Here is a 60,971-nt window from a genome sequence, read left to right as displayed (position 1 = left end):
AGGAGCAGACAGAGGAAGAGGACAGAGCTGGCAAAGCTGCCTTCAGCTCCGTAATGAAACACTGAATGACACTCACCTCTGGTCGGTCTGTGCGATCCGGTAAGTACTTCTATCGCTCTGTCCGGTCCGGTAACAGCCCTTTAGGGTCCGGTCTTCGTTCCGGTGCCAGTCCGGTAACAGCCCTTTAGGGTCCGGTCTTCGTTCCGGTGTCAGTCCGGTAACAGCCCTTTAGGGTCCGGTCTTTGTTCCGGTGCCAGTCCGGTAACAGCTCGTTAGGGTCCGGTCTTCGTTCCGGTGCCAGTCCGGTAACAGCTCGTTAGGGTCCGGTCTTCGTTCCGGTGCCAGTCCGGTAACAGCCCTTTAGGGTCCGGTCTTCGTTCCGGTGCCAGTCCGGTAACAGCCCTTTAGGGTCCGGTCTTCGGTCCGGTGCCAGTCCGGTAACAGCTCGTTAGGGTCCGGTCTTCGTTCCAGTGTCAGTCTGGTAACAGCCCTTTAGGGTCCGGTCTTCGTTCCGGTGCCAGTCTGGTAACAGCTCGTTAGGGTCCGGTCTTCGTTCCAGTGTCAGTCTGGTAACAGCTCGTTAGGGTCCGGTCTTCGTTCCGGTGCCAGTCCGGTAACAGCCCTTTAGGGTCCGGTCTTCGTTCCGGTGCCAGTCCGGTAACAGCCCTTTAGGGTCCGGTCTTCGTTCCGGTGCCAGTCCGGTAACAGCTCGTTAGGGTCCGGTCTTCGTTCTGGTGTCAGTCCGATAACAGCCCTTTAGGGTCCGGTCTTCGTTCCAGTGTCAGTCCGGTAACAGCCCTTTAGGGTCCGGTCTTCGTTCCGGTGCCAGTCCGATAACAGCCCTTTAGGGTCCAGTCTTCGTTCCAGTGTCAGTCCGGTAACAGCCCTTTAGGGTCCGGTCTTCGTTCCAGTGTCAGTCTGGTAACAGCTCGTTAGGGTCCGGTCTTCGTTCCAGTGTCAGTCCGGTAACAGCCCTTTAGGGTCCGGTCTTTGTTCCGGTGCCAGTCCGGTAACAGCTCGTTAGGGTCCGGTCTTCGTTCCGGTGCCAGTCCGGTAACAGCTCGTTAGGGTCCGGTCTTCGTTCCAGTGTCAGTCTGGTAACAGCTCGTTAGGGTCCGGTCTTCGTTCCGGTGCCAGTCCGGTAACAGCCCTTTAGGGTCCGGTCTTCGTTCCGGTGCCAGTCCGGTAACAGCTCGTTAGGGTCCGGTCTTCGTTCCGGTGCCAGTCCGGTAACAGCCCTTTAGGGTCCGGTCTTCGTTCCGGTGCCAGTCCGGTAACAGCTCGTTAGGGTCCGGTCTTCGTTCTGGTGTCAGTCCGATAACAGCCCTTTAGGGTCCAGTCTTCGTTCCAGTGTCAGTCCGGTAACAGCCCTTTAGGGTCCGGTCTTCGTTCCGGTGCCAGTCCGATAACAGCCCTTTAGGGTCCAGTCTTCGTTCCAGTGTCAGTCCGGTAACAGCCCTTTAGGGTCCGGTCTTCGTTCCAGTGTCAGTCTGGTAACAGCTCGTTAGGGTCCGGTCTTCGTTCCAGTGTCAGTCCGGTAACAGCCCTTTAGGGTCTGGTCTTCGTTCCGGTGTCAGTCCGGTAACAGCCCTTTAGGGTCCGGTCTTCGTTCCGGTGTCAGTCCGGTAACAGCTCGTTAGGGTCCGGTCTTCGTTCTGGTGTCAGTCCGATAACAGCCCTTTAGGGTCCAGTCTTCGTTCCAGTGTCAGTCCGGTAACAGCCCTTTAGGGTCCGGTCTTCGTTCCGGTGCCAGTCCGATAACAGCCCTTTAGGGTCCAGTCTTCGTTCCAGTGTCAGTCTGGTAACAGCTCGTTAGGGTCCGGTCTTCGTTCCAGTGTCAGTCTGGTAACAGCTCGTTAGGGTCCGGTCTTCGTTCCAGTGTCAGTCTGGTAACAGCTCGTTAGGGTCCGGTCTTCGTTCCAGTGTCAGTCCGGTAACAGCCCTTTAGGGTCCGGTCTTTGTTCCGGTGCCAGTCCGGTAACAGCTCGTTAGGGTCCGGTCTTCGTTCCGGTGCCAGTCCGGTAACAGCTCGTTAGGGTCCGGTCTTCGTTCCGGTGTCAGTCCGGTAACAGCTCGTTAGGGTCCGGTCTTCGTTCTGGTGTCAGTCCGATAACAGCCCTTTAGGGTCCAGTCTTCGTTCCAGTGTCAGTCCGGTAACAGCCCTTTAGGGTCCGGTCTTCGTTCCGGTGCCAGTCCGATAACAGCCCTTTAGGGTCCAGTCTTCGTTCCAGTGTCAGTCTGGTAACAGCTCGTTAGGGTCCGGTCTTCGTTCCAGTGTCAGTCTGGTAACAGCTCGTTAGGGTCCGGTCTTCGTTCCAGTGTCAGTCTGGTAACAGCTCGTTAGGGTCCGGTCTTCGTTCCAGTGTCAGTCCGGTAACAGCCCTTTAGGGTCCGGTCTTTGTTCCGGTGCCAGTCCGGTAACAGCTCGTTAGGGTCCGGTCTTCGTTCCGGTGCCAGTCCGGTAACAGCTCGTTAGGGTCCGGTCTTCGTTCCAGTGTCAGTCTGGTAACAGCTCGTTAGGGTCCGGTCTTCGTTCCGGTGCCAGTCCGGTAACAGCCCTTTAGGGTCCGGTCTTCGTTCCGGTGCCAGTCCGGTAACAGCCCTTTAGGGTCCGGTCTTCGTTCCGGTGTCAGTCCGGTAACAGCTCGTTAGGGTCCGGTCTTCGTTCTGGTGTCAGTCCGATAACAGCCCTTTAGGGTCCAGTCTTCGTTCCAGTGTCAGTCCGGTAACAGCCCTTTAGGGTCCGGTCTTCGTTCCGGTGCCAGTCCGATAACAGCCCTTTAGGGTCCAGTCTTCGTTCCAGTGTCAGTCCGGTAACAGCCCTTTAGGGTCCGGTCTTCGTTCCAGTGTCAGTCTGGTAACAGCTCGTTAGGGTCCGGTCTTCGTTCCGGTGCCAGTCCGGTAACAGCCCTTTAGGGTCCGGTCTTCGTTCCGGTGCCAGTCCGGTAACAGCTCGTTAGGGTCCGGTCTTCGTTCCGGTGCCAGTCCGGTAACAGCCCTTTAGGGTCCGGTCTTCGTTCCGGTGCCAGTCCGGTAATAGCTCGTTAGGGTCCAGTCTTCGTTCCAGTGTCAGTCCGGTAACAGCCCTTTAGGGTCCGGTCTTCGTTCCGGTGCCAGTCCGATAACAGCCCTTTAGGGTCCAGTCTTCGTTCCAGTGTCAGTCCGGTAACAGCCCTTTAGGGTCCGGTCTTCGTTCCAGTGTCAGTCTGGTAACAGCTCGTTAGGGTCCGGTCTTCGTTCCAGTGTCAGTCCGGTAACAGCCCTTTAGGGTCTGGTCTTCGTTCCGGTGTCAGTCCGGTAACAGCTCGTTAGGGTCCGGTCCGGTAACAGCCCTTTAGGGTCCGGTCTTCGTTCCGGTGTCAGTCCGGTAACAGCCCTTTAGGGTCCGGTCTTCGTTCCAGTGTCAGTCCGGTAACAGCCCTTTAGGGTCCGGTCTTTGTTCCGGTGCCAGTCCGGTAACAGCTCGTTAGGGTCCGGTCTTCGTTCCGGTGCCAGTCCGGTAACAGCTCGTTAGGGTCCGGTCTTCGTTCCAGTGTCAGTCTGGTAACAGCTCGTTAGGGTCCGGTCTTCGTTCCGGTGCCAGTCCGGTAACAGCCCTTTAGGGTCCGGTCTTCGTTCCGGTGCCAGTCCGGTAACAGCCCTTTAGGGTCCGGTCTTCGTTCCGGTGTCAGTCCGGTAACAGCTCGTTAGGGTCCGGTCTTCGTTCTGGTGTCAGTCCGATAACAGCCCTTTAGGGTCCAGTCTTCGTTCCAGTGTCAGTCCGGTAACAGCCCTTTAGGGTCCGGTCTTCGTTCCGGTGCCAGTCCGATAACAGCCCTTTAGGGTCCAGTCTTCGTTCCAGTGTCAGTCCGGTAACAGCCCTTTAGGGTCCGGTCTTCGTTCCAGTGTCAGTCTGGTAACAGCTCGTTAGGGTCCGGTCTTCGTTCCGGTGCCAGTCCGGTAACAGCCCTTTAGGGTCCGGTCTTCGTTCCGGTGCCAGTCCGGTAACAGCTCGTTAGGGTCCGGTCTTCGTTCCGGTGCCAGTCCGGTAACAGCCCTTTAGGGTCCGGTCTTCGTTCCGGTGCCAGTCCGGTAATAGCTCGTTAGGGTCCAGTCTTCGTTCCAGTGTCAGTCCGGTAACAGCCCTTTAGGGTCCGGTCTTCGTTCCGGTGCCAGTCCGATAACAGCCCTTTAGGGTCCAGTCTTCGTTCCAGTGTCAGTCCGGTAACAGCCCTTTAGGGTCCGGTCTTCGTTCCAGTGTCAGTCTGGTAACAGCTCGTTAGGGTCCGGTCTTCGTTCCAGTGTCAGTCCGGTAACAGCCCTTTAGGGTCTGGTCTTCGTTCCGGTGTCAGTCCGGTAACAGCTCGTTAGGGTCCGGTCCGGTAACAGCCCTTTAGGGTCCGGTCTTCGTTCCGGTGTCAGTCCGGTAACAGCCCTTTAGGGTCCGGTCTTCGTTCCGGTGACGGTCCGGTAACAGCCCTTTAGGGTCCGGTCTTCGTTCCGGTGTCAGTCCGGTAACAGCTCGTTAGGGTCCGGTCTTCGTTCGGGTTTCAGTCCGGTAACAGCCCTTTAGGGTCTGGTCTTCGTTCCGGTGTCAGTCCGGTAACAGCCCTTTAGGGTCCGGTCTTCGTTCCGGTGTCAGTCCGGTAACAGCTCGTTAGGGTCCGGTCTTCGTTCAGGTGTCAGTCCATGTTTTACATTCAAAACCAGCAGCAGTAGCATTAGCTCCGTTAGCATCTAAGAGCTCCCAGCGCCTGTAGCTCACAAACCACTGGGGTTTAGGCACTTTGTGGATAAAAACATTTATTTTTAGCTCGTTAAGATCAGATTACCCGTTGAAGCAAATGACTCAAAGTTTTCTGGGGAGAAATGTTGAGAGCACAAAAGTTGTGTTCGGCTCTCATCTACTGCACTCTTCTTCTTTTTCACCAGGGAAATTATCAATTCACCTCATTGTCTTTCATTACTGACAATGTGGCGCTGTCTAAAATGACACCAGCCAAACACAATACGATAAACAACTCAGGTAAAGTTGGCCTTCCTGTTTACTCTGTAGACTCCAGAACGGACCAGAACCCGTCATCAACCAGCAGCGGAGAAAATGGCGACCTCTATGGGTGAAAAATTTAACAAACAGTTTTGAAGCAGTTATGAGTTTCTACGCATCACAAACAGCGATTATGTAGTTAATAGGTAATTTGCCCCATTTTAACAATGTGACAAGTGGAGCAAAAGACAAGTTTACCTTTAATGTGTTTTCATGTAAATAAATTAACTTTAATCACCTCAATTTACTGGAAGTTGTTACTATATTTTGTGTGAATGCCATTTAAACAGAACTTTAATGAATGAAATGGCTTCAACTGAAACGGACTCGGCCTGAAACCATCAATCGGATCAATAGATTATTTAAAATAACCGCCAACTAATTTAGTAATTGATTAATTGTTAACTGGAGCATATGGACTCTTAAAAGATGCTATTTGCTGAATGAACAACACAGTCAGAGCAGAAACAAGACAGAGGGACACTGAGAGGTCCCCGTTTCTCCATTTCTTCTTCCTCAGACATGTTTTTCTCAAATCTGGCAAAGTTTTCAGGTCTGAGAAAAGAACATGGCATTTTGAAATTAGGAACCCAGAATGGATTTGGACCTCCATGTCTGTTTAATATAAAGAAACCTGAAATAATGAACATTAAACCAGCCATGTTTCCATCGTTTTTATGTACACTTTGAAGCATCGCATAAAGGCTGATGAAACGGCAAAATTCAAAATAATGTCCTCAATTTCGCAAAAAAATGTTTACCCTCCGCTAATGCGCTAAAGAAGAAACAGAAACAAATTTTCCAAGTAAGAGATCTGACAAAAGTTCAGGTGGAGAGAAACGTCTCTGGTCCATGCTTCCAACCTCTTAATTACAGCTACGCGTAGCGTTAGCTATGTAGCGCTAGCTATGCGTAGTGTTAGCTATGCGTAGCGCTAGCTATGTAGCGCTAGCTATGCGTAGCGTTAGCTATGTAGCGCTAGCAATGCGTAGCGTTAGCTATGTAGCGCTAGCTATGCGTAGCGTTAGCTATGTAGAGCTAGCAATGCGTAGCGTTAGCTATGTAGCGCTAGCTATGCGTAGCGTTAGCTATGTAGCGCTAGCTATGCGTAGCGTTAGCTATGTAGCGCTAGCAATGCGTAGCGTTAGCTATGTAGCGCTAGCAATGCGTAGCGTTAGCTATGTAGCGCTAGCTATGCGTAGCGTTAGCATGATGCTTTGTGTGGCCTGGTTGATTCACTCTAAACCAGTAGACAGAAACACGCCTAATTGGGAACGTAGCTAATGATCACGTATTCACAAAGCCAAAGCAATATGCTGTAATCAGAATAAAACTATTTAGGCACTAAAAGTAATAACTGCTGTTAAAATGAAAATATTTAATGTGTTAAAAAGGATCCAATGCAGGTCAAGTCCTGACTGGCGAGTCGCTCACATATTCACATCCCAGCAGAATAAATCTGGTTTATTTACATAAAGCCAAGAAAACTGAAAAAGTCTCGAGTTTCAGATTCCAGGTTTGGTGGAACCAGGTGATTTAAATGATGCCCAGGTTCTCATAGATGACATCGTCCAGAGGTTCCTCTCTGGACGTCGAAGAACCCGTCGCGGTTGAGGAAGTCGTTGTCGTGGTGACAGGCGCCGCGTTCCTACTTGACGTTGGTGCTTTGCAGACCTGAGCGTAGAGGTGTGCGAACGGGTCGGGTTTGGGTTCAGGCTTCTGGCAGTCCGACTCTTTTCTGGAGACGGGTTCAGAGTAAATGGGTTCATCGGATGATTTTGTTGCGTTCTGTAGAACGGGTTGCTTGTTCTTGTCTGGGCTGATTTTGTCGTAAACCTCTGAGTAAACCGAGTCTGGAACGTCGGCCTTCGCGTTGGGATTTGAGTCTGAGGTGTTGGGAAGAGCAGCGTCAGGGTCCAGTGAGATCGGTGGCTTCAGAGGAAGGACCTTCGCCGGGTCGATGTACTGAGCGGTGGCTAGTTTGGGTACCACAATAAACGGGCCGCAGTCATTTGGATCAGCATATATGGCGTTGGATTGGCTCTTGAGTTTGTCTCCGGAGGGACCGTCCAGTGTAGGGATCGATGGAAGCGGCATCAAGGTGATCGGAGCAGGAGAACCTTCTGACGGACCAACCGAATCATCCAGACCCTTTGCCATGTTGTCAAACACCGGGGATCTCCGGTCCTGCATCCTCAGCTTGTTCTCCAGGATGTCAGCCATGTTGGTCAGGTCAGGGATTTTGGGTAGAGGGGAATGAGGTTGAATGTTGGTGACAAGCACTTTCTCCGTGTCTTGGCTCTGGGATCCAGAAGCAGCAGGTAGAGCGTTTCGCTTGATGTTACTCTGGATCAGGTTGAAGAGCTTGTCAGCCTGCTGAGTCTCAAAGCAGAAGGTTCCAGGACCGGATTCACAGCGCCGTCCTGCTTCTACGGTGAGGGACACCTGGCATGAAAACAGAGCGATGAGCGGCGGTAGACCCCCCTACCCAGGTCAAACCCCTAAGCTCAGGTCAACCTCCCACCGCCGGGTCAACTCCTTAACCCAGGGCTGGGCAGTCCTGGTCCTGGAGGGCCGGAGTCCTGCAGCTCTTAATGTCTCCCTGGTCCAACACGCTCGGATCCAACAGCTGAATCACCTCCAGGTTCCCCAGAGTCCTGCTAACGACCTCATTATTTGACTCAGGTGTGTTGAAGCAGAGACACATCTAAAGGCTGCAGGAGGCCCAGCAGGCCTGGAGCTGCCCTCCCCTGCCTTAACCTCTGGTCAACCGTCAGAACCGTCTCCCTACCTTATCATGGCCGTATCGCCGCAGTAGTTCGTAGGGCCACTCCATCACCTTCGTCTTCTTCTTTGTGTCTCTCAGCAGCAGCGACTGTTGTTCCAACTGCAGCCAGTACGACCCCTGCAGGCCGCATCGCGTCGCTGCGTCGTTCTTCTGAATCACCACCCAGAACTGAGGGGCTGGAAAAGAGAGGAAGTTCATATTCACCTAACGTAGGGAGTGGGCGGAGCCTATTTCCAGCAGTCGGTGGCCAAGAGGTGGACTCTCTTTGATGAACAAAAACTTTGTAATAAAATTAATTTCTTTTACACATTTATGGGTTCTGACAGTCAGTACTTTCACTAAGAGATAAAAGTGAAGCTAACTTTAGCATTTTTGCTAACTTTGAAAATGTTTAGCACACTTAAATTAATTTTTTCAGATACATTTTGAAGTGTAATTTATTCAGCTGGTTTGTAAACTTTCAGTTGAATAAACTTTGACGTTTGTTGAAGTTTCGGTTATCGAACGTAAAGAATTGTTCAATTAGTTGGAGGTTTAAATTCATGCTCTTATTTTGAAGTGGATGATGAATGTTTATTTTCCATTTCGCCCCAATAACTTTAACAAGAAACATAAAGGAACAAAATAAATACGATATACATATAATGTCCAACGGCTTTGTAGAAGATATGAATGATCAGATCATTGGTGCTCAGTAGCTGCCATCTTTCAGCTGTAGACACCCTGAATAGATTTAGCATTTAAACCTGATTTTGTGTATAATTGAATATAATGCTGGTGGTTTACCTTCGTCTGCTGAGGCATAAATCTGGTTCTCCTCCATGTGGACCCGACTGGATCCAGAACTTTTCTCCCTCTGTAAAACGGAAGCAGAAAGATTTTGGACTTTCTCAAACTTTCCCAAAAATCAAATGAAAGGGAGACACAACAAACCAGGAAGTGATAACAGACACAGGTCACCTGTGGGGTTCCCCAGGACTCATCCTAGGGCCCCCTGATTCAATATCTACATGCTCCCACTGGCTCGGGTTATAACGGGTTACCATGACGACACGGCTCTACATTACGATGTCACCAGGTGACCTTTGACCCCATCCAGCCACTGAACAGATGCTGAGAACAAATCGGTGTGTGGATGAGCCAGAACTTTCTCCAGCTCAACAGAAACAAAACTGGAGTTATTATCTTTGGGCCTAAAGAGGCGCGATCTAGAGCTATAGATCTAGAGGGATAGAACAAGAGTTGTAGATCTAGAGCAGGGGAGCCCAAAGTGGGTCCTCGAGGGCCGGCGTCCTGTACAGTCTTAGCTCTCTCCCTGGTTGTCAGCAGGTCAATGTTCCTCTTGGGCCTCTAATGAGCCTCACTGGATCCAGGTGAGTTAAACCTAAACTAAGACATGCAGGACGCCTCCAGGACCCACTTTGGGCTCCCCTGATCTAGAGTCAGCTTCAGTTCTTCCACCTGGAAAGTAGAGCCCAGTTTGACCTCTGACCTGAACCTTCAGAGCCACATAAAGCCGGTTCCAAAGTGGGCCTTCTACCAGCTGCAGAACATTTTCAGGACCAGAGAAACTCATCCAGGCAGCAGCGTCTTCACGGGTCTGACTGAGAAACCAGTCAGACAGCTGCAGCTCAACACTGGTTCTGTTGGTTCTGTTGGTTCTCTTGGTTCTGTTGGTTCTACTGGTTCTATTGGTTCTGTTGGTTCTACTGGTTCTATTGGTTCTGTTGGTTCTACTGGTTCTGTTGGTTCTCTGGGTTCTATTGGTTCTGTTGGTTCTATTGGTTCTCTGGGTTCTATTGGTTCTATTGGTTCTCTGGGTTCTATTGGTTCTGTTGGTTCTATTGGTTCTCTGGGTTCTATTGGTTCTCTGGGTTCTATTGGTTATCTGGGTTCTGTTGGTTCTATTGGTTCTCTGGGTTCTGTTAGTTCTGTCGGTTATCTGGGTTCTGTTGGTTCTATTGGTTCTGTTGGTTCTATTGGTTCTCTGGGTTCTATTGGTTCTCTGGGTTCTATTGGTTATCTGGGTTCTGTTGGTTCTATTGGTTCTTTGGGTTCTATTGGTTCTCTGGGTTCTATTGGTTATCTGGGTTCTATTGGTTATCTGGGTTCTGTTGGTTCTCTGGGTTCTGTTAGTTCTGTCGGTTATCTGGGTTCTGTTGGTTCTCTTGGTTCTGTTGGTTCTGGTACCTGGAAGCTGCTGTGACACAGCTTGTCCACCCACTCCACGCAGTCATCTTTGGGGGCGGCGAACACCAGGGTCCTGTCCTCGGTCTCCACACAAAACGTGGACATGTTGTCCTGCAGACAGAGAGCAGTGGTTAGGGTCCGGCCGGGCCAGCCAGAACCGGGGGAACCGACGGACTGGGCCGGGCACCGACCAGGTGGCAGGCCTCGGCGTTGGGAGGAAGCCTCAGGACGGAGATCAGCTCCGACAGGCGCACCACCTTCACCTTCTTCTCCCCGTGAAGCTGGTGGGGCCTCCGCAGGTCAGCGCCCCCTGCAGCACAGACGCAGAACTGGTCACTTTTACTAAACTTATAATTACTACATCTACACTACAGCTGGTAAATTAGCACTTTAGAATTCATTGACAAAATTAATTTAGGAAGCTAAGTTTGCTAAATGTTAGCAAAGTGAGCCAAAGCGCTACATGTAGCATTAGCTCCACTATTAGCGCCTCTTCTGCGCGGATGAACGGATGAATGTTGGGGTTAAAACGTCTCCTGGCAGGCAGCTCCACGTTATTACAGACAAATACTCCAAAACATCATGATCAGAGCCTACGGGCTTCATACGAGCTTCAGTGTTGGAAACACAGGATAAACATTTATAACCTAAACGGATCGACTGAAACATCTGGGATGAAATGACACTGAATGGTGTAATGACCTGCAGGAGCCACCAGAGGGCGACGCCGTCCTGCTGGGTTGGAGCTTCAGCTCTAATGAAAACTAATTATTACAAAGCTTTTTCATAAAATCTCATTCTGACATTTTAGTCCTTCGGGTTTTAAATAATTGTTGTTATTTTTCGGATTAAATGTTTCTTCCTGCAGTTTCTCCCGCTCAGACCTTCATCAGAAACCTGCTCCTCTTCCTCCCTGCTCCTCTTCCTCCCCGCTCCTCTTCCTCCGTGTCCTACTTTCCGCTTCATGATGCTAAACGCTCTACGCCGCCGTCAGCTCTCAGCGTTGCGTAACCCGGCCACCATCTCCCCCCGCAGCACCACGCTGCCTCCACCGCTCAGCTCTGACTCCGTGATCCTTTGTGACACGACATGATTCTTCAATCTCCCGGCGCTCGCGTCGTGTCAGACCTTCATCACGCTCCTCTTCCTCACACTTTAGGTTTCTTAGCAGACCGTCATCATGTCTGCTTTCCAGTTTCAAACGTTTCTCCTTAAATTAGTCATAGATCCTGATTTAACCTGGAATCCGAAACGTTCCGGTGTTCTGTCAGATAGCCATACATGTCAGAATAGCATACATGTAGTAAGTGCGCATGCGCACGCATGCGCATTCTGCAGGAGGTCTGCGATATCGAGAGGAGCCGTCAGCTCGTCATACGCGAGAAGAAAAAACAAGACCCAATAAAAAGTAAGTAAATAAATCAAATTTAATGCTGCTGCAGCTGCAGTAAACTACAAAACAAGCCCCGTTTAAATTCACGTTCCCCAGTTCATTGATATTTTTGGGTTGGATAACACGTCTGCTAGCTTGGATACAGTGATGGCTTTCCAGATAGGACTTCGACACATAGGTTTACTTATTAGGATTACTTAAAACTCTTAAATGTTGAATTTGAATTATTTGTTTATTTTTTTAACTTTCCTTATCGTTTTTTTCCTTCACGCTACCAGACTGTACAAGCAGAAACCGTATTGGTATGGGTATTACCCACACTGAAACTGGGGCAAAACCAGTGTTTCACCTTCGAAATAAATCTTTATCTTTATTAATGTATATGAAAAGCATTCATGTTAAGTTTGTTTTTATATGTGCTTCACATTTACATATATTAAGATTTTGCAAATTGAGGTTGCTTTTGGAACATGAAGGCTTTTCTGGTTAACAGATCACATACCCCAGTACAGCCCCTGGGTTATGTAGCCAACAGTCACTATCTGTGTGACTTTTGCCTCAATTAATGAAAGACAGGAGATGTTCTTGAGTCACTTGAAGTCCCTGTGTTCACCATGCGTTGCCAGGAAGGACATGGTGTCCACCAGTGTTGTCAATAAAAATTGGGATCTGTCAATTGCATTTAAACTCGCTGTTGCGTTTTCTGCAGTATTTCAAGAATTGCATTGTTGGATGTACATTCATAAACATGTAGATTAGAAGGTTTTTTTTTGTGAATGTTCGGAGATTTATAGCTTTGGACAGCTATGATTCTAAGAAGTTTTTGGTCAGAACACAAAAATTATATTAATGTTGGGTATAAAGAACCAGTTCCCCTGTTCAGGGAACTGTGGAAGTCTGTGTGAAACCTGTTGATCAGTTTTTGTTAATATTCTAACAATCAAAAACACAAGATGGCTTAGGAGCATATCACAGAATTTCTCATTCCAAAAAGAACAAATTTTCCCATAGGCCATGTAGGAACAGTCCAAAGCATTAAAAAAATCCAAAGATATATGAAATACTAAATTGCAGTATTTTCTGTTATGTACAAGTAGAACATTATGGCTTGTCAACAGAATATAAAGAGATAGTACTTGACTATTTTTGGTAAAGTACACTCAAAATGCCTTTATTTGTTCCCAGACAAGGTGGAAGAGTACTGTGTGGCATGCAACATGCTTCATTATAATGCAACAGAGAACATCATTGACATGGTAAACAATTAAACTGTACAATTTAACACTTCAAACACATTACACTTGCTAACTCATAACTGTTTTCTTTTTCTGTCCACTTCACAGATACAGTGTGACTACTGCTCAAGGTGGACGCACAAAGAATGTGCCACAGACATGGGTGACATGTTCAAATGTGAAAAGTGTAACATCAATTAAACAGTTTTACCCCACCAGTGATAGTGTGGATTATTAAAAATACAGAAGTAAAATGTTCTATATTAAATATATTGCATTATACAACTGATGTCATTGGTATTAATCAAGAAGTTACATAGTCGCTAACAACAAAGTGTATGACAATCAGACAGGTTAACTAATAAATCAGGATGTCATACAGTAGCTAATAATAAAGTGTATGACAATCAGACAGGTTAACTAATAAATCAGGAAGTCATACAGTAGCTAATAATAAAGTGTATGACAATCAGACAGGTTAACTAATAAATCAGGATGTCATACAGTAGCTAATAATAAAGTGTATGTCAATCAGACAGGTTAACTGAGAAATCAGGAAGTCATACAGTCGCTAATAACAAAGTGTTATTACATTAGCAGCTGTATGACGGTCTAACACTGACTTAATAAAGATGATTAAATATAAAATATGGTGATCATAGCGTACAATTGTCTGACAGAAATAGCTGTCAGTTTGTCCTACGTGTATCGCGATCTGACAACGTATGATGATCCGACAGATACAGCCATCAGATTGTCATACGCGTATGACAATCTGACAACGCATGGCTATCTGACAGAACACCGGAGTTCCTTCCTGGAAAACAGGAAGTAGAGCAGGAAATGAAACTTCAGCCGTTTAAGTCCTGAACAAATCTGTCCTCAGATCAGCGGCATGTTGCAGCACAATGTCGCCCTGCTGGTCCGAACCCGGCAGAACCTGTCAGAACCGTTTAGGTGTTTCTGCGGGGCCTGGTTTCCGCCATCTTGGTCCAACATCTCGTCGTCGGTCCCAGAAGTCCTGCTAGCTGCGTTAGCCTGCTAGCTGCGTTAGCCTGCTAGCTGCGGTAGCCTGCTAGCTGCGGTAGCCTGCTAGCTGCGTTAGCCTGTTAGCTGCGTTAGCCTGTTAGCTGCGTTAGCCTGCTAGCTGCGTTAGCCTGCGGCTACGCTGACAGCAGGTTAACGTGACCCAGGTCCGACCGCGGTCGGAACGGCCCAGTTGAACCGGTTCCACTTCCAGGTGTGGATCTAAATCCGGTTCAAAGCGTCTGAAGCTGCGCGTTGGAAACGTTTTTTGAGGTTTGCAACGTTGGAGCCGTAAAATCTGAACGCGGAGCGTCGACCAATCAGAGACTCCGCTGTGTGACGCAGCGGCCGGTAGGGGGAGCCCTGCCGTGAAACCGGGTCTAACCGGGCTGCTGACCCGGTTAGACCCGGTTTCACATGGCGCTGACCATCACTCCGTCAGTCCGCCATCCGCTCTACTGACCTCAGACCGAATCGTGAACAAGCATCGACTCGACTGGCTTATTTTTTCTCACGTTCAGTCGTCATGTGATAATTATTCCATCAGTTTTTCCTCCGTCGCTGCTGGACGTTTCCGTTTCCTGCTCATTAACTTGCTAAGCTAGCTGAAGGAGCAACGCAGCTCAATACATTTGAAGGAAAATAACATTTCACTGAGTTATTTGGACTAATATTTTAGAAAAAATTGAAACACATAAAGAAATGACTTTTTTTTGCTCTTGCATTTTTCCTCATCCCTCTGACTTTCTGAGGCCTTCCAAGCCGCCATGCTGGTTCAGTGTCCTGACCTTTGACCTTTAACCTGCCAGTCTGAGTCCGGCGTTGTGCTAGCACCCGCCTGTTTCCGGCGTTTCTAACTAACAGGAGGTTTTCTCTGGTGTTTGTCCCTCCAGGCCACCGTAGTTCCAAAGGCTCAGGTTAGTGTTATTGAGCAGACGGTTTCTGGATGGTGAACTCTGCCTGACTTTATGACAGAATCAGAACCAACCGGGTCAGAACCAGTGACTAACAGAACTTCAGCTCTGAAGGAATCTGATGAACAAAGTTTGAGCCGTTTGTCTTCTGCTGAGGAGAAAAAACACTTCAGAGTCACGTTGAAGCGTTTTGCTCTGATTTCTGGTTATTTCGCTTCATGGGGGTCTGAAGCAGCGTCTGCTGATTGGTCCGGGTAAGATAATGACTCCTTGATGGCTCTCGGTGGACCACAGGGAGTCAGAGGAGCGCGTCCCGACAGGAAGCTTACCTCCGCCGTCCCCGATCTCCAGGCGACCCACGCTGCTGCTGCTGGGCGCGAACAGGGACAGCCTGACTGGTTTCCATTTCTGAAACAAACAGGAAGTGAAGAAAGTGTCAAAGGTCACGGCAACGGAGGTGGGAAAAGTTTCAGCTTGATGTTCAGCTGGAAGAGAAACGCGACAGGAGGACAAAACGCTTTCTGACAGAACGATCTGTCTCAGAGACACGCAGGTAAACAAGTCAGGTCATATCTGTGTCAGGAGCACACACACACACACACACACACAGACACACACAGACACACACACAGACACACACACAGACGCACACACACACACAGACGCACACACAGACACACACACAGACACACACACAGACACACACACAGACACACACACAGACGCACACACACACACAGACACACACACACACACACACAGACACACACACACACACAGACACACACACACACACAGACGCACACACACACACAGACGCACACACACACACAGACGCACACACAGACGCACACACACACACAGACGCACACACACACACACACACACACACACACACACACACACAGACACACACAGACACACACACACACACAGAGCGGCTGGGATTTGGACCTTTATTCCTCCGGTTCCTCAGAGTCGGAGCGCAGCAGGAATGTTCTGCCAGGATCTGTTTCAACTTGTTGGCTTGGATTCCTCAACTTTCCTCTGAACTTCTCAGAAAAGCCGAACGAACCTGCTGAGCTCCAGAAACTGAGTAAAGCAGCAGGAATATCAGCGAATGTCACGGTTTAAGATTCGGCCTCAGATTCTGAGCTGCTCTGACCAAACCGAGCTGCCAACAGCTAAACAAGCTGCATTTCTGCAGAGAAGCAAAGATCGACTCACTTTGTGGGGTTTGTGCGGCTTCAGGTAAACTGTCCCTGTTTTGATGTGAGAGTCCATGGAGGAGGAACCAGGAACCGGACCGGACTGGACCGGACCAGACCGCTGCTGCTGGAGGTCGCAGAAACACGTCTGGAGCTTCCTGCTCCGATCAGCATTAAGGTTGGGCCATGAGGCATTCCAGAAATATGATCCTCACCTGTGAAACACACACACACACACACACACACACACACACACACACATTTAAAATGCCTGCCTGTTGCGCCGCTTCTAAAGTTGCACAGCAGTAATTTGGTTGTTTAGTCCAGAAAACATCGGGCTTCATTTTCCAAATCCATTTTCTCACCGTTATTAATTCACTTATAAATGTAACAGTTTCAAGCTAAATAAAGTAGCAAACTAGATATTTAGCTGAAATATAACATTTAGCTCCAAATTAAATATACTTAGTTATCAAACTAAATATTTAGTTAGCAAGCTAAATATTTAGTTAGCAAGCTAACAGTATTTTCCAATCAAAATATGGAGCTAAATATGAAGCTAGTAAGCTAAATATTTAGCTCCATATGAAGTAGTTAGCTCTTAGGTCACAAAATATAAATCCATCCATTTTCTAACACCTGGTCCCTCAGTGGGTCAGGAGCTGCTGCTGCCTCTCCAGCTAACGATTCGGGCGAGAGGCGAGGTCACCTGGACGGGTCACCTGGACGGGTCACCTGGACGGGTCGCCAGTCTGTCGCAGGGCAACACAGAGACACACACCATGCACACACTGGGACAAACCTAGGGACAATTTGGAGGCCAATTAACCTGACAGTCATGTTTTTGGAGGCCGGAGAACCGGAGAGAACCCACCATGCACATGGAGAACATGGAGACTCCATGCAGAAAGACCGGGAATCGAACCCAGAACCTTCTTGCTCTACCAACTGCACCACTGTGCAGCCACAGTGGCAGTTGCAATATATTTAGCTACATTTAGCTAAATATAAACTGAATATTTAGCTAGCTCAAAGCTAAGTATTTAGCTTGTAAAATTAAATATTTATTTTTAAACTGTGACATTTATTAATGAATGAACAACATGGTGGAAACGTGAATTTGACAAAGGAACCCCTAAATATTATGGTTCATTTTTTACAGTGTATCTGTTAAACAACGAGGTCAAAGTCCAACATTCCTGCAGGAGGAAACTGGAGCGATTAATGGGAATCCCGGTCCACACTGGGAGGAGTGGCCAGGTGGGCTAATGAGGAACAGGTGGAGCAACTGAGGACATCTGGTGGCAGAAACGGGTACAGCAAGGAATCAACCTGGAAGTGGAGATGCAGGCTTCAACTGCTGCTGTCAACATCTACAGATGAGGCGTAATTTGTCCTTTTGCATCGATATTTGTGTGAAACAATGAATATGAAGCTCCAGCATCAGATCTGAGGAGGAAGCCTTTAACTCGGAGTCTCTGGAGCGAGCGTCTCCTCCGTTTCCCCCTCCGACCGGAGGCCTGATTCCAGGAAGGACGTCGCCTTGACTCACGTCCAGCCGCGCTTCCTGCTTCTTTCCAGCTTCTGAATGGTGCAGCCGGGCGGCTCTGCGGCTCTGCCCGCAGGTCAGACTGTTTGTTGTTGCTGTAAATGATCTCCTCTCAGAGGAACTCGCTGCTGGCGGCTCTGGAAGATTCGATCTGACAGGTTTGGACTGAAAAGGCCACGGAGGATCTGCGGCGACGCGAGCTGCACCTACAAACACCGACCGCCTGCGATGCCCCGAGGCCACCGGCTGAACCAGATCCGACCCGACAACAGGACCGGCGGGTCGGGGGTCGCACCGACCGGAGGAACACCTGGAATCACCGCTGAAACGGATACACTGCAAAAACACTAAGTACTACCAAGACATTTAACCAGAGCAAACAGCTCAGCGCACCTCAACGGAGACACTGAACACCAGCTGCTTTCCTGAAACACGTTATTTTAATTATTCCTTAATGCTGATGGCAGATACTAAACTTATTTTATCTGCTAAAACTAACAGCATTTTGTACCAAAATGGTTTTTCTTGTTTTTTTTCTCTTTATTTGCATAATCATCTTGTGACAAAACGTAAATATCTATATATATTTAGGCCATTATTTTAGGAAGGTGACTATTTAAATTGTAGCCAAATATCTAATCTATGAACTAAATATTTAGAATTCAGCTTCTTAGCTAAATATTTAGTTTCAATATGACATTTTTAATAAGTGAAATAATTTGCAGGTGGAACTAAAACTTGTTCATCAACATTAAGGAATTATTCACTTAAACTCCAGCTGAGAAGTTTCTTAAAAATAATTTTTTTCTCAACATATTTGGACTGGAAATCAAACCAAATGACTTGGTTAGGCCTGACGCATTAATCAATAAACTAATAAATCAATTAATCACATAATAAATCAAAATGAGATCAATACTTTCTACCAAAAACTGGATGATAAAAGTTTTCAGTCTGTATTTTGGGCTCAACTAGAACTTTATTTTGAAAGATAATTTTGTTTATTTTGTTGTTTCTGTTATTTATTTTAAATCTCCCAGTGATAAATGTTGATTAGAGTGTGAAGTTTATTGAATGTGTTCTTGCTTCATTAGCACCATATGATCTCAAAACAACATTTTAATTTATCACATCTTCCGGGACGATTTATCGTCCATAAGGTTTGTTGTTGTGATTGATGGGCCTGAATGTCGGCCGTCCTGATTGGAGCTGGGTAACCATGGCGACGGGTACCTGCAGGCTCAGGGGGATCCGATCAGGAAAACATGTCGCTGTCAGCAGCACGACGCGGTCAGCGCTCCCTCTGAGGGAGGTCACATGATGCGCCGGGGCCCATCGGGGCTGCCGGGTCTGACCAGCAGCTCCAGACTGGACCCAGCTTCTGCAGAGAGGGAGACGAGGAATGAAAGGTCACCTCAGGTCACCGGCTGCAGCTGAGCCTGAAACCAGAACACGTTTCTCCTCGGATGATCCGGGTCAGAGACAGGAGAAGGTTCTGCTGGGTCAGCTTCGCTTTCGTTTCCGGGGCGACTTCGAGGAATAAAGATGTAAAAATAATAAAACGACCAGAAAAAACACAGAGAACGAGAAGAAAGTGACAGATTTCACCTGGAAGAGGAAACGAGGTGTGAATAATTCAGGTTATGTCATAGAAGAAGAAAAAATCTGTTCATTTTCCAAAGTCACCATTTTATCCATGCAGTGATCAATGACATCACAGCTGCAAGCAAAGTTATGAGTTGGCAAATGAAATGTTTAGCTGATAAATACTTAGCTTGAAGCTACATAGTTAATATTTAACTGACTTACTAAATATTTCTGCTTATTTAGTTCAAAGTAAATATTTAGATTTAGGAGCCAAGTGTTGAAATATGAGCTGAATCTTTAGATTACTAACTGAATCTTTAGTTAGTAAACTAATCTAAATGTTTGTCTGGAGGGAAATGGACCGAACCCTCCGGTTTATAGAAAAGTTGCTGATTAGATTCAACATGTCGCCTGCTGGAGCAGGCAGTCAGGCCGAGCTGTGATTGGCTGAGCTGCCCGTCGGTTCAGCCAACCAGAGCAGAGGGCGGGGCCAGCAGAGTGAACATCTGGGCGCTCCTCCTCCTCCTCCTCTTCCTCAGCTTCATCTCCGCTCCTCTCTGCTGACGGGAAGCAGCTCCGCCGCTTAACTTCCGGGAGTCTCGGCGGGATGTCCGCGAGCTGCGACCCGCGCGCCGCCTGAGCTCACCTGGAGCGCGAGGCAGCTGAGCGCGGCGAGCGCGCGCAGGACGAGCCATGAGGCGGCGGGAAGCGGCGGGGGGCGCGCTGATTGGCTGGAAGCTGCTGCTGCTGGTCAGGTGAGGAGAGCCGCCGCCGGGTTCAGCTGGGGGTCCGCGGCCTGGGGAAAGGTCCGGGTGGGGGTCAGGAGGGGTCCTGCTGCAGGTGTTCTCCACTGCTGGTCCAGACGGGCTCAGGTGGAGGAGAATCTGACCCGGAGGTTCTGGTTCCGGTTCTGGGTTCAGAGGGAGATCAGTGTTGTCATCAGAAAGTTCTGTGTTGGTACTGGATCACCATGGTAACGTTCAGAACCGGTTTCCTTCACATGTGGAGGTTCATCATGGAGTTCTGATCAATTCATCAGAACCAGCGAGACGATGAGGTCAGCTGGCTGGTGATGATGATGATGAAGGTGGAGGTGGTGATGATGAAGATGAAGGAGATGATGATGATGAAGGTGATGATGATGAAGGTGGTGGTGATGATGATGATGAAGGTGGTGATGATGGTGATGAAGATGGTGATGATGAAGGTGGTGGTGATGATGATGATGAAGGTGATGATGATGATGATGATGATGATGATGATGAAGGTGGTGATGATGAAGGAGGTGATGATGAAGGAGGTGATGATGATGAAGGTGATGATGATGATGGTGATGAAGGTGATGATGATGATGATGGTGATGAAGGTGGTGATGATGATGATGGTGATGAAGTCAAGTGAACTTTATTGCCAAAGTTCTATGTAACAGGATTAACAGAATCACGTCTCCAATGTGCAGTTAAAACATGTAAACATAGAAATAAGACGGTAATATTACCCCCCCCACACACACACACACACACACACACACACACACTGCAATAATAAGTCTAGATGGACAATAAACACAGCAGCACATCAGGGGACATAACGTGAGGCGGTGCAGAGGCTGAATGAAGTGAAGGAAACGTTTCGTGTGTCGATGATTCTGATGGCGTTTCCGTTTCCCACCGCGGTTCATCTGATGGGATCCATCCGGTTCTCACTTCCTGATCCTGGATCAAAGTTTCTACATGTGGATTTAAAATCATTTCCACCTTCATTAAAACTAAAAACGGAGAGAAAAGAAGATTTAATTCAGACGGAGATTAAAACGCTGACAGCTGCTAACTGAAATACCTGCGATAACCGAGAACAACGTTTTCAGACCGTCTGTAAATCACACATTGATCATAAATATCTCTGAAATCCAAGAAACTTTGATTTTGTAAAAAATGACTGAACTCTGGAAATGGAAGATATTTTAAATACCAAAATAAGACAATAACCAAAAACTAAATGAAATGTAAACATTTTCTACTCAAACCACAAAATGGATTATATTCCACAATATAATCCATTTATTATGGATTATATAATCCATAATAAATGGATTATATAATCCATAATGAATGGATTTATTATGTTTTATGTTTCCATCAAAAACATCAGAATGAAAATTATCAGCTCATTTTAATTATCATTTAATTAAGCTAGCTAAGCATTTAGTTAGCTCTGATATTATATTTGGCTAATAATTTGCTAATTAAGACTGGTGACCCGTCCAGGTGACCCGTCCAGGTGACCCGTCCAGGTGACCCGTCCAGGTGACCCGTCCAGGTGACCCCGCCTCTCACCCGGGACGTTAGCTGGAGGCAGCAGCACCTCCTGACCTGCTGAGCGACCAGGTGTTAGAAAATGGATGGATGGATGAATTTGCTAATTAACTTGCAGAAATGGACTATCAAAATAAAAGCTGGGCATTGAGAACTTCTATAAAAACTCCTGCTGATGAGACCGTGTTCAATGCTGATGCTAAAGCTAAGCTAAGCCTTTAGTTAAGAGTTTATCTCCAGTGCTTGGAGCGTCTGCTCTGACCTGCGGCTTCTCCTCCATTTGGCTCAGACACGGAGGAACATGGCGGCTCAGTAAAGATGGCGGCTCTGGAAGCTGCTGCTGTAAAAGCCGTCCTGCCCTTCAGTGAGCAGCAGCCTCATGTGTTCATCCTCCTCTGCCCTCCGGCGTTGCTGTGCCTCCCGCCCGGAGCCACCAGTGTTTCTGGCTCGCCCCTGATCCGGGCGTCAAGAGGAGGCTGCAGGTTTCCAGAGACCCGGAAACGCTGAACAGGTTGCCATGGAAACCAGGAGCAGCAGCTGCTCAGGCCACTCAGAGCTATCAGAGCGGGGACTATAATCTGATTTGAACAGTTTCTATCTTTGCAGCTTTTGTTGGAATAAAACAAAAGCAGAGATTTGGATAGTCAGGAAACGGTGTGGATTTGGATCCGGACTGTAATCCTGTTAGATCTGATCTCTGAATCCGTCCAGGACCCGTAAGCAGATTAACCCGAGCGCCGAGCCGACGTCCCGTCAGAGCCACACAGAAAAACCCTTTTCCTGCTGGAGGATGAAAATAAACTCATTCTGCAGGTTGACAGTCTAAACAGCAGAGATTCACTCAGAAGGTTGAACAATGAGGAGGAGACTGAAGGAGCTGCGTTCAGGTTCAGGAGGAAATGTCATCATCAGCAACAGGAAGTGGAACCACCACAACCAGCGGCTACATTTCTACAACCCGACACGTTCGCAGATTGAATCCCATCATCGTTTCTAACTGTGGCTACAGGAAGGCAGAGCAGAACAGAAACGACCTTCAGTGGAACCAGCAGCAGCGTTACTGGGAACGTTGGGAGCAGCGATGGACTTGGAGTCTAAGGAAGGATCTGCCCTGACGCTGCTTTGTGCACGCAGGATGCAGCACCTGTAGCCCAGCGTGCTAATTAGATGTTCAGCTTCTCACTAAATATTTAGATTCAAACTAAATAATTAGATTCAAACTAAACAGCTCAGTGACAAAGTAGTTAGCTTCCAGCAGTAAACTTACTCACTTTAGCTTCAAACTTCATACTTAGTTTGCCAATTAAATAGTTAGCTTTGAACTAAATAATCGTTAACTAAATATAGTACTTGGATTGCTAACAAAGTGTTTAGCTTCAAAATAAAGATGTAGTTTGAAACTGTGACATTTGTAAATGAATGCATACAATTTATCTCATGTAAGGCTAAATAACATTAATGCTGTTAGCTTAGCTAGCCGGCCAGTAGCTAACACTTCCTCCCGACATGATGTAACTTCCGGTTAGCAGGCCGGACATTAGCGACGGGACTCCGCCTGTTGGCGTCTCAAACTCCGTTTCATCGCATCTCTGACGAAAGAAACCAGCCGGAACCGAACAGCGTTTAGCAGATCCGGAGTCCAGAACCCGGAACTTCCTTCCGCGGCAGTTTCTGATAAATAAAAGCTTTTTTCTGCCGGTGTTCGGAGCTGGTCCAAATGATCCGGTACCAACAGGTTCACTTATCAGTTAAACATCCGATCTGCGGTTCCGGTTCACTGAAACACAGAGAATCTGGATTAACCTGGATTACATGCAGGAATATTCCTGATTATAAACCTGATGAAGCTCCAGGAAACGTTTAACCGTTTATCTCTGAAATGTACCTTCTGATCTCTCCCCTCTATGGAAGACAAACCCTGACAAAATTATTTGGTCAGGAATAATAAAACCAAATATTTTATCCAAAAGATACAGAATCAGAACCAATTCCAGTTTATCCTGTTATACACCGTCGCATGAATTCATGTTCATTACTGAATAACATTAATTTAACTTTATCACTGTTATTTAACGTTGAATTTTATTTGCAATCTTAGTAAAAAAATTACAGATATTTTAAACGTGACAGTCAGAAATTATATAAAAAAATAAATAGAAATGAAACAAAGAGAAGGGACCTGTGTGCCGAGTGAATATAAGCATATTTATAGAAAGTTGAGTGGAAGGAAAAAGTTCAGTATAGGGACAACTGCAGCCTTATTATGAAGCAGAATCCATTCAAGCTTCTCTAGGAGTGGACTGAGGCTGGATCCAGAACCTGGGCTGCCATTTGGGTCGAGCAGAACCAGAACCCGGATGGAGGTCCAGTCAGAGATGAGCTGGGTTGCATCAGGTCATCTGCTGGTTCTGGTTCTGTTGATGCAGGAATTCAGCCCAGAGCTGAGAGCAGAGCGATGATCATGATGTTCTGAATTCTGGGTTTTGATTCCAGAACCAGAACTTCTAGAAAACAGGCCACTCTATGTGTGATAGATCTATGTCATAGATCCGCTTCACTTCCTGACACGAGGAACAGGAAACACCGAACTCTTCCAGGCCGCCGCTGTAACGCGGGTCAGCCGCTGCGCTAAGTGGTGCCCGAGGAAGAGGAGTGATGAAGGCTGGGCGGCCTCCTCAGTAAGTGAACATTTGGCTGCAGGCGCCAGTCGACCCGGCTCTGGATGTTACGCCAGAAATCCTCCAGGTTTATTTCAGGATGTTTGTTTTCCTCCTGCAGCTGATTAACAGGAACCAGAACCAGAACCGCAATCGGGCCGGACAGGAAACCCAGATATAGGAATAAAAATACAGAATGAAATACACGTATGGAGCATTTTCACTGGAAAACAGCAGAAATAGGCTGATTTCATCCAACCCCAGTGTGTCTGTCTAGTCAAAGTCCGGTGTGTCTAGTCAAAGCCCGGTCTGTCTAGTCAAAGCCCGGTCTGTCTAGTCAAAGCCCGGTCTGTCTAGTCAAAGCCCGGTCTGTCTAGTCAATGTCCGGAGTGTCTAGTCAAAGTCCGGTGTGTCTAGTCAAAGTCCGGTGTGTCTAGTCAAAGTCCGGTGTGTCTAGTCAAAGCCCGGTCTGTCTAGTCAAAGTCCGTTGTGTCTAGTCAAAGTCCGGTCTGTCTAGTCAAAGTCCGGTGTGTCTAGTCAAAGTCCGTTGTGTCTAGTCAAAGTCCGGTGTGTCTAGTCAAAGTCCGTTGTGTCTAGTCAAAGTCCGGTCTGTCTAGTCAAAGTTCGGTGTGTCTAGTCAAAGTCCGGTGTGTCTAGTCAAAGTCCGGAGTGTCTAGTCAAAGTCCGGTGTGTCTAGTCAAAGTCCGTTGTGTCTAGTCAAAGTCCGGTCTGTCTAGTCAAAGTTCGGTGTGTCTAGTCAAAGTCCGGTGTGTCTAGTCAAAGTCCGGAGTGTCTAGTCAAAGTCCGGGGTGTCTAGTCAAAGTCCGGGGTGTCTAGTCAAAGTCCGGTGTGTCTAGTCAAAGTCCGGTGTGTCTAGTCAAAGTCCGTTGTGTCTAGTCAAAGTCCGGTCTGTCTAGTCAAAGTTCGGTGTGTCTAGTCAAAGTCCGGTGTGTCTAGTCAAAGTCCGTTGTGTCTAGTCAAAGTCCGGTCTGTCTAGTCAAAGTCCGTTGTGTCTAGTCAAAGTCCGGTCTGTCTAGTCAAAGTTCGGTGTGTCTAGTCAAAGTCCGGTGTGTCTAGTCAAAGTCCGGTGTGTCTAGTCAAAGTCCGTTGTGTCTAGTCAAAGTCCGGTCTGTCTAGTCAAAGTTCGGTGTGTCTAGTCAAAGTCCGGTGTGTCTAGTCAAAGTCCGGTGTGTCTAGTCAAAGTCCGGTCGGTGAGGCTAATTTCGTAGCATTTTCTGGTGACGCCTCTGAGTTTTGGTTCTTGTTCAGCGAAAAGTTCGACAGACTTTGTTCAGATCTGCTGCTGGAAAGACGAACATTTTGATAACTTGGCGGTGATGAAGGGAAGCAGCTGTTTCTGGGCCACAGAGCTTCCAGAAGCGTCTCTGCCCCCCGCCCCCCACCGTGCTGCCCCCCACCCTGCTTCCTGCCCCCCCACTGCGCCGCGCTATGCAGTCATGCATTATGCATGTCTGGGTGCAGCAGGCGGATCGGCCGTGTTGGAGGTAGCGGCGCGGCCCGGAGGCGCCTGACCTCATGCCGGAGCAGCAGCAGCTGATGACTGCGCCGCGTAATGAGCAGATGCTTTGCTGGAGCAGAAGGCAGCCAGCATGCATATTTCAGGCTCGGCGCCGCGGCGAGGCCGCTGCGTGTTTCACCTGAGCGTTCGCTCCGCTGGCCTCCAAACACGGGAGGAAATCCAGGGAGCAGAACAGATGTCGGTCCGTGTTTCCAGGAGGAACGGTTTAGCGACCGGACGGAGCCAAATGGCTTTTTGGTGTTTGGATGACGCTCCGCCGCCGCCGGCTGAAGAATCACTCAGAGTTCCTGGAGCATGAAGCTATGAAACACGACGGTTACTAAAGTGTTCACAGATGAATCGGTCCGGTTCACAGAAACGATCTGCAATCAGCTGCAGAAACATCAGAGTGGATTTTCTTCCTGTTCGGTGAAAACTGGAGCAAAACGCCGAGCAGAACCCGGAACGACCCGGAACGTTTTCATGAGAAACTGGCAGCAGAGCCACGAGGGGAACGAGCAGCGAACAGTCAAAGCCCGGGAACAGTCAAAGTCCGGGAACAGTCAACGTCCGGGAACAGTCACAGCCCGGACCAGTCAAAGCCCGGGAACAGTCAAAGCCCGGGAACAGTCAAAGTCCGGGAACAGTCAAAGTCCGAGAACAGTCAAAGTCCGGGAACAGTCAAAGTCCGGGAACAGTCAAAGCCCGGACCAGTCAAAGTCCGGGAACAGTCAAAGTCCGGGAACAGTCAAAGCCCGGACCAGTCAAAGTCCGGGAACAGTCAAAGTCCGGGAACAGTCAAAGTCCGGGAACAGTCAAAGTCCGGGAACAGTCAAAGCCCGGACCAGTCAAAGCCCGGGAACAGTCAAAGCCCGGGAACAGTCAAAGCCCGGACCAGTCAAAGCCCGGGAACAGTCAAAGCCCGGGACCAGTCAAAGCCCGGGACCAGTCAAAGCCCGGGAACAGTCAAAGCCCGGGAACAGTCAAAGCCCGGGAACAGTCAAAGCCCGGGAACAGTCAAAGCCCGGGAACAGTTAAAGTCCGGGAACAGTTAAAGCCCGGGAACAGTCAAAGCCCGGGACCAGTCAAAGCCTGGGAACAGTCAAAGCCCGGGAACAGTCAAAGCCCGGGACCAGTCAAAGCCCGGGACCAGTCAAAGCCTGGGAACAGTTAAAGCCCGGGAACAGTCAAAGCCCGGGAACAGTCAAAGCCTGGGAACAGTCAAAGCCCGGGAACAGTCACAGCCCGGGAACAGTTAAAGCCCGGGAACAGTTAAAGCCCGGGAACAGTTAAAGCCCGTTCCCAGACTTCTTTTGTTCAAATGAAAAATATTTGAAACTGAAAAAAATCTCTTGAATCTAAAAGGTAAATTTGGAAAACTTTCCAGTTTGAACCAGTCTGAACCAGTTTGAACCAGTTTGAACCAGTCTGAACCAGTTTGAACCAGTCTGAACCAGTTTGAACCAGTTTGAACCAGTCTGAACCAGTTTGAACCAGTCTGAACCAGTTTGAACCAGTTTGAACCAGTCTGAACCAGTTTGAACCAGTTTGAACCAGTTTGAACCAGTCTGAACCAGTTTGAACCAGTCTGAACCAGTTTGAACCAGTTTGAACCAGTCTGAACCAGTTTGTGGACGGCTCAGGCCTCGTCTCCGGGTCGGAAGCTGGTCTCGTTTTGCTGAGCATGGCCTGCTGATGGGGGCGTTATGTAACAGCAGCGGGTGGGGGAGGGGCGAGGGTCTCCAGAGGCAGAAGCCTCTTCTCTTCCTGTCGGTCTCATCAGATCGTACTTGTGACAGACGTCTCGGGTCCGGTTCCGGTCCGGATGCCAGGCCAGGTTTTCCATGAATCACCAGGAAGCGTCATCGGTTACCGGGCGGAAAGTCACACTGGGTCCTGAGATGATGACGGTTCTGGTTCTCAGGGTGTCCAGGTTTCATCTCCCTCAGCTGATTGGTCGGATGGATCAGTGCTGGCAGTACTGGTTCCCAGTCCAGCTGTCCAGTCAGAGGACGTCCCACCAGTCTCCGCTTCTTCAGGCTCCAGGACTGCTGGCAGCCATTTTGTTTATTTTGATGTTCTCGTTACTTAAGTTTGGTTTTGAAAACACACCGCATCATTCCCACCAGCCCAGTCCGCTTTAATCCAGCTCCAGTCCACCTGTCTAGTCAAAGTCCGGTCCGGTTGGTGAGGTATGAATGCTAAGCTAACTCTGGTCCTCCAAACCTCGGTCTGGGTTCGGTTTGAATGTGAACGCCAAGCGGACCAGAGACGCTCCAAAAGCAGGAAGTGGACTACAGCGCAGGGCATTCTGGGTAAATCCAACCAAAGCTAACATGCTAGCCTAGCGCTAGCAGCAGAAATGGCTCCTGGTCTTTAGCCTAAAGAGAAATCCTCCAACCGCTAAAATCCTCCATCTTGTTTCCATCTGGTGAAGAAGGAAGTTGCTCTCAGTGTCTTCAGAGGTTTTGGTGTCGTTTCCTTCAGTGGCTCTTGGTGCAGCGCCCCCACAGGCCAGGAGGGGAACAGGTTGCTCAAATGGCATTAATACAGCAGAGGGTCCGGACCGCTGGAGACGGGTCAGAACTGGACCGGATTATTCTAAACTCTGGTGAATTTCTGACCCGTTTGCTGAAGACAAATGCCCAGAAACAGAACCTGAGTTTAGATTTGATCGTGTTCGTTGCTCTCATCAGGGAAACGACGAAACTGTTTGGACTCAACGAGCCAGAACCGTCTGCTGGGTCCGGCTCTGTTCAGGTTAGGAAACAGAACCGCTGTCTTAACCAACTTCAAAATAAGAGCATCAGTATAAAATCAGTCAATTATCGAAACTTCAACTTTACTCAACTGACAGTTTATAAAACAGCCAGTAAATCAGAGTTAAGCTGGGATTTGGGAGCACAGATTGTGCTAAACGTTAGCACAGTTAGCATGTGTGCTAAGCTTAAAATTAGCTCTGATATTAGCACGTTCGCAGAAGGATGGATGGATGCTGGCGGAAGCAGAACTTCAGTTAATCTGCAGAATCGGTTTCATGATTGTCCAGCGTTGATTTTAAACTCGGCATGAATGAAACTTTACTTTTTCAGAAAATCCACATCAAACGTTTGTTTTAACGCGTCGCTGCTGATTCAGTTCAGCTGGTTTCTCTGTGTCTGAGAAGCTCATCCATTAAACATGAGGACTGGATGCAGCTTCAACCAAGGAGCCGAACTGGAAGGCCAGGAAGGGAGGAAGAGGAGGACGAAGAGGAGGGCGAGCTAAGCAGCTTAGCATGCAGTAATCTGACATCTCAGCTGGAAGCTGCTGTGAAGCGTTCAGAGGATAAACGGCGCTGAAACGGACAAATTAAATAACAAGATTAATCTGCTTGTTTAACTCCTCGTCAAACATCTGGAGGTGATGAAGAGGAGGAAGAGCGTCCTTCGTCCTCTGGATGTTTATTGGCTTCATGTAGAAAGTCCCCCGGCGTCGGTTCGATGTCCGGTTCTGGTCCAGGCTCTCGTCACGTGACCTCTGACCCTGATATGAACTCATCAGACTTCAGACCCATCACTGAGGAGGCGGCGGTTCTGCAGCACCGGGTCGTCTGTCGTCGACCCATCATGGAGTCAGGATGCTAGTTACACGATGAAGAGTTTACTCGTCTTCCTCAGAGACGGATTCCTGCAGACAGAACAACCAGAAGGAAATCCATGTTTCTGCTCCTGGTTCTGGTTCTGGTTCTGTCTGGTCCGGGTTGAGATGAGAGAAGCATGATGGGAAATCCAGCCTGGAGAACCGCCGAACATCTGAAGCTACTCCATTTCTGTTTGTCCTCTTAGATGGACTCCAGGTGACCTCTGACCCCTCCCCGGTTGGCGAGGAGCTACAGTCGCTGCTCTGAGGTCTTTCCATCGGCGTTGTGTCGGAGCGGGATGCTCAGGGCAGTGGAGCGATAAACTTTCATAGAACCGAATGATTCGCTGAATTTAATGAAGTCTAATCCACGACAAAACGCAGAATTTCACAGAAATATCTGCTTAGAAAAACAGACGACGTCCAATAAAAATAATAACTCGAAGCTTAGCGCAGCGTTCAGAACCAAGGGGGACAAAAAGTCTCTGTCAGCAAACATTTAACTGGAAACACAAGAATACAACAACTACTCAGAAACATAGAGAAGGAGCTAGCTGCAGTTAGCTTGGAGCTAGCTAGCTGCAGTTAGCTTGGAGATAGCTAGCTGTAGTTAGCATGGAGCTAGCTAGCTGCAGTTAGCATGGAGCTAGCTAGCTGCAGGTAGCATGGGGCTAGCTAGCTGCAGTTAGCTTGGAGCTAGCTAGTTGCAGGTAGCATGGAGCTAGCTAGCTGCAGGTAGCATGGAGCTAGCTAGCTGCAGTTAGCTTGGAGATAGCTAGCTGCAGTTAGCTTGGAGATAGCTAGCTGTAGTTAGCATAGAGCTAGCTAGCTGCAGTTAGCTTGGAGATAGCTAGCTGTAGTTAGCATGGACCCTAACCCTAAGCCCCTAGTGGAGTGGGTCCCCTCAGGAGGCGCTAACGCCTTTGAGCTATAGGCTAAGGAAATCGCCACGGTGATCCAGTGGGCAGTCCGTTGCTTGGACACTGGTTTTCCATAATGGTTCTTGGCCCAAGAGACAAACAACTGGTCACTTTTCCTGACCTGTTTTGTTTTCTCTAAATACATATCCAAAGTACTTACAGGGCAAAGGTCGTGCAGTTTCTCCTGCTCCAGTGAGAAAAAGGGGACGGGGATAAAAAGCCACAACTCAATTGGAGAGTATGACCCCAACACCTCAGGCTCAAAAGCCGGGTTGGGCAGCAAAGTCAGCCTAGTTTTGTCTGGAGGAAACCTCATACAGGATGGTTAACGCATGGATTCCACCCACACGCTCTGTGGAGACCAATGCCAACAGAAGTGCTGTTTTCAAGGTTACTATTTTTAATTCAATCCAATCTAGAGGCTCGAAGGGTGAGGCAGAGAGAGCATCCAGCACCAGGGGTAAATCCCATGAGCCCCCGCAGGAACCGGCCCACTAGGGATGCTGGCCTGCAGGCTTCCCCTCAAAACCCACATGGCAGGATGAAACAGCTACTGACAGTAGAAAAAGCTTTTCCCTTATCAATCAGGTCCTGCAGAAAAGCTGAAAGCACAGCCACAGAACACTGACAGGGGATTTCCTGAATTTCAGAGCACCATTTTTCAAAAACAGACCATTTGTACTCATGCAAAGATCCTGAATGGAGCTCTAGCATTGTGGATTGTCTCAATAACTCTGTGGGAGTCCAACAGACTGTCGATCGAACCACACAGGCCCACAAAGCCAGCCTTTCTGGGTGGGGAGGAAAGTTTGTCCTCGTGCCTGAGATGGCAGATGAGCCGCGGCGCCGGCTCGACCCGGGTAACTGACGGAGACCGACCCGGGTAACTGACGGAGACCGACCCGGGTAACTGACGGAGACCGACCCGGGTAACTGACGGAGACCGACCCGGGTAACTGACGGAGACTGATAGGTATTTTCCTAGAACCTACATAAAAGAACCACAGACAACGTATATGAGTTTTTAGCCGACTTCTGCAGAAGGAGAAAAACTCTGTCAGCTCCTCCGAGCCGTTCACAGAGCGTTCTCAAGATCTTTGAGTACAGCTTGTCTTTTATTTTCAAACTTCAAAGAGGGAGGATAGGCAAGATAGACAGCAGAGAAAAAACAGCAAAGGTCGTAAAACAATTTATCTAAACAACTAGCAACCCAGTTCCAGATGCGATATCTGATCTACGGCCTGAGCCCGGTTCAAATCTCGGTCAAACTGTTTCACATGAAGATGAACAGGCAGCTGTGACCCCCAGGTCAGTTAATACACACTAAAGAAGAGAACACTTTAACCTGACTAACATTAGACTGAATATGAACTAAAGTAACAACAAAATGATAACACCAAAAAATCTCTAACAGAGACCGACCCGGGTAACTGACGGCGACCGACCCGGGTAACTGACGGAGACCGACCCGGGTAACTGACGGAGACCGACCCGGGTAACTGACGGAGACCGACCCGGGTAACTGACGGCGACCGACCCGGGTAACTGACGGAGACCGACCCGGGTAACTGACGGAGACCGACCCGGGTAACTGACGGAGACGGCCCGTCTCCATACCGTCACAGTCCAGCACCGAACGGCCAGCCACTGGCTGCTTCTCCTGGAAGGGCTTATTGCGCCAGGAGACGGCTAGTTCTTCCAGCAGCTCCGGAGAAACCGGCAGGAGTTTCCGTGCTTTTGGCAGCTTTTTACCGTCGAAGTGGGAGCGAACTACCTCGGCTTGAACCTCGGGCCACTGGATGGCGAGCTGTGCAGCGGTGCGTTTGCACACGGCGTGCAGTCAAAGTCCAGTTCTGGAGAGGATGAGCCTTCAGGACCGGGTTGGCCTGCGCCAGACACCCGACCCGACAGCGGAGGAGATGGGTCATCATCCTCATCGTTGTCCGAATCGAGGCCGAGCTCGGGGACCCCGGATGGCAGCGGGTCCACGGAGTCGAGGCCCAGCTCGCCCCGGCTCCCGCACCGTCTGGCCCGGTGCTTCTCACCGTCTGGCCCGGTGCTTCTCACCGTCTGGCCCGGTGCTTCTCACCGTCTGGCCCGGTGCTTCTCACCGTCTGGCCCGGTGCTTCTCACCGGTTCTCCATGGTCAGGTCCTCTAACCATAGAGAACCTGCTGCAGTGCAAGCAGGCAGGTCTCAGAGACAAAGGCTGCTTTGGGCCTGTTTCAGCCCGAGACGCACCAGGCGTGACGGGTGTCCCCATGTTGGTGCACGGGCAGGTGAGCCTGTGGGCTCTTCTCCACATTACTAGATGACCTGACGGTTTCCATGTTTCGGGGAGATGGGATGGCCGAAAAGCTACTAAAAAGAGAAACAGCTGGCGACAGCTAAGCTGTGGTTGGACCATGGAGGGGGAGGCGTTGCAGCTTCCCAGTAGGTATCTTATACTCGTAACCTTCCGGTGAGTCGCCGTTTTTTAGGGGGTATTTCCACCAGAGAAGCGACTCGCTGTGATACCGAACAGAAATCCACAGCCAAGCGCCTGGCGACCGAGTTTGCAGACAGAACACCGTCAGCAGTTACAGGAGAGCCGGTTGGAACTTCTGCTCATTGCGAGGAAAAGGTTTGTGAATAAAACGCCTGCTCAGCGTCAGCTGCCCTCTCTATGCTATGAAGGACAACTGCTGGATTCATTTACCCTGGTAAATAATGGGGACCAACCGGCCCCACACAGTAAAACTGGTATCATTTGCCTCGGCCCTCGAGCGCACGAGGGTTAAAGCCGCAGCCCTCCGTCTCCAACGCCAAACCATGGATTGGTTCAGGCCGACCTGCAGAGCCTCCATGTCCCTCCTGCCCTCCCACATCTTCAGCCTCCATGATGAGTTGAAACGCTTCTTGCCTGCTGCTAGCACGGGCCTGTTCTGAGTGAAAATCTGCGCTTTCTTCTCTGACTTCCAGTGATTCTGTCCTGCTACAGAGCCCCCTGCTGGTTGGAGGACAAGCCGCACCGGGCAGAACGGTTCAAAGCCAGGAAAAAAGTAACGATAGCCTGAAAATACGGAAGATAACTTTGGTGAAGGAAACGGAAACACTTTTCAACATCTTGTGGAACCATTAATGTTCCACAGCAGATTGTTATGGTCATGAAACAACAGGAAATGTTAATGATTTGCTCATAATTTCACCATAATCAGTAACTAATCAGGGTGATAAATGTGGTCAAAACGGAAAAAGAGGAATTTAGGAAGCAGTGAAACACGTATTGGGTAAAATAGTTTGTTTCCTGTGTTTGTCCCTCCAGGCTGCCGTAGTTACAGCAGCCTGGAGGTTAAAGGGCAGATGATGAGGTCATGTGGCTGCTCTGAACTCTGACCTTAAATCAGCTGCTGGGCCTCAGAGCAGCAGGAGAACAATGGCTGCTGGAGCGAACCAGTGAGGATGAAGAGGGAGGATGAAGAGTGAGGATGAAGAGTCCTGTTGAAGCAGCGCCGCTGTCGCTGAGCTGGCAGGTTAATCTGGAGGTTCTGGTTCTGCTCGACCCGGATGACAAATGAAGTGATGAAGTTTCAGGATCATCGAGCTTCACTGTGGCATTTAGAGATCTACCGCACACACACACACACACACACACACACACACACACACACACACACACACACACACACACACACACACACACACATACACACAATGCCAGCAGTGGTCTGGGATGAACCCGAGGTGACCTGATCATTAACTCAACATCAATGGTTCTGATTGGTCGACACGCACTCAGCTTCTAGCCGTTAGCTTAGCTTCTAGCCCTTAGCTCAGCTTCTAGCCGTTAGCTTAGCTTCTAGCCCTTAGCTCAGCTTCTAGCCGTTGGCTTAGCTTCTAGCCGTTAGCTCAGCTTCTAGCCGTTAGCTCAGCTTCTAGCCATTAGCTCAGCTTCTAGCCGTTAGCTCACCCACTAGCGTTTAGCTCAGCTTCTAGCCGTTAGCTCACCTACTAGCCGTTAGCTCAGCTTCTAGCCGTTAGCTCAGCTTCTAGCCGTTAGCTCACCTACTAGCCGTTAGCTCACCTACTAGCCCTTAGATCAGCTTCTAGCCCTTAGCTCACCTACTAGCCATTAGCTCAGCTTCTACCCCTTAGCTCAGCTTCTAGCCGTTAGCTCACCTACTAGCCCTTAGCTCAGCTTCTAGCCGTTAGCTCAGCTTCTAGCCGTTAGCTCACCTACTAGCCGTTAGCTCAGCTTCTAGCCGTTAGCTCAGCTTCTAGCCGTTAGCTCACCTACTAGCCGTTAGCTCAGCTTCTAGCCGTTAGCTCACCTACTAGCCATTAGCTCATCTTCTAGCCGTTAGCTCAGCTTCCAGCCGTTAGCTCAGCTTCTAGCCATTAGCTCACCTACTAGCCGTTAGCTCAGCTTCTAGCCGTTAGCTCACCTACTAGCCGTTAGCTCAGCTTCTAGCCATTAGCTCAGCTTCTAGCCGTTAGCTCACCTACTAGCCGTTAGCTCAGCTTCTAGCCGTTAGCTCACCTACTAGCCGTTAGCTCAGCTTCTAGCCGTTAGCTCACCTATTAGCCGTTAGCTCAGCTTCTAGCCGTTAGCTCAGCTTCTAGCCGTTAGCTCAGCTTCTAGCTGTTAGCTCACCTACTAGCCGTTAGCTCAGCTTCTAGCCGTTAGCTCACCTACTAGCCGTTAGCTCAGCTTCTAGCCGTTAGCTCACCTATTAGCCGTTAGCTCAGCTTCTAGCCGTTAGCTCAGCTTCTAGCCGTTAGCTCAGCTTCTAGCCGTTAGTTCTGCTAGCCGTTAGTTCTGCTTCTAGCCATTAGCTCACCTACTAGCCCTTAGCTCACCTACTTGCCCTTAGCTCAGCTTCTAGCGGTTAGTTCTGCTAGCCGTTAGTTCTGCTTCTAGCCATTAGCTCACCTACTAGCCCTTAGCTCACCTACTAGCCGTTAGCTCAGCTTCTAGCCGTTAGCTCACCTATTAGCCGTTAGCTCAGCTTCTAGCCGTTAGCTCACCTACTAGCCGTTAGCTCAGCTTCTAGCCGTTAGCTCACCTACTAGCCATTAGCTCAGCTTCTAGCCGTTAGCTCACCTATTAGCCGTTAGCTCAGCTTCTAGCCGTTAGCTCAGCTTCTAGCCGTTAGCTCAGCTTCTAGCGGTTAGTTCTGCTAGCCGTTAGTTGTGCTTCTAGCCATTAGCTCACCTACTAGCCCTTAGCTCACCTACTAGCCGTTAGCTCAGCTTCTAGCCGTTAGCTTAGCTCTCTGATGAGGATTCCTATTATTTTCCAAACTGAGTTGTTCTGAATGAACCTCCACCTGTAAAGTCCGGTGTAAACCTCACCGCTGCAGCCAGGGGGCGCTGTGCCGCTGTGAAAGCCGTTCTTCCTCTGTGTCTCCGCAGCGTGAGCCGCTGTAAGGAGCTGGACGGCGCCGCCAGGACGCGCCACGCCCCCATGTCTCCCTCCGACTTCCTGGACAAACTGATGGGAAGGACGTCGGGATACGACGCTCGGATCCGACCGAACTTTAAAGGTTCTGTTCTCATCCTCACACTATCGATACATTATTATAATTTATTGATAAGTTTGCGGCTGATATTTACCAATATTAAACACAAACCTGTTTTCTCATTGTCTGAAGTTAAATTCCAGCATCGGCTCCATGTAAACATTAACTATAAAATCCTTTTCTTTAAGATTTCTGGTCTCAGAGTTGGATGCATGTTGGATGAGCTGCTGTTTCCTCCTCAGGTCCTCCGGTCAACGTTTCCTGCAACATCTTCATCAACAGCTTCGGCTCCATCGCTGAGACCACCATGGTGAGTGACGGGACGTTTTCCCTGTTGGCCCCGCCGAGCTGTTAGCATCAGCAGCTTGTTGACAGAACGACATGAATAAATCTGAGTTTTTTAAAGTGCAGCGTGTTTTTAAAGTGCAGCGTGTTTTTAAAGTGCAGCGTGTTTCCGCTCCGTTCCCAGGCGGACAGCAGGTCGTGTCGCAGCGTTCTGCTAATTAATGTGATTCTTTCTTTATTCATGCCCCGGAGCTGTTAGCCAAAGTTTCTGACGTTTACGCTTCAGAAGCTGAAGTTTCATGAACTTCAGCTTCACTATCTTCTCTGCACGGAAACAGAAACCAAACTCCATTTCCTTCTCCTTTTCTCCTGGTCTGATCAGCGAACCTGAAGGTTCTGGACGGGTCTCACATTCAGGCCAGAAGCTGATGATGATTGTTATTATCTAATCCGGCCGGTTTGCAGTCCCTGGGTTGATCCTGAACTTCGTCCCGCTGATCAGCTGCATCAGCTGCATCGTCTCAGTCTGTTGGCTACATAAACATGAAGACAGATTATAATCTATGATTATAGCAGCATAAAGTCACGACTCGCCTCCACCGGCAGCTTTACGTTTTCACAGACGCTCTTTGCCGTCGTTCTCGGTCCGTGGAGTTTAAAAGATGGAAGTAGAAAAACCCAGACAGACGCAGAGAAGGAAAAGAGGAAACATCCGGAAACTGGTGGCAGCAAATTATATAAAAAGTTTGCAGCCTTTAAAGAAAATGGAGCGCCTGGTCAGCAACGCCGAGTTCAGACGGTGAGGCTGACGGATCGTCCACCTGCTGGACCCGAATCCAGATGTTAGAGAAATCCCTGTTTCCTAAAGCTGGACTGTGGGACGCAGTGCGCCAAGAATCCAGAAGGTCAAAGGTCATTTCATCACAGGTTCATATGTTGCTATGGAGCCTGCCTGTCTGTCGCCAGGGGCAACCAGGAAGCTGACCCCCGGCCTGCTGCTGGTGGAGCAGAAACGGCTCTGGAACGTGTTAGCATCCAGGTTCTTCATCGGGAACGCCGGGAACGCTGGGAACGCCGAGGCACAAAATGAAATCGATTTCAGATTTATGTGACTTGATTCCAAGTCACATGACCTGATTGACGCCTCTGGTCTTTCATGATCGATGGGACTGAGTCCGTGTGGCCGGCGCTGTGGCGGACTCAGTCCTGCTGGTCAGAGCGACTGGGAGGCCAGGAAGCGAGGTGGTACCAGGCGGTCCGCGGGCCCGGCTTGGTACCAGGCGGTCCGCGGGCCCGGCATGGTACCAGGCGGTCCGCGGGCCCGGCATGGTACCAGCGGCGGTCCAGGTCGCTGGGCTCGGCATGGTACCAGGCGGTCCGCGGGCCCGGCTTGGTACCAGGCGGTCCGCGGGCCCGGCATGGTACCAGGCGGTCCGCGGGCCCGGCATGGTACCAGCGGCGGTCCAGGTCGCTGGGCTCGGCATGGTACCAGGCGGTCCGCGGGCCCGGCATGGTACCAGCGGCGGTCCAGGTCGCTGGGCTCGGTCGGATTCTCTACATCCGCTCAGACTCCATCAGGAAATCGACTGGAGCCAAACAGAACCTCACTGGTACCAGGAGTGTTTTATTTTGAAAACTGACCACAGCCTCTTCCTGTGTGTGACCTTTGGAGCTGTGATGCGTTCACTGCAGTCGGGAGGTTTTGGGCGCCGTGGCGACGGACCGGTCTGGGTCGTGTAATGAAGCTGCAGCTCGGTAACCTGCTGCTTGGTTCTGGTGTTTCAGTTTCATCAGAAACAGCAGAATGATGAGTGCAGAGCCAGACGAGGTAAAGATGGCGGCCGGAGACGGAGATGTGAGGAGACAGACGAGTGGACAGGAATAGCAGATGTGCTGCAGAGACGCTGAGCGACTCTGACAGCAAATACTCTGGAGTGACACGAAGTCAAAGCTGCTGCTGCCTTCCTGTTACTCACATCGTCTTTAGGAGACGCTCGTTCAGGAGCCGGGCGGCCAGTCCGGTGGTCCAGCTGCTGCTGGACCCGGACGGTTCCTGCATCAGAACCGTGTGGCTCAGCGATGGCTGAGGCTCAATGAGATGCTCTGAATTAGACCAGAGGTCAAAAATAAATTCACACCAACTAAAATCTGAAGCTGCACAAAACTTTAAATCACATGGAAACATCAACACAAAATGGCGTCATGGCCGTTATGAAGAGACATGACTTCACTGACAGTCATGTTTTCACCGCGTTAGTCATCCATTCATAATGTCAGCTGAATATAACATCTAGCTTGATAGCAATATAATTTACTTCTTATTTATTAGCTTGTTAATATTTAGTTAGCAAGTTTGAGGTAGATTAATACTTGCTAATTAAATATTAAGCTTGCTAGTAGAATATCAGTTTCTATTTTCATTTCAACTTTCATTTCAACTTTCTTGAAATGTTTTCTTATGCTAAATATCTAGTTTAACTGAATATGAGCTAAATATTTAGCTGGTAATATAAATATTTTAACACACTAAATATTTAGTTAGCAAGAGAAATGTTTTATCAAGCTAAATCTCTAGCTTTGATCTAAATATTTCACTAACAGGTTAAATATTTAGTTAGTTAGCTAAATGTTTAACTTGCTAACTAAATATTTAGCTGGCTAAAAAAACATTAAATTTGGAGCTAAATATAAAATCTAGCTTCCAAAAAACTAAATATTTGGTTTCATATATAGAAGAAACGATGATTTCATGTTAACTTCTAAGTGTTTTCTGCTCTGCTGGGAGATCTGACCACAAACTGGTGTGTGTGTGTGGTGTGTGTGTGTGTGTGTGTGTGTGTGTGTGTGTGTGTGTGTGTGTGTGTGTGTGTGTGTGTGTGTGTGTGGTGTGGTGTGTGTGGTGTGGTGTGTGTGTGTGTGTGTGTGGTGTGTGTGGTGTGTGAGTGTGTGTGTGTGTGTGGTGTGTGTGTGGTGTGTGTGTGTGGTGTGTGTGTGTGTGTGTGTGTGCCTCTGGCTAACAACCTGTTTCAGAGGAACGATTGTTTTCAGTTGACTTTCATTATTTATCGGACGGACTGAATTCTTCGTAGCAGTCCGTGTCGCCGTGTCGCTCCTGCGTCTCTCCGGCTTCCTGTGGTGTGATGAGCCTCGGCGCCTGGATGCTGCAGGCGGTTAAATGTCAGCTAAAACAGCTTGTTGCTCCTGGACTCTGGATTCATTTCTGGCCACAAATCCTGGATTTCACTTCATATTCAGAGTTTTGCTTTTTGTTTTATAAAAACTTTCCTGTCAGATCCGCAGGTTAGTCTCATGTCAGGCCCGGTTTAACCTCCACGCTCCCTTAAACGACACCAGAAACATTCATATGTGAGACAGAACCAGCAGGTTTGACCCAAACGGACCAGAACCGAGCCAGAACCAGAAGGAACATTTTACACTCAGGAGAGATCAAACCTGAGCTCTGAGATCAGCGGCGCCTTGAGGAAACGTTGGTCCGGCTGCTGGTTCTGGATGTTTCTGTGCTCGTCATGTTTGGACCTTCAGGTACCGAGTCCAAACAGCAGAACCTCCTGGTTCTGACCCGGAGACGGCGGTGGCGCCTGGAGGTGGCGCTGCAGCGCTGCTGAACTCACCTTCAGTCACCGTCACAGAGGAAAATCTGCCCGGAGACACAAACATCAGCCTCTGATTGGCTAAACCCCCCCTCAGCAACCTCTAAAAAAGTAAGAAGTAAACTTTATCTACTTACAGAAACGTTAACAAAATGCTTCACCCAGAACATAAAACATCAAACAGAACAGAAACAGAGTAGATCCAACATTAGTTTAGCTAATTAAAAGTCAGTTTGGATCAGAATATTTTCCGGTTTTTACGGGTTTGTCAAACTGGTGACGTTAAAATCTTGAGTTCATTCGTCATCAGTTCGTTTCAGCCTGGAATTACAGCCGATGGAGAAAATCTGGGATCGACTCGCCATGTCTGCTGCAAGCTTCTACGCCCAAAGTGTCCCTCTGACGTCAGAGCAGAGGTTCTGATGGTTCTGGTTCTGCTGACCCGGTTGTCTCCCTCCAGGACTACCGGGTGAACATCTTCCTGCGGCAGCAGTGGAACGACCCGCGGCTGGCGTACGCCGAGTACCCTGACGACTCTCTGGACCTGGACCCGTCCATGCTGGACTCCATCTGGAAACCGGACCTGTTCTTCGCCAACGAGAAGGGAGCGCACTTCCACGAGGTCACCACCGACAACAAGCTGCTGCGCATCTTCAAGAACGGCAACGTGCTCTACTCCATACGGTGGGTCCGAATCACTCAGACTACAGCGCATTAGAGCAGGGCCGGCCCACACACATGCCTGAGGGCCTCCACACCACCAGGGGGCCCCCAAAAGCACCAAGCTAGCAAGATAACTACACATGTAGTTAAAATAACACTGAAAAAGGCAAAGTAAATGCTATTACCATGGAAAAACACTTTCCAAAAAGTATATCAAATACGTTTTAATATTGTTTACTGTAAATTTATTGTTTATTAGCTGATGTTACTTTCAAATAGTTGAGATAATATGACTCATTTAAACACCAATCTGCATTTCAAAATCCAAATGATTTTCTTTAGTTTGTTTCTCATATAAAGTTAAATGCAGCGGCCAGCTAGTCATAAATGATGCTAATGCTAACAGCAGGAATTATGAAGTGTCTGGTGCTAATGGGCTGGGGGCCCAAATGAAAATCTGCTGAGGAACCCAGGAAGGTTTGGGCCGCCCCTGGCGCAGCGTTCCTTACTCCGGCAGGAAGTGAGCGTTTCCATGGCGACCAGGTGGCTCTACATGGCTGCGTTCTGCTGAGACGATGAATCTGTGGGGGGAATATTCTTTATCTGCGCTGTGAGGCTGCAGCGCCGCATCAACATGCATGATTACCCAAACAGAGCACAGCGACCCGAACGGGCCGGGATAACATGCGACACGCTAACCGCCCTGGGCGGCGGGGACACGGCAAAAACATGGGATTAAACATTTAAATACTCTGGGGACAAACTAACTGCTGGAAAGGGAATTTCTGTTCAGGGCTGATGATCTACGGAAGCTCCTTTGTTTTTCTAAATGCACTAAAAACATTTTATTGTACTTCTGACAATAAGATCTATTTTATTTTATTGAATTTTATTAAACATATATAATAATATGTATTTTATTCCTCACAAATTTTACACATTGTTTTTTTCCTATCCTCTCATGAGCAAAAACATTTTCCTCAAGGTGAAAAAAACCTTTTTTAACTTTATGCTGCGCCATTCCCACCGGTTCTGTTCAGCCCGCTTTAATCCAAATCCAATCCGTCTGTCTAGTCAAAGTCCAGTTCAGTTGGTAAAGTGTGAATGCTAACCGACCTCTGACCTCTGGTCCTCCAGACCTCGGTCTGGGTTCGGTTTGAATGTGAACGCCAAGCGAACCGGAGACCGCTTAATAAGCAGGAAGTGGACTACAGAGCAGGGCATTCTGGGTAAATACAACCAAAGCTAACATGCTAGCCTAGCGCTAGCAGCAGAAATGGCTCCTGGTCTTTAGCCTAAAGAGAAATCCTCCAACCGCTAAAATCCTCCATCTTGTTTCCATCTGGTGAAGAAGGAAGTTGCTCTCAGTGTCTTCAGAGGTTTTTGTGTCGTTTCCTTCAGTGGTTATTGGTGCAGCGCCCCCACAGGCCAGGAGGGGAACAGGTTGGTTTGACTCAGAGCAGAGAGAAAAATGTAATCAGATTTAGAAAATGTATCTTCCAAACGTTGATCCTCAGTCCAGATGAATCGGTTTCATCTCCTCTGTTCTCCAACATGGAGTCTAATTTAACCCGTTTTCTCCTTCTTGTCCTGCAGACTGACGTTGACGCTGTCGTGTCCCATGGACCTGAAGAACTTCCCCATGGACGTCCAGACCTGCATCATGCAGCTGGAGAGCTGTGAGTCCCATGGACCCGCCTCTGTGGTCAGGAGCGCATTGCGCCGCCGCTGCGTTTCGTCATTCGCTACATTAAGTTCTGGTTCTGAACGAGGAAATGCTACAGACCTCCCTGAGGCTGCAGGTGGCGAGTCTGAGCGGCGGCTGGAGCAAGCCTGGAAAAACCTGGAAGAGTCTGGAAAAACCTGGAAGAGTCTGCAGAAACCTGGAAGAGTCTGGAAATTTAAATTGTCCTATTGTCCCAACAGTCCAGTTTGGTGTCTACATCACTCAGCACCATGTTCTGGTATAAAACCATCTCACTCAGACATGCCCCCTGGTGGCGAGTCCGGAGCTGGACTAGAAAAACATGGCTAGGATTGGTAACAGCGTTTCTTTTTTTAAAGTTGCTACATTTGTTGCTTTTTTGAACAAAGAGCTGCTAAATTAGCAACGTTGCTTGGTTGGCGAAATGCTTTTTCCACAACCCTTCTTGACCTCATTGCACATTTAGCCACGTCCCATACATCTCTTGACTCCGCCCACTTTTGTTGAGTTTTTCAAAATTTGTCCGTTGGCGTAGTTTTTGCTTTAGAGGGTCTCACTTTTGAGATGGCAGAACCCAACAGAAAGAAGCAGGAACAAAGGTCCATTTGGACTTTGAAGAGATGGTTCTGACCCACAGATTGAGACAGAACCGGGCTTTCTGGTCTGGGTTTGACCCGCTTCTTCTGCCTTTTCCAGTTGGCTACACCATGAACGACCTAATCTTCGAGTGGCAGGAAAACGGGCCGGTCCAGGTGGCGGAAGGCCTCACGCTGCCACAGTTCATCCTGAAGGACGAGTCGGACCTGAGATACTGCACCAAGCACTACAACACCGGTACACACACACACACACACACACTGGTTTACAGTAAGACTTGGGACAATTGGTTTCATCATCACTTATGGGGACCTCCATTTCAATTGACTTCCATTTATTCCTACAATCTAAACTTAACCTAGATTTAATTTACACATAACTCCCAACCTTATGGTGTCCCAACTTTTTGCCAAGTTCAACATCTTAATGAAATTTCTGAAGACAAAAGTTCTGTAAATCATTGTAGATCAAAAACATAAAAAGCATCTCAGAGGTTTGCCAGATTTAAAACAATAACAAACAATTTCCTAATTTTTCCAGGTTCATTTTTATTGTGTATTTTTAGCAACATGAACAGGATATGCCCCGCTTTTGCTTGACTTCACCAAGCAAATAAAATAGCCATATTTAGGTCTGAATTTGAGTAAAAGTCACTGGATGTTTTCTAGTCTCTTTTACTATTAAAGTAAGTAAAATTCAAAGCAGAAACCTGGATGAATACTTTGTGTTGTTAAACATATTTTCCCTTGTAAGATGTTCAGTTGTCACTGCAAAAGGCATCAGTGAAAATGTCTCCTCCAACATCGTTTTTAAAAGTTTATCTGCATTAAACCACCTGGCAATACGAATTTAAGCAGTTCTTGAATTGTGATGCGGGCCACGTAAAATTGTTCCAAGGGCTGCAATTGGCCCTCAGGCCGCTTTTTGGACAACCCAAAAACAGTATGGCATGTGTTAGTAAGATGGTCCTTACAGTGTATCAAATGCAAAGTCCCACACACACACCGCCGGGCCACCGGTGTCAGAACCAGCCAGCTGCCAGGTTCTATCCGTTCTGTTGGTGCCGCCGGCTGTGAGGAGAAGTGGTTTCTTGATGCCCAGGATGATGATTTTATCAGATCCGATCAGAACTCAGGGTTCGGGCCGGCATGGACGAGGTGTCTGTGACCTCCGGCCCCACACGGTGTCAGCGGCGGTTTGGTTCTGTGGTTAGCGAGCCGGCAGTGGGAGGAGGCCCAGTAGAACCATCAGCTCAGTTCAGGCAGAAAGCAGCAGGCGGTTCTGGTTCCGTCACAAACGGTTTCATCCCATTTGTTCCAGATCCGCAGCTACGCGCTCACAAAGTTAACAGATTCTCAGAATCTCACCGAGCCGGTGGGGAGCCGTTTGTAAAATTACACAGTAAAACATTAACAGCAATAATTTGATTTATTTAGCCTCTTATAAGAGAATAAAATAGGTTTTAAAGTCATATTTCCACCGTATCATTCAATAATTTGTGGATGTCGCCGTTCCAAACTAAATATTTAATTCACAAATTAAATATTTGTGAATATTAATTTGTGAAAATTAAATTAAGTTAAATTAAATATGTAACTGAACTGAATGAATAAACAGGAAGCCAAAGTTTGATAGCCGCTCCAGCGCAACCTAAGAGTGAATCAAACATGAACCGGAACAGTTCTGGCTCGACCGCAGGGGCAGATGTTGCTACAGTGGCTAACTGTTCAGCTAACACGTTGAAAATATCCAGAGGAAAATAAACGATGATAAAAATAAAACATTACCTGAGCGCCGTATGGTTCAGAACCTCTTACTGAAGCATTTTTGACCCAATATTAATGCTTTAATCTGGAGTGTAACCATGGTAACCGCCCGCTGCGTTGCAGGTAAGTTCACCTGCATCGAGGTCCGGTTCCACCTGGAACGGCAGATGGGTTACTACCTGATCCAGATGTACATCCCGTCCCTTCTCATCGTCATCCTGTCCTGGGTCTCCTTCTGGATCAACATGGACGCCGCGCCGGCCCGTGTGGCGCTCGGCATCACCACCGTGCTCACCATGACGACGCAGAGCTCTGGCTCCAGAACCTCGCTGCCCAAGGTCGGTACCGGTTCTACTCGGGTTCTGATGTTCTACCTGAATGTCTGGATGTGTCGGATCTTTGGGCCGACTCCCATGCATGGATCCAGAACCGCCACACTGACCCGCTACCGAGCCAGCCCCAGGCATAAGCAGACTGAGCTGCTGTTTCTCCAGGACTCCTGGATTATTATTGTTAATTCTAATATTAATAATAATTAATTCTAGAGCTAAACGTGAAGTTTTTATTTGAACAACCTTGAAACTTTAACTGATTTAAAACTGAAGGAAAAATCCAGAGAAATATTTTAATGTCATGAATTTAATTATTTCTGCTGCTTGGGTCCAATATGGACCTCCGTTTTGGACCCAAACACAACGGGTCCACAGCAGAGGACTCCATTTTGGAGTCCAAATGCTTGAACGACTCCAAGCAAAATGGGAGATTTTTTAAATTTGTTAGATAAGTAGCAAACTAAATAGTTAACAAATTAATTATTTACTTTCCAAACAAAACATTTTGCTCAGACCTACATATTTAGCTTCTTAACTACATTTATTTTTAGCTTTCTAACTAAATATTTAGCTTATCAGTGAATTCGCTGGCCAATGAGCGAATGTGGACTGTCAAAATAAAAGCTGGGTTTTGCAGAACCTAAACTGGTGCTGGCTGAATCAGGAATCGTTTTATCTTTGTCATTTGGATTCTTCTGCTTGGGTCCAAACTGGAGTCCTGCCCGGTTCTGATGAAGCTGATCTGGTCCAGAAACCCGCTGGTTCTACCCGGGTGATCAGAACTTCAACAGAACAATGCTGTAGGCGTTCGTCCCTTAAGCCCAGGTGTATGTAAATATCTGAGCCAGGATTTATTAATCCAAACTGCTGAACCGTCAGCTTCCTGCACAGCCACTGCCTGGCCACTAGATGGCGGTGTGGGGTCATCAGAGCCTGAACCTGAAGGAGCAGAAAGTTCTGACTCGTCTGCTTCTGACGGCCCACCGGGCCGGACCTCCAGAACCGTTCGGGAAGCGTTGGCTCCTCTCTTCCTGCCCTGCTGGAGCGTGAGCGGCAGTCTGTTCTGTTCTGTTGCGTAACTGCGCTGCTGCTGGCGGCGGCCTCAGAGCGGTTAGGAGGTTCCTCATGTTCCCGCCGCTCAACAGCACTTTGCACTCCGGGATGAACTGAATCCATCGCTGCAGGAACGAAGCTGCAGCTTCTTCTCTTTTTTAAAACAAAAAAATAATAAAACAAGAACAATTACTATAATTATAGTAATTTAGAAAAAGAAGCTGCCTTCATTTTTAAAAAATTATTCTAGAAAAGTTTAACTGATATCCATCCATTTTCTAACACCTGGTCCCTCAGTGGGTCAGGAGGTGCTGCTGCCTCTCCAGCTAACGTTCTGGGCGAGAGGCGGGGTCACCTGGACGGGTCACCAGTCTGTCGCAGGGCAACACAGAGACACACAACCTCACACCTAGGGAGAATCTGGAGAAACCAATTAACCTGACAGTCATGTTTCTGGACTGTGGGAGGAAACCGGAGTACCTGGAGAAAACCCACCATGCACAGGGAGAACATGGAGACTCCATGCAGAAAGACCGGGAATCGAACCCAGAACCTTCTTGCTGCAAGGCAGCAGCTCTACCCACTGCACCACTGTGCAGCCCATAACTGATATAATTACAATAATTACTCAAAAGAAGCTGCATCTTTGTTTTTTTTGTATAAATTTGAGTAATACAATTCTAATGATTTTAAAAACAAACTTTGTTTTTTTAATTCAAAGAAAAAAAACTTAAACTGAAAAGAGTAGACAGGCCATCCATCTTCTAAAAATGTAGTTAATTTAATACAAGAGGGAAGTGTGTGTTGCTGTGTGTGTGTTACTGTGTCTAACTGTGTGTCTGTGTGTGTGTGTTGGTGTCTGTGTGTGTTGCTGTGTGTCTGTGTGTGTTGGTCTCTAACTGTGTGTGTTGGTCTCTAACTGTGTGTGTTGGTCTCTAACTGTGTGTGTTGGTCTCTAACTGTGTGTGTTGGTGTGTCTAACTGTGTGTGTTGGTGTGTCTAACTGTGTGTGTGTTGGTGTGTCTAACTGTGTGTGTTGGTGTGTCTAACTGTGTGTGTTGGTGTGTCTAACTGTGTGTGTGTTGGTGTGTCTAACTGTGTGTGTTGGTGTGTCTAACTGTGTGTGTTGGTCTATAACTGTGTGTGTGTTGGTGTGTCTAACTGTGTGTGTTGGTGTGTCTAACTGTGTGTGTGTTGGTGTGTCTAACTGTGTGTGTGTTGGTCTATAACTGTGTGTGTGTTGGTGTGTCTAACTGTGTGTGTTGGTCTCTAACTGTGTGTGTTGGTGTGTCTAACTGTGTGTGTTGGTGTGTCTAACCGTGTGTGTTGGTGTGTCTAACTGTGTGTGTGTTGGTGTGTCTAACTGTGTGTGTTGGTGTGTCTAACTGTGTGTGTTGGTCTATAACTGTGTGTGTGTTGGTGTGTCTAACTGTGTGTGTTGGTGTGTCTAACTGTGTGTGTGTTGGTGTGTCTAACTGTGTGTGTGTTGGTGTGTCTAACTGTGTGTGTGTTGGTGTGTCTAACTGTGTGTGTTGGTGTGTCTAACTGTGTGTGTTGGTGTGTCTAACTGTGTGTGTTGGTGTGTCTAACTGTGTGTGTGTTGGTGTGTCTAACTGTGTGTGTTGGTCTATAACTGTGTGTGTGTTGGTGTGTCTAACTGTGTGTGTTGGTGTGTCTAACTGTGTGTGTGTTGGTGTGTCTAACTGTGTGTGTTGGTGTGTCTAACTGTGTGTGTTGGTCTATAACTGTGTGTGTGTTGGTGTGTCTAACTGTGTGTGTTGGTGTGTCTAACTGTGTGTGTGTTGGTGTGTCTAACTGTGTGTGTTGGTGTGTCTAACTGTGTGTGTTGGTCTATGACTGTGTGTGTTGGTGTGTCTAACTGTGGTGTCTAACTGTGTGTGTGTTGGTGTGTCTAACTGTGTGTGTTGGTGTGTCTAACTGTGTGTGTGTTGGTGTGTCTAACTGTGTGTGTGTTGGTCTATAACTGTGTGTGTGTTGGTGTGTCTAACTGTGTGTGTTGGTCTCTAACTGTGTGTGTTGGTGTGTCTAACTGTGTGTGTTGGTGTGTCTAACCGTGTGTGTTGGTGTGTCTAACTGTGTGTGTGTTGGTGTGTCTAACTGTGTGTGTTGGTGTGTCTAACTGTGTGTGTTGGTCTATAACTGTGTGTGTGTTGGTGTGTCTAACTGTGTGTGTGTTGGTGTGTCTAACTGTGTGTGTTGGTCTATAACTGTGTGTGTGTTGGTGTGTCTAACTGTGTGTGTTGGTGTGTCTAACTGTGTGTGTGTTGGTGTGTCTAACTGTGTGTGTGTTGGTGTGTCTAACTGTGTGTGTTGGTCTATAACTGTGTGTGTGTTGGTGTGTCTAACTGTGTGTGTTGGTGTGTCTAACTGTGTGTGTTGGTGTGTCTAACTGTGTGTGTTGGTGTGTCTAACTGTGTGTGTGTTGGTGTGTCTAACTGTGTGTGTTGGTGTGTCTAACTGTGTGTGTTGGTCTATAACTGTGTGTGTGTTGGTGTGTCTAACTGTGTGTGTGTTGGTGTGTCTAACTGTGTGTGTGTTGGTGTGTCTAACTGTGTGTGTTGGTGTGTCTAACTGTGTGTGTTGGTCTATAACTGTGTGTGTGTTGGTGTGTCTAACTGTGTGTGTTGGTGTGTCTGTGTGTGTGTTGGTGTCTCACTGTGTGTGTTGGTGTGTCTGTGTGTGTTGCTGTGTCTAACTGTGTGTTGCTGTGTGTAACTGTGTGTGTGTGTTGGTGTCTCACTGTGTGTGTGTGTTGGTGTCTCACTGTGTGTGTGTTGGTGTCTCACTGTGTGTGTTGGTCTCTAACTGTGTGTTGCTGTGTCTCCAGGTGTCCTACGTAAAGGCCATTGACATCTGGATGGCCGTGTGTCTCCTCTTCGTCTTCTCTGCGCTGCTGGAATACGCCGCCGTAAACTTCGTGTCGAGGCAACACAAGGAGCTGCTGCGTTTCCGGCGCCAACACAAGAGCAAGACCAAGGTAGCAAACCAAGCGCTGAGAGGGAACGCTGCCCCCTGCTGGCCAAACGCTGCCGCTGTGCCGTGGCTGTCAGCCGGTTGTGTGTGTGGTCATGTGATCACCCCCAGCTGTGACGTTCATCCTGGCAGGATGAGCATCAGACCGACCCGCGTTCAGTCGACTGTCCTCTGCAGAACCAGAGGAATAAAAACCAGGAATTAAAACCAGACACATTTTTATTCTCTGGTTCCTGTTTATGATTCCTGATGGAAACAACATGGAGAACTGGAACCAGAACCATGGAGGAAACGGACCGGCGTCCGCCTCACAATGCCACGCAGCATTAGGGCCAAAAATATTATCATTATGACGAATATTAGTCTGAATATTGGAAAAAACCTGTAAAATTTCCAGAAACAGTGTTTTAAAGTTGCTATGACCTGCTGTGAGCAGCTCAGTGCGGCTGATTCTTTCCTCTCAATCAAATCAGTCGTTTGCAGAATCGTTTCAAAGTTCTGCTGATCAGATAAGACGAGAAATTTATTTATGAAACGGATCCAGAAGCAGAACTCCACTCATTTTCCCTGTCGTTATTGTTGTGTAAATAAAATATTATTATTCTAACATTTTGACTTTATTCCTGTAGTCTGAGTCTCCATCGACCCGTTCAGCGATCCGGGTCGGACCAGCGTCCACTGAGCCGCTCTCTCTCATAAACGGGTCAGCACTCAGATGTTTGGTTCTGGTTCTGCCTTCCAGTCCATTTGGGTTCTCTTCCTGTCTGTGAAGGTCCAGGTCAAACTGTGTGGCCTAGTCAAAGGAACGGCTTGTTTCTGTCGGTGGCCTTGAATCGAACCCTGAGAGACTCCGTCAGTGATTGGCTGACTGCCCAGAGCTGCCTGAATGCTGGCTCGGTCCGGTCCGGTCCGGTCCATGTTTTCCCCTTCGTGGTTCTGTCCTCATCACGCTGTGGGTCGGTAGAACGGCGCCGTCGACCCGAAGGCGCTGGCCCCGTCCCGGCGCCGCCGTACGGATCAAAGAGCCGGATGAACAGCCTCGGGGCGAAACCGCTCTGCATGTGTCGCCATCATGACCCAACCGGGCCGCCGTACGCGCCTCCCTTTGGACTTCCTGAGTTTCCTGAACCAACAGAGAGCCAAGGATCAGTTTGACCTCTGACCCCATGGCTTTAAAACCCGAGAGTCTCTGGGAACCGATGCCACTGCATTATTGTTCATGAGAACAAATGGGGTTAAAGTTCAGACCAGCTTCCGCTACAGTCTGCCCCCTGGTGGCCAGAGGAGGAAGACGTTTCTGCCATAAGATCAGAAATTAATTTTAGAAAAGAAAAAACTTATGAGAAAATAATTAACATTTTCTATGATTAAAGCCAGAAATTTAAGATGTCAAAAGTAAAATAATTTCTGAAATTATGAAGTGATAAAACTAACTAAGTTTCCTGAGATGATAAAATCCGACTTTTCATCTAAAACCTGGATCAGAACGAGTCTGGACCCAGGGGAAGTTCTGATCCAGGAAAAGAACCGGTTCTTCCACATCTCAGACTTCGGACTTTAGAAAGTCAGAAAATATTCCACTTGTAACATCAAGATGTCTCGTTTTTCGGTCAGTCAGGATTAATCTAATTAGTTCGCTGAGGAATTTGGAGACAAATGGAAATCAGACGTTTACATTCGTCTCCACAGATCAAACATTCTGGGTTTCCTTCAGTCTATTTCTGCTAACTGCTTTAAAAAGTTTCTACCTGAGGAAACCCAGCAGGGGGCGACAGTCGAGAGGAAAACCTCCCCTTTAACAGGAAGAACCCTGAAAAAGAACAAAATGTTCATCGAAGTAGCAACAAGTCATGTACACTGGAGAGTAGTAGAAGAAGAAAGTGAAGAAAATGGGTCAGTTTGACCTCCACCAGTCCAGATGCTAAGCCGATGTTATCAGGCATGTTTTTACTGGAGCTAAAGCCACTTCCTGAGGAGCGCTACGGACAGAGGGTCGATACGACTTCAAACAAAGGGTTTGTCTCTTGACCGGTGTGACCTTTGACCTTGTCGTCTTGGTATTTCCCACAGGAAGTGGAGGTCCAGGAGAGCCGGCCGGCGTCTGCAGCTGCGGCGACCTCCACTCCCAGCAGCACCAAGGACACCAAGGTCAACGCCAACAACGCCGTGGGAGCTGTCAGCATCTCCCAGAATGCACCTGGAGGAGGAAGGAGCACGGAGGAGATGAGGAAGCTGTTCATCGACCGAGCCAAGAAGATCGACACGGTGTCGAGAGCCGGGTTCCCTCTGGCCTTCCTCTTCTTCAACATCTTCTACTGGGTCCTCTACAAGATCCTGAGACACGAAGATTTCCACAAGCCCTGAGGACGAGGAGGACGGCGGCGTGTCCTCAGAGGACGGCGTGTCCTCAGAGGACGGCGTGACCTCAGAGGACGGCGGCGTGTCCTCAGAGGACGGCGTGTCCTCGGAGGACGGCGTGTCCTCGGAGGGCGGCGTGTCCTCGGAGGGCGGCGTGTCCTCGGAGGACGGCGTGACCTCGGAGGACGCCGTGACCTCGGAGGACGGCGTGACCTCGGAGGACGGCGTGTCCTCTGAGGACGGCGTGACCTCGGAGGACGGCGTGTCCTCGGAGGACGACGTGACCTCGGAGGACGGCGTGACCTCGGAGGACGGCGTGACCTCGGAGGACGGCGTGACCTCGGAGGACGGCGTGTCCTCGGAGGACGGCGTGACCTCGGAGGACGGCGTGTCCTCAAGGGACGGCGTGACCTCGGAGGACGGCGTGTCCTCGGAGGACGGCGTGACCTCGGAGGACGGCGTGTCCTCGGAGGACGGCGTGACCTCGGAGGACGGCGTGACCTCGGAGGACGGCGTGACCTCTGAGGACGGCGTGACCTCGGAGGACGACGTGTCCTCAGGGGACGGCGTGTCCTTCTGTTTAACTTTTTTAATCGTCCGTCTTTAACGTCCAAACTCAGGAAGTGACGCTGAAGATCCACAGGAAGTTTTGAAGCCAAGATGGAGTCCGGGTCGGATGCAGCGTCTCCTTGGTTCTGTCCAAATCTGTGACGGACCTCCAGAACCGCTTCACGGGTTCTGGTCCGGATTCTTCCTCCTCTGTCGTCAGCGGTTCAGTTCTGTCCCAAAACTTTTGCACGTTTCTCTCTTCGTCTCCATGTTTGTTTCTCCTCCTTTGTGCCAAAGCTGAGCCTGAAGGAGGCGCTGACTCCAGAACCAGAACCAGAACCAGAACCAGAACCTCAACGGGTTTTCACTGCCGTCTTAAACCTTCATTTATTTTATTGTTTTGCAAATGATGGAAAAATGTTGTTAAAGTTTAAGCTATTTATGACTTTTTAGCTTAAAAATAACTGAAAATACAAAAAAACATTTATTCTTTTTATTCAGTTGAATTGAATTCAGTTTGTTTATATGGTAACAATTCACAACAATTGTTTCAACGCACTTTATTTATTTATTTATTTATTTATTTATTTATTTATTTAATGTTTATTTTTGTCTGTTTGAAATAAAAGAGAAAAAAATTCAGGCAGTAAAATTGTAAAATTAAAATTAAAGGAAAAATGATCCGAACTTCTTTATTCTGACTTTGTAAAATAAAATTAACTAAAATATTTCCTGTTTGTGATTTTTTCCCCGTGAGTTAAAGTTGGATTATTTTTTACAGTGATGAGATTTTCCTGCAGCTGAATTTATTTTAATGTTTATTTTCCGTCTGAGAGGAAGAGGAGGAAGAGGAGGAGGAGGAAGGTCTCCGGTTCTGGCTGCAGAACTGTCAGCAGAACCAGGACAGCAATCGGAACCAGCGGGTTTTCATTCCGGGTTCTGGTTCTGCTGGTTCTGATCCGAATCTGTGTTGGTAAACAAACAACCTGCTGATGTAAAACTTTTCACCTCTTTAGACTTTTTCTGGTTTGTTCTTGTTTAAAACCACAAATTGTAGTGTTTTTACCGGGTCGGACCAGAACCGGGCCAGAACTGGACCGCTACACAAAAACCTGTGTTTTCAGAAATAAAAATCTGAAAAGTGTGGCGTGATTCCCCGGAGCAGAAACCCAAAGGCCACCAGCAAATAGACGGAGCCGCTTGTGCTGTTCTGGTTTCTGAAATAGTACAAATTATTCCGCCTGATGTCGTTTCAGTGCTTCGTTTGTGCTGGTCGGTTGCCAAACATTGGAATCGACACACTACCGCCACCAACTGGTGTGGAGGGGGACCACAACGTCACCCAAGAACTGTATTATGCAAATGTTTTAATTACATATTTAAACATTTCTATGTTTTAATATCTCATCGTTAATATCAATATTATTGTTTTTACTCTACATTTTCAAAATCAAACAAGAATATTTCTTGAAATTATAAACTTGTTTTTTCATTCAGTGCCAAACAAAAGAAGCTGCGACCTGCTGCGGTCCAGGTTCGGTTCGCTGCGATGGACGGGATCATCTGAGCGCGTCGCTGGCCTCTGCAGACAGAGGAAGGTTTGTTTGAGGTGTAAATAGTTATCGTCCCCGTAAATCCTGAGATAACTCCAGGAAGCCTGACGCAGCGCCTGATGTGACGTCAGGAGCAGGTAGAGACCTGCAGCTGCGGCGGCCAGGGAGGAATGTGAGGCTGGGGAGGAAGAGGAGCTGCTGGATCCAACCTGGAATTATTATCCTGCAGTTTACTTAACCTTCCTCTGACTGGGACACACACACACACACACACACACACACACACACACACACACACACACACACACACACACATATATATACACACACAGAGACACACACACACACACACACACACACACAGAGACACACACACACAGAGACACACACACACACACACACACACGCACACACACGCACACACACACACACGCACACACACACACACACACACACAGGTGGCGGGTGGTCTGTAGGGGGCGCCACTCGGGGAGAGAATCCAGCATAATCTTTGAAAATGACCTACAAACATGTTTTAATTGTATCAGCTGGTTTTCCTTAATAGTGCGAACCGAATATATTCTGAATTATTTAATCCCGTTTCTCAAATTACATGATTATAGATTTTCCACCACTTTTCCCTCTTTTGATTAAAATGGTTTATATTTATCACATTAAATGTTATTTAAGCTCCAGTTTTTATTTTTTGATAACAGTGCAGCCCCTTTGGTTTTTTATCTTGGGTTAACTTTTCTCTGCACAGTGGTGCAGTGGGTAGCACTGCTGCCTTGCAGCCAGAAGGTTCTGGGTTGGATTCCGGGTCTTTCTGCATGGTGGGATCTCTGGGTTCCTCCCAGTCCAGGATCATGACCGTCAGGTTGATTAGTTTCTCTAAACTTTTAACCTTCTTCATAATAAAGTAGGTCAGAAACAGTAAAATAGTCCATTTTCTTTGGAAAGTGTAAATGATCGTAGATCCTCGTAAAGAGAGGAGGGTCCACTTTGTATCGATAGATAGATAGATAGATATAGATGGATGTGGTTCTCACAATATGGCACTAAATCCTGGACTCTAATCTCTGTTGTAACACTTTAATTGGTCTGCAACAATTTTTCTGTTTAAAAATAAAAAGTCTGAAAATCTGGTGGATGCCATTTTGTCTCATCTTGAATTGGAGCTGTGGGCCACACAAAATCAATCCAGGGTCCACAAATGGCCCCCGGGCCGGACTTTGGACACCCCAGGGTTGGTGTTTCGCTGTGAGTCTGATTCAGAGTTAACAGCTGGTACTTACAGTCTTTCACTTTTTACTGTATGAAGAATGTGATATTATGGTGAAAATGTCATTTTTTTTACCATTAATGTGACAAGAAGACAGAGGAGGAGGAGGAGGAGGAGGAGGAGGAGGAGATGAAGGGGGGAGGAGGAGGAGGAGGAGGAGGAGGAGATGAGGGGGGGAGGAGGAGGAGGAGGAGGAGGAGGAGGAGGAGGAGGAGATGAAGGGGGGAGGAGGAGGAGGAGGAGGAGGAGAAAAGCAGCAGCGCAGCGCGGACTGCGCTCAGACCCGCAGCGCGACGCCGGTGTCGATCATGTCTCTGGCCGGGAAGGTGGCTCTGGTGACCGGAGGAGCTCAGGGCATCGGGAGGGCAGCGGTCCAGTCTCTGCTGAGGAGCTCAGCCAAGGTTCGGTTCTGCTCCAAGGTTCGGTTCCGACCCTGGAGCCTTTCACGTTCTGCTGCCTCTGCAGCTGCTGATCACATCTAACTTTTTCCTGCTTTAAAAACTTCTGGTCGAACTTTCTGCCGAAACGGTTCTGGTTCTGTTAAAATGCGCGGCGGCTTGACGCGCAGTTCTGCTTTTAGAGGAGTTTCCTTCACACATGCAGAGAATCGGTATCAGAACCGTCTCAGCAGCAGAACTTGTGAAACCGCAGGTCTGATGACACCGAACCGGCTTCCTGCTCTGCTGATGCTCCGATCCGCTCCGTCTCGGACCGGGTTCCGTGGGTCCGCTGACCGGGTTCGGTGGGTCCACTGACCGGGTTCCGTGGGTCCGCTGACCGGGTTCCGTGGGTCCGCTGACCGGGTTCCGTGGGTCCACTGACCGGGTTCCGTGGGTCCACTGACCGGGTTCGGTGGTTTCGCTGCTCCGTGTCATTACCTGCGTTTCCATTAACCATAAAATTGCACAAATTGAAAGAAATGGGCTTAATGGAAACATCAGTTTTGAGAAGATGAGGTGGAATCAAAACGGATATATTTGGCAAAACACTTTTTTTCCGCATCATTTAAATCACTGATCAACAACCGGAAGCTGCTGGTGAAAACTACGAAGAAGACAACAGGAAGTAGTAGGAGAATGGCGGGTTTTTTTCGGAACTCCGACAGCTTGCAGTTCATAAACTGTTGTCATTCCAACATGTTGAACACATAACTCTTATGTAAAATGGCCGTAGGCGGGGCTTGTCGCCCCAACGTCTCCTCTGATTGGCTGAATTATGAACACGGCTCATCTAAGTGCCTACATCCGTAGCTGCCATGATTTTTAATTTCATTTCATATTTAAAGGAAACACCATAATTACAAAATTGTTTTTGATTAGTTTTTTCGGCATTAGCAGCTTATGGACAAAGATTTGAGCACATTTGTTATAGAAACGCAGCAACTGATTCGGGTCCAGAGTTCTCAACGTGCAGGAACATAAATCTGATTTATTTGTGGATTTATAAAATAAAACTTTCATTTCATGTCTTGCTGTAAGCAGAGGTGCATAAAGTTCACCAAGATGTTCTCAGGTAGCGCAGCGCTACAGCAGCATATTTTCACTCAAATAAAAATAAACATTCAAAACATTTATCAAGTAAAAAATTATTTGGTGAAAATAACAGCAACACTATTTCATGTGGGGGAAAGGAGAGCAGACCAGATGGGTCCCATGTGGGTTTGCCCATGTAGGGCCACAACCTACATGGGCAAACCCATATGGGACCCATCTGGTCTGCTCTCCTTTCCCCCACATGGGGCCCAACTAGGCATGCTGGCAGGGATGCAGCTAAAAATATATTATTATAAAGCATTTAAAGATGGCTGTGTTGATGTAAGAGAGAATATATATATATATATATATATATATATATATATATATATATATATATATATATATATATATTAAAAACAGAAGCTGCTCTGCTGTAGGATCAGCTGATCGTCTCTACTCTGCCTCCATGGAGGATCTTTAGCTCGTCGCTACATTTTCCTCTTTGCTTTCGCCTGTTGGTCCAGTTAGTTTTCAGAACCTGCTAACTGGGTCAAGGCTGCGATCTTCTCTGCCAAGTCATCTGGTTAAAACAGTATCATTTCTTAACTTACAGCAGATTATAGATGCACTTCTTAAACAGATGTTTTAAAATGAGGCAGCTGGATTCAGCCTGCTGATAAACCTGCTGCCTTTCTGTCCCGTCTGACTTTGAGTTAAATTATTTAGAGAAATGTAAACACATGTAAAACATTTCAATTTTAAAAGATTTCCCTCTTAAATAACAGCTGCATCTGATCATCATCACAGCAGCGCTGCAGTGTTATAATGACACTTTAACACATTTCTTCATTTTTATTGCTGTAATTTATTACATTACACTTGCAGCGATCCGTCATTCCACCTGAATATCGACGGGCCTCCTCTCCATAACTCGCCTGCTGGAAAAACCTTTTCCTACATCTTCATCCTCCTCCTCGTTTTCTGGTGGCTCTGCTGAGCTCTCCACCTGCCTCCATCTTTACCTGCCTGTCATCAGATGACGTCAGGAATCAGGAAAACAGACTCCGCCCCGCCGCGTGTTGAAAGAGCCGACCAAAGTCTGCATCAAGAATAAACCCTAATATTTTAAAAACACTGAAACGCCGACTAGAAATACCGTTTGCTCCATCTCTCTGGCGCCCCCTGCAGCTCAGCAGCGCCCCCTGCAGCTCAGCAGCGCCCCCTGCAGCTCAGCAGCGCCCCCTGCAGCTCAGCAGCGCCCCCTGCAGTGATGTGAACCCGGTTTTTGCGTCCCGGTCCTGCAGGTGGCCGTGGTGGACCTGAACAAGACGGTGGGGGAGCAGTGCCAGACCCAGCTGGATGCCGAGTTCGGGGAAGGAAGGAGCGCGTTCATCCAGTGCGACGTCACGAACGGCGACGCTCTGAGAGGTGAGGAAGAGGAGCAGGCCTGACGATGAAGCTGCACTTCCTGTTCAGGAAACAGGAAGTGATGCGGTAACTTCACTGAGTCATTTCTGGTTTTCAAGACTAAATTTGGCTGAATTGAAATGTTTCAGTGGTGCAGGTGTTGGCGTCGCCATGGCAACGCTACTCAGCCAAACATTGACAGAGAAAAAAATGGAGGTTCATCATATTTTCACCATGTTAGTCATACATTAAAAATAAAATAATTATTTAGTAAAACTAAATGTTTAGTTAACCAGCTGAATGTTGGACACAGTGATCCGTGTTAGCTTAACGCTTAGCTAACAAAGCGTTAGCTAAGCGTTAACGCTTTGTTAACGCTTAGCTAACGTTAACAAAGCGTTAACGTTAGCTAACCTCGTGCTGATGACAGGATAAATAACCAGTTGTTCATGCTGATCACCGTCGTGGCTGTAATACGGAAAGCCCCGAGGCTCAGACCCAGTGACCCAGTAACTGTGCTGTTCAATCGCTGCCTGCAGCAGCCGGATCCGTCTGCAGAGGTTCCTGCAGATCCGACCCGTCCTGGTCCCGTGTGGGAACCGGCTGCTGCCTTACGGTGGAATGCTGCAGATGTTGCTACTTGCCGGTTTTTCCCACCTCAGGTTTTCCTCCCCGGGGCTGTTTACACAGCAGCAGATCACCTGGGCGCAGAGGAGCCCACACATCCTGCCGTCATCCGTTCCCCCTCCAGCGCTGTGTGTACCGGCGCGTACTGGGAGGCCCGGTCAGTCCAGGAAGCAGAACCGCTTTACAGACGACCTCGAGTTCGTCTGTAAACAGTTTATGAGCCATTAATAACTGTTTATTATGCATTAATTAAGGCTGAGAAGGAGACAACGTCCACTGGCTTCTGGACAAATAGTGAGACAAATCTGCTTTCAACCTGGAAGTTTCAGGTCTGACCTTTGACCTCAGAAAATCAGATTTTACAACTAAAAACAAATCATAATCAGATCTTCAGCATTATTTAATTCACCCAGTTTAGATCCAGCTGCAGCTGCTGGAGCCTAAAAACAAAACGTACAAAAACCAAAAGTTACTCCAGTCAGAGTAACCAGAACATGGATCACATTAGCATTAGCATCGTTTAGCTAACATTACCTCATCCAGCAGCATTCGTCAAATCTGTTTGGTTGGTTTGCTGCTATGATTGTAACTCACACTGCTGCTAAAAGCCAAACCAACAAAATGCCCTTCATGCCCCCTGTACCCCTCCTGCCCCCCGTCCCCTTCATGCCCCCATCCCTCTCCTGCCCCCCGTCCTTCTCCTGCCCCCATCCCCTTCATGCCCCCCGTCCTTCTCCTGCCCCCCATCCCCTTCATGCCCCCCGTCCTTCTCCTGCCCCCCGTCCTTCTCCTGCCCCCCATCCTCCTCTTGCCCCCCTCTTGCCCCCCATCCCCTCTTGCCCCCTCCTGCCCCCATCCCCTTCATGCCCCCCGTCCTTCTCCTGCCCCCCATCCCCCTCTTGCCCCCCGTCCTTCTCCTGCCCCCCTCTTGCCCCCCATCCCCCTCCTGCCCCCCTCTTGCCCCCCATCCCCCTCTTGCCCCCCTCCTGCCCCCCATCCCCCTCATGCTACCAGGGCTGTCCTGAGTGACGTCCGTATCACTGTCTCTGTCTCCCTGGACAGACGCCTTCCAGAGGACGGTGGACCAGTTTGGACGCCTGGACATCGTCATCAACAACGCCGGCATCAACAACGAGAAGAACTGGGAGAAAACCATCCAGGTCAACCTGGTAAGAACCGACCCGCGTCACAAACTACCGACACCAGAACCGAACCGACCCTGAACACATATGAGACCAGAGCAGGAGAATTAGAATCAGTTTAAATGTTTAAAGGAAAACCAGAACCAAAGTTTAGAAATATCACATCATCTGCATGTTTAGGAAATAATAACTGATCCGGTCACAGCTCTGGGATCAGAACCGGGACTCGGCCCGCTACACGGTTCTCTGCAGAGGAACTCCTCCTGGTTTTGGTCTGCAGTGAAGAAACGATAAATAAACCACATTTAGAAATGATCCGTTTCATCACTTCTTGTTTCAATAAAGCGCTTCCTCTTCCTGCACCGAGCCGATCAGAACCTCATCTGTCAGGATTTCACTAGAAACCTCAGAGCTCATTCTGAGGGCTCTGGTTCCACTGGTTCTGGTTCTGGTTCCAGCTCTGTTGGCCTTCTAAGGCCACAGCATTGACTTTGACTAGGCCACTGCAAAGCCTCCATGCCGTTTTTCAGAGGTAGGTTCTGTTTTGGGTCATTTCCTGGTTCTGGTTCCGGTTCTGGAGGTTGGACGTTCTCCTTCAGCAGAATGACTCCAGGAAGCCAAACATCCCCAGCCATCATGCTGCCACCGCCATGCCTCCCTGTTGGTTTCATGTTCTGCTGTAACGGGTCGCTCTCTTTCCAAACCGGTCAGCTTTTCCTGACCTCTGACCTCTGCTCTGGTTTTTATGTCTGCTGGCTCCAGGTCGGCTCTTTTCCTCTGCAGATCAACGTCTGCTCAGGTTTTGGATCCTGATTCCAGAACATGCTGACCCACAGGTCAGAGGTCATCTGAGCAGGCAGAATGTCTGACTTGTTTCAGTTCCAGCTGGTTGCAGATGGTATCAGCAGCTCGATGTTGTTTTTGTCGTTGCTGACGGCTTCCTGAGGAAACCGCAGCCTCTGGTATCGCCTCTTATCAGAAATGTCGCCTTTCATGACTTCCTGTCCCAGCGTCGCGTCGAGTTGCGCCGACTTTAACCGCTTCTTCTTCTCTGCTTTATCTGCAGACCTCAGTGATAAAGGGAACCTACTTGGCCCTGGAGCACATGAGCAAAGAGTACGGCAAGGAAGGAGGCACCATCATCAACGTGTCCTCCATGGCAGGTAACCGCTGGGAACGGTGAGGGAGTCACATACCGGCAGGGCCCCTTCGGAGGGCCCCTTCCCCTCCGAAGGACCCCGGCCCCTTCGGAGGGCCCCTTCCCCTCCGAAGGACCCCAGCCCCTTCGGAAGCCCCAGCCCCTTCGGAAGGCCCCAGCTCCTTCGGAGGGCCCCGGCTCCTTCGGAGGACCCCTTCCCCTCCAAAGGACCCCGGCCCCTTCGGAGAACCTCAGCCCCTTCAGAATCCCCGGCTCCTTCGGAGGGCCCCTTCCCCTCCAAAGGACCCCGGCTCCTTCGGAGGGCCCCGGCTCCTTCGGAGGGCCCCAGCTCCTTCGGAGGGCCCCTTCCCCTCCAAAGGACCCCGGCCCCTTCGGAGGGCCCCGGCCCCTTCGGAGGGCCCCTTCCCCTCCAAAGGACCCCGGCTCCTTCGGAGGGCCCCGGCTCCTTCGGAGGGCCCCTTCCCCTCCAAAGGACCCCGGCCCCTTCGGAGGGCCCCGGCCCCTTCGGAGGTCCCCGGGGCCTCCTAAGGACCCCGGATTGTTTTGCTCTCTGCGCCGTTGTAATTGTCTCTGGGTGTAAAAGTTTTACTGGATTGAATGGAGATTGCTGTGGGCGGACGCAGCCTGAGAGCTGACCCCAGTGCATTGTGGGAAGGAAAACGGCCTGAAACTAACTGCAAGGATCTTTAAATGAAACGTTCTGGGTTCCACCTGATCAGTCTGTAAAAAAAGGGTCAAAGGTCAGCAGGCCGTCTGCTGAGAGATGATCGCCTGCTGCTGCTCATGCAGACATGATGAAGCTGAAATCTTCCTCTTCATCGCTGCAGGAAACGTCCTGATCTGTGTTGTCTGATAACTTCCTGTGTCGTCGCCGTTCTGCTGCGGTTCAGATCGCTGTGACCTCTGACCCCGCTGCTGTACGCTCCTCTGCAGCGCGGCAGGAAGGATCGGGTTCGACCCAAATT

General features: G+C 48.6%; 3 protein-coding genes across 9 annotated transcripts in view; 2 read left to right on the top strand and 1 right to left on the bottom strand.

The window, feature by feature from the left end:
- Positions 1-5,685: 5,685 nt before the first annotated feature.
- Positions 5,686-15,933, bottom strand: dok1a (docking protein 1a). 3 transcript variants are annotated; one of them, XM_008421627.2, is made up of 7 exons: positions 15,800-15,933; positions 14,902-14,980; positions 10,196-10,314; positions 10,005-10,115; positions 8,601-8,670; positions 7,818-7,990; positions 5,686-7,471 (listed from the first exon to the last, which is right to left on the bottom strand). In XM_008421627.2, the coding sequence occupies exons 1-7, from the start codon at positions 15,854-15,856 to the stop codon at positions 6,563-6,565; spliced, it is 1,518 nt and encodes a 505-aa protein (XP_008419849.1). In that variant the 5' UTR covers positions 15,857-15,933; the 3' UTR covers positions 5,686-6,562. The 3 variants fall into 3 exon arrangements, with proteins under 3 accessions (XP_008419849.1, XP_008419858.1, XP_008419865.1); XM_008421636.3 differs by lacking the exons at positions 14,902-14,980; positions 15,800-15,933 and adding an exon at positions 10,889-11,635; XM_008421643.3 differs by lacking the exons at positions 14,902-14,980; positions 15,800-15,933 and adding an exon at positions 10,707-10,877.
- glra3 (glycine receptor, alpha 3) lies at positions 8,047-50,901 on the top strand. Of its 3 annotated transcripts, none has more exons than XM_081611902.1 (9): positions 8,047-8,068; positions 35,342-35,472; positions 35,691-35,758; positions 39,805-40,028; positions 41,604-41,686; positions 42,409-42,546; positions 44,199-44,413; positions 48,309-48,458; positions 50,525-50,901. In XM_081611902.1, the coding sequence occupies exons 2-9, from the start codon at positions 35,394-35,396 to the stop codon at positions 50,816-50,818; spliced, it is 1,251 nt and encodes a 416-aa protein (XP_081468028.1). In that variant the 5' UTR covers positions 8,047-8,068; positions 35,342-35,393; the 3' UTR covers positions 50,819-50,901. The 3 variants fall into 3 exon arrangements, with proteins under 3 accessions (XP_081468028.1, XP_008419831.1, XP_008419837.1); XM_008421609.3 differs by lacking the exon at positions 8,047-8,068 and adding an exon at positions 15,829-15,958; XM_008421615.3 differs by lacking the exon at positions 8,047-8,068 and adding an exon at positions 19,430-19,671.
- A 3,531-nt stretch (positions 50,902-54,432) lies between these two features.
- Positions 54,433-60,971, top strand: part of hpgd (15-hydroxyprostaglandin dehydrogenase) — a 14,935-nt gene continuing 8,396 nt past the window's right edge. For 2 of the 3 annotated variants that reach the window (XR_014089433.1, XM_081611882.1), the window contains exons 1-4: positions 54,433-54,615; positions 56,976-57,099; positions 58,768-58,874; positions 59,914-60,010. Coding sequence is in view for 1 of the 3 variants with exons in the window: in XM_081611882.1 (XP_081468008.1) it covers positions 54,505-54,615; positions 56,976-57,099; positions 58,768-58,874; positions 59,914-60,010 (439 nt within the window). In the remaining 2 variants the exon portion in view is untranslated. The remainder of the gene's footprint in view (positions 54,616-56,975; positions 57,100-58,767; positions 58,875-59,913; positions 60,011-60,971) is intronic. The other variant, XR_014089436.1, reaches the window with a different exon arrangement.

This window comes from Poecilia reticulata, chromosome 1, assembly GCF_904066995.2.
Source record: "Poecilia reticulata chromosome 1, P_reticulata-male-v2, whole genome shotgun sequence".
NCBI lineage: Eukaryota > Metazoa > Chordata > Actinopteri > Cyprinodontiformes > Poeciliidae > Poecilia > Poecilia reticulata.
Note: the sequence above shows the minus strand (reverse complement) of the source record. Positions and strands in the feature narration are given on the sequence as shown.

Excerpts from the sequence above, each read along its gene's own strand:
- glra3 (XM_008421609.3), top strand. The coding sequence starts at position 15,855 with ATGGAGGAGGAACCAGGAACCGGACCGGACTGGACCGGACCAGACCGC. Across the intron at positions 15,959-35,341 it reads CTGCTCCGATCAGCATTAAG|CGTGAGCCGCTGTAAGGAGC; the intron begins GTTGGGCCATGA and ends GTGTCTCCGCAG. Across the intron at positions 40,029-41,603 it reads AACGTGCTCTACTCCATACG|ACTGACGTTGACGCTGTCGT; the intron begins GTGGGTCCGAAT and ends CTTGTCCTGCAG.
- dok1a (XM_008421627.2), bottom strand. The coding sequence starts at position 15,856 with ATGGACTCTCACATCAAAACAGGGACAGTTTACCTGAAGCCGCACAAA. Across the intron at positions 8,671-10,004 it reads TGTGTCACAGCAGCTTCCAG|AGGGAGAAAAGTTCTGGATC; the intron begins GTACCAGAACCA and ends TCCGTTTTACAG. Across the intron at positions 7,472-7,817 it reads GGCGATACGGCCATGATAAG|GTGTCCCTCACCGTAGAAGC; the intron begins GTAGGGAGACGG and ends TTTTCATGCCAG.